At 45.5% G+C, this 68471-nt stretch overlaps 6 protein-coding genes across 10 annotated transcripts; 2 read left to right on the forward strand and 4 right to left on the reverse strand.

The window, feature by feature from the left end:
• Nucleotides 1-8349: 8349 nt before the first annotated feature.
• AP1M1 (adaptor related protein complex 1 subunit mu 1) lies at nucleotides 8350-16833 on the reverse strand. Its single transcript, XM_064734375.1, has 12 exons — nucleotides 16680-16833; nucleotides 16084-16240; nucleotides 15639-15706; nucleotides 14982-15112; nucleotides 14699-14846; nucleotides 14216-14342; nucleotides 13407-13549; nucleotides 12603-12674; nucleotides 12182-12340; nucleotides 11451-11576; nucleotides 11169-11244; nucleotides 8350-10422 (listed from the first exon to the last, which is right to left on the reverse strand). The coding sequence occupies exons 1-12, from the start codon at nucleotides 16719-16721 to the stop codon at nucleotides 10400-10402; spliced, it is 1272 nt and encodes a 423-aa protein (XP_064590445.1). The 5' UTR covers nucleotides 16722-16833; the 3' UTR covers nucleotides 8350-10399.
• A 533-nt stretch (nucleotides 16834-17366) lies between these two features.
• On the reverse strand, nucleotides 17367-18749 carry FAM32A (family with sequence similarity 32 member A). Its single transcript, XM_064734177.1, has 4 exons — nucleotides 18633-18749; nucleotides 18372-18510; nucleotides 18234-18287; nucleotides 17367-18078 (listed from the first exon to the last, which is right to left on the reverse strand). The coding sequence occupies exons 1-4, from the start codon at nucleotides 18707-18709 to the stop codon at nucleotides 18010-18012; spliced, it is 339 nt and encodes a 112-aa protein (XP_064590247.1). The 5' UTR covers nucleotides 18710-18749; the 3' UTR covers nucleotides 17367-18009.
• Nucleotides 18750-19764: 1015 nt separating this feature from the next.
• CIB3 (calcium and integrin binding family member 3) lies at nucleotides 19765-24312 on the forward strand. Of its 2 annotated transcripts, XM_064734354.1 has the most exons (6): nucleotides 19765-19845; nucleotides 20162-20196; nucleotides 20934-21045; nucleotides 22690-22837; nucleotides 23561-23756; nucleotides 24244-24312. In XM_064734354.1, exons 1-6 carry the CDS (start codon nucleotides 19795-19797, stop codon nucleotides 24263-24265), a joined length of 564 nt encoding a protein of 187 aa, XP_064590424.1. In that variant the 5' UTR covers nucleotides 19765-19794; the 3' UTR covers nucleotides 24266-24312. The 2 variants fall into 2 exon arrangements, with proteins under 2 accessions (XP_064590424.1, XP_064590425.1); XM_064734355.1 differs by lacking the exons at nucleotides 20162-20196; nucleotides 20934-21045 and having other exon boundaries at nucleotides 19795-19845.
• A 551-nt stretch (nucleotides 24313-24863) lies between these two features.
• RAB8A (RAB8A, member RAS oncogene family) lies at nucleotides 24864-32821 on the reverse strand. Its single transcript, XM_064734293.1, has 8 exons — nucleotides 32662-32821; nucleotides 32206-32266; nucleotides 31952-32012; nucleotides 31109-31186; nucleotides 30605-30694; nucleotides 29966-30031; nucleotides 29572-29622; nucleotides 24864-28669 (listed from the first exon to the last, which is right to left on the reverse strand). The coding sequence occupies exons 1-8, from the start codon at nucleotides 32819-32821 to the stop codon at nucleotides 28577-28579; spliced, it is 660 nt and encodes a 219-aa protein (XP_064590363.1). The 3' UTR covers nucleotides 24864-28576.
• A 214-nt stretch (nucleotides 32822-33035) lies between these two features.
• TPM4 (tropomyosin 4) lies at nucleotides 33036-41770 on the reverse strand. Of its 4 annotated transcripts, none has more exons than XM_064734517.1 (9): nucleotides 41395-41569; nucleotides 39345-39470; nucleotides 36176-36309; nucleotides 35793-35910; nucleotides 35312-35382; nucleotides 35013-35088; nucleotides 34665-34727; nucleotides 34510-34579; nucleotides 33036-33391 (listed from the first exon to the last, which is right to left on the reverse strand). In XM_064734517.1, exons 1-9 carry the CDS (start codon nucleotides 41506-41508, stop codon nucleotides 33309-33311), a joined length of 855 nt encoding a protein of 284 aa, XP_064590587.1. In that variant the 5' UTR covers nucleotides 41509-41569; the 3' UTR covers nucleotides 33036-33308. The 4 variants fall into 4 exon arrangements, with proteins under 4 accessions (XP_064590587.1, XP_064590589.1, XP_064590588.1 ...); XM_064734518.1 differs by lacking the exon at nucleotides 33036-33391 and adding an exon at nucleotides 33839-34055 and having other exon boundaries at nucleotides 41395-41770; XM_064734519.1 differs by lacking the exons at nucleotides 39345-39470; nucleotides 41395-41569 and adding an exon at nucleotides 38230-38444.
• A 10150-nt stretch (nucleotides 41771-51920) lies between these two features.
• On the forward strand, nucleotides 51921-52184 carry TINCR (TINCR ubiquitin domain containing). The gene has a single exon (XM_064734071.1). It carries the CDS (start codon nucleotides 51921-51923, stop codon nucleotides 52182-52184), a length of 264 nt encoding a protein of 87 aa, XP_064590141.1.
• The last annotated feature ends 16287 nt before the right edge of the window (nucleotides 52185-68471 follow it).

Consider the following 68471-nt stretch of genomic DNA (forward strand, 5'->3'; position numbering starts at 1 on the left):
GATCAAAAGCTGTTGCTGATGGGACATGGGGCACCATTAAATGCTGGCCACAAACAGGAGGCTGAGGGCTGCGCTGTGGATGCAGGGAAAAGCAGCTGTAACATTTATTTCTCTCTCACTCTGTGGCTGTGGGGAGAGGAGATGGTCAGGAGCCAGGAGATGTGAGGCCAACATCCCCCACACCAGCACCAAGCCAGCAGCTCCCAACCCATATGGCAAAGGACAGGGGGAACCAATGGCCTGGAGGGGAAAGGGGAAAACACCTGGGGCTCAAAATGAGGCAGCATTCACAGGACAGAGGGCAGGGAGGAGAACATTTTTGGTGCCAGGATGTTCCAAATCATCCTGGTACCAAAAAGGATACCAGGATGATTTGGATGGTATCCAAATCCAAGCAGGATGGGACACAGCATGTGCCACTGCAGCAGGACAATTTTGGTGCCAGGCACAATGGGACACAGCGTGTGGCACTGCAGCAGGACAATTTTGGTATGAAGCAGAATGGGACACCGCATGTGCCACTGCAGAACATCTTTGGTGCCAGGCACAATGGGACAACATGTGCCACGGTAGCAGGACAATTTTGGTGCCAGGGACAATGGGACACAGCGTGTGCCACTGCAGCAGAACATTTTTGATGCCAAGCAGAATGGGACACCGCATGTGCCACTGCAGAACATTTTTGGTGCCAGGGACAATGGGACACAGCATGTGCCACTGCAGCAGGACAATTTTGGTGCCAGGAACAATGGGACACACGGTGTGCCAGTGCAGAAGAACAATTTTGGTATGAAGCAGAATGGGATACAGCATGTGCCACTGCAGCAGGACAATTTTGGTGCCAGGCACAATGGGACACAGCGTGTGGCACTGTACTTTCCCACACATTGGCTTTCCCCTGCCCTCACAGACAGCACTCTCACCCAGGATTCGTGCAGGAAACGTGGGTGAGAGGTTCCCCGAGAGCAGAAATGATCCTGCACCCAGCCCAGCCTCCCTCCCTGCTCTTGACTCAGCGTGTGGGGAGTCACAGCTGGGGATGTCCCACGGCACCTGCAGGAAACCTGCGCTGACTGTGGAGGTGGTGCTGCTGTCAGGGCAGCAGCTTTGATGAGCTCAGCAGGGGGAGAAGCCTCCAGGAAGGATTACGCTGATGTTTTGGAGGTGAGGAGCTCCCACAGCCCTTGAGAGCATCACCTGCAGGGTCCACGCCCAAGGGCAGGGCCTGTGGCAGCAGTTTTTGCAAGAGTTGTTCTATTTTTTGGTGAAGGTTCCTCCCACCTTCACACAGAACTCCGAGCTCTCCCCTGCATCAATTCTATCCACAAATCCGTACACACAAACAAATCCTCTCCTGGAAACTGTAGCTTGACTTTGCCTTAACTTCCAGCAACTTGCAGCTGTTGTTTCTTTTCTCTGCTGAATTCACGTTCTCACCCCAATAAAAAAAAATAATCTTGTATTTGCTACAAAAAAAAAATGTCACTTCATTAATCTGAACCCCTCTGGCTTTGCTGTCACAAAATCCTGCTTGGAAAAGAGAAAGCTGCTGCAGTGCTGCTGCCTCGGAGAGTTTGGGCACCCCAACACCTCAGCCAGGAAAACCAAAACGTTTCCTCCTTCCCACCACCTCCACCAGCATGCTTCAAGAGTGAGCAAGAGGGAGGAAAAAAGCTCTTAGCTCCCCATGTCTGGCTGTGTCACCCCCCCAAAATAACACCTGCCATCATCAGCCCCTGATATTTTGGGTATTTGACACAAGATGTGGGAGATAAGGTTGGGGACACAATTCTGCACTGCCACAGTGAGCTCCAAGTGCTGCAGCTCCTGGCTCTGGCTCTGCTGGGAGATGTCAGGAAGTTTTGAGGCAGGAATCAGTGAGGGCCAAACGAAGCTTCTGTGACCACTTAAGTGCTCACACTTCCAGTTTGAGTTGGTTTTTTTTTAGTGTGAACTACATAGAATAAAATGGAAAGAAAATCCTGACTTTTGTCGCTGTAGAAGCCAGTTTTAGTGGTAACAAAATGATCCTTTTGGCCACACTTACAAAAAAATTTTCTATATAAAATATATCTTTGATTTCTGATGTCGAGAGACATGTAAGAAAAATTGTAATAAGAGTGGAAGTTAGAAAATCTGACTTTGTGAGCTCTCAAAGGGCAACATGAAATAATGCATTAAAGGTGGTGTAGCACTGATTATTCTGAAGGGTCAAATTGACCCTCAAGTTATCAGAATTTCTCATTATGCACTTTTTAGGAAAAATTTGGGCAATCCTCAGGCTGTGTGTTCGGTGTTGTAGTTTTTCCTTCCTGGTGGTTACAGCTACTTTGGATGAAAACAGTGACAACAGCTGTGGAAAAAGCCACTCCAGCTTTATCAAATGGGCCAAGGGAGGCTTGCTATAATCAACAAGTGGTGTAATTCCATACAGAATATTAATTGCAATATTGGCCCCCTTCCAAAAGAGCTCTTTACAGCTCCATTGAAGCACTATTTGCTCTGATCTAACACTAGTTATAGATGTTACTGCACTTTTTTTGCCATTAACTGTGTGAGGCAGAAGGGCTGTTCTGTTCAACACATGGATCATGCAGAATGCTGCTCATTTCAGAGCCCAAATATAACATTTTATCATCCAGTGAATCTGAAATTTGCTTGGATAGAGCTCAATCTTGCACCATAGAAGTCTATGAGTATTTAATGAAAGCTAAACACGGCCTGCATTGATATGATTTATGGATTTGTTGTTTATATGCTAAAGGCTTCTTTACAAGGCTTATATCACCACATTAATTCCTTTAAACATGTCCATCTGCACTCAAATAATAAAAATACACATATGGACTGTAATGAAATACCATCCTGAACCACGCAGGGGCAAGAAAATTCATGCTGCAACTATAGCAACTACTAAAATAGCAAAGCACACTGATTTCTGCCACGAACCTGTTCCTAATGTCCAAGAGACACTGTGTGCTGCAAGCTTTATATACCACTTCCCAAAATATCCGAGTCCTGATAGGATGAGAAAATACTGTCATGTTCTTGCACCAGGCCAATTACAAAGCTGCAGTTCCTGTGCTGGTAAAGATGTTTCCTGTTGATAACACAACAGGACAACACAGCACTTAGCTGCTAATGTTATCTGGCACCCTTGTGACCTCTTGGAAACTCGAACAATTGTAGAGAGTCCACCACACGCAGAAGCCTCTCCTCTTGTGCTTTTGTTTGAATAAATAAGCAAGCAAGAAAATAAACGCTTGTTCTGCAGCTCGTTATTGGGCAGGGAGTAATTAGAGGTGGCTGAAACACAGAGGAGAGCTCAGCTCAAGGAGCAACAGGTTCCTACCTCTGATGCAGGGCAGTGCTTGACTGATAAGTCCTTTTCTAAACAAATACAGTGGCAAAGGTGGAATTCTGCGCTAATAATATTTTTTTTTGTCCATTTAAAACGTGCTCCTTTTCAACTTTATAGGCTGCTTTTTTTGTGTTTGAAGATGAAAAAGCAGGTTTTGTTTGTTTATAATGTCAGCATTTCTGAACAATCCTCCTTCATTATCCTTCCCCTCAAGCTTTTCCCTTTAACTTCTATACTGAAATTTCTTCAAACCCTCCCTGTCTGTGCAGTTTTGTCCCATTTCCTTGGCCAGACAGCAGCAGTGACAGGCACAGCTTGGAGCACCATTCCAGGAGTTTTAAGAAAATATAAAACCACACCTGAATTGGGGTGCTGTATTACCTCTCCATAACTTGGCTGATTCTAACCCACATTTGAGATCTCCTACACCCACCATCCAACAGATATTTGCCACAGTTTATGTAAAACCCCCCTAAATCTTGATGCTACAGGAAACCCCGTGCCCCTGCTTGCTTCTGAGCTTGGTGGGATAGTTGAATTCTTCATTCTCTGCTGAGGAGGAGCCAGCAGCTTCTGTGACCTCTTTAACTACTTAAAATGAAAAAACCCAGATCAAGATTTGCCCTTTTTCTGATTTGGAGCAGCACCCAGCTCTCATCAGTGCAATCCAGTGTGCCCATGAAGAATCACTCTGCAAAGCCTTCCCTAAAATCCAGCAGGTGCATCAGTGGCTTGAAAATCCATAAATAACAAATGGATGGATGGATTTCTCCTATGTGCCTGATTTCCCTAGATATTCTTCTATCTCTCAAAATCTGGGGTGCAACCACCATGCAGCCTCAGAGGGTCTAAGAAATTCTCAGATGAGGTGTAGGACATTCCTTGAGAAGGATGGAAAAGGGCTTTTCCTAACTTAATAGAAAAAAAAAATTTCCTTTTAATAGAAAAAAAAGTAAAGCCTTATCATAATATAATAAAATATAAAAATAAAATATATATATATAAATATAGAAGATATATAATTATGCATAATAAAATTATTATATGTATAACAATAAATTATATAAAAATTGTAATTATGTATAATAATAAATTATATATAAATAATAACCTATAAATATATTTTAAATATAAAAATAAAAGGAATAAAATAAATATTTAATATAAAGCCCATATATTGAATATTTGAGCTTCAGTCCAGTGTGAAGAGTGAGTCCTTTCAGTGGTGTTTTTAACACCCCACTGCTCTTCACCTACACCTGCCCAACTGGAATAGCAGAGGCAAAGCCAGTCAGCATTCTTCCCTGCCCCATTGTTATTCCTGCTGGAGAGAAGCAGAACTCCTTGCAGTGGTTTCCTTTGAGTGGTGCTTATTCACAGCAAGTCACAGTGGGAGTGGGTGGGAGGCAGAGTTCATTCATTTTTGTAGCATAACATAGAGCAGATTGTGTTTGGATTTCACTGGATATTTGTTGTTTTATGTTTCTTTGCTTTATATTGGAGAAGGGCCTGCAACAAAACTTTGATCCAAGGTACAAATCCACGGCCAAGATTTGAACTAAGCCTACAAAACTTTCTCCAGAACGGGCTGGAGCCCAGCATGCTGACTCTAGGAGCGTCTTGTTCCTCACGTTGCTGATCATTTGATTCAGGCCTGTTTCTGTTTATTTATTTGACCATCAGCCCACAAACAAACTTGGAGGCTCCGTGATCTAGCCCACAGTTTGTTGGGAGCAGCTCAGAGTGATTCCACCTACAGCAAAATGAAGTTTCATTGATGCAATGCTGCAGCTGTCAGGGCAGGACTTAAGAGCTGATGGACATGAAGAGATGCAGTGTGGAGGGGAATGAGAAAGAAGAGAAGAGAAGAGAAGAGAAGAGAAGAGAAGAGAAGAGAAGAGAAGAGAAGAGAAGAGAAGAGAAGAGAAGAGAAGAGAAGAGAAGAGAAGAGAAGAGAAGAGAAGAGAAGAGAAGAGAAGAGAAGAGAAGAGAAGAAGAGGAGAGGAGTTATAAGCAGGGCACAAATTCTGATGTTAAACTCAGAATTATCCAAATCCTCTGGTTTAATGAGTTTGTCAACAACTGCAGAGCAGCAGAACAACTGGAGTGGGAAAAGTGGATTTAATCTTGCTTGGATGTTGCAGGGCTGTGGAAGGTCCCAGTTTCAGATGGTTGCACCAATTCTTGGGAACTTAGTCCAGAACACACCCTGATAAAACAGCACTGCTTCATTTTCAGGAGAACAAACACAGACCCGAGTTTAGCTGTAACTCCTATCTCTAAAACAATCCCTACCTCTTTCTCTTTGGGAGCTGGTGTGAAGGAACAGAGCCAGGTGTGGGGCTGCCCAGAGCAGTGATGGCACTGCTGATCCTCACCTCGATCCCCACACAGCTCCCACACTGCCAAAGCCTGGCAGGTCACAGTCACAATGCAGGAAATTTAAAAGGACCTCAAAACCCATGGGCTGGGACACCTTCCACTGGACCAGGTTCCTCCAAGCCCCATCAAACCTGGTCTTCCCACAGATTCTCTGGACAACCTGTGCCAGGGCCTCACCACCCTCAAAACCACATTTTTTTTTTTCCTAATACCCAATCTACACCCTCTCTCTGTCAGTGTGATGCCATTCCCCCTTCTCCTGTCACTCCTTGTGAAGAGTTTCTTTCCACCTTCCTTGTGGGCTCCTGTCAGATACTGGGAGGTCACAGTTAGGTCACCCCAAAGATTTGGAATTGGGATTCTCCCAGCTTTTCCTCATCCCTCTGATCATCTTTGGAGGCCTCTGGACTTTTTCCAACAGGTCTGTGTCCTCCCTGTGCTGGAGCTCCCAAAGTTTTCACTAATTCCCTAATGAGGAGTAGCTACACAAGGGAATCTCCTGCATCTGCCTGCAGTGAGCTGGAACTGTGCTTTAACAAGTGCTGAGTCAAGACAACGTGCTGTAACTACAGGAGAAACAAGTTTTATCTGTGTGCAGGGAGGGCATGACTTAGAAATCACATTGAATGCCACGGAAAAAAAAGTTTTACAATTGTTTGTTTACGTTTTGACTTCTCCTGTAGGGTAAATAACATAGTTGTATAGTTAATTACCGTGGCAATTAAGATTATTCATATTGTCCCTTAATTTTGCTCTCTCACGCTGTTTTCTGCAGGGCCATCAACCCTCGCCATGCCAGGGCTGCTGAAATTACAAACAGCAGTGGGTGTCAACCACAGAGGGGAAAAAAAAAGCACTGAACATATTGCAACACTGCCTTTGGCACAAGATAAAGACAGAGGTGCCAAGGTTTAGCCTTTTTATTTTCACAGAATAAAGTCAGAAATAAACAGGTGCAATCTCCTAACCAGAGGCAAATCCACTCCAGATAAAGTCTCATGATCTCTCTTTTTGTGTAAGGATGTTTTATAGGCAAAACCAGCTCAGACTAGAATTGGGAAGCAAATATAAGCAGTCCAAAGAGTATTCCAGCAGAAAAAGCTGCCAAGGGGGATGGAAAAGCAGGAAAACCTTAAAAAACACATAACAGAAGACTTTTCAGCTGGAAGACCAAGGCGGAATGAAACTTTTCTGAGGGATTTTACTTGATTGGGACATAGGTTCTGGCTTAATTTATTGAGACAAAACCAGTTTTCTCTAGAGCTAATCGAGTGTGGGGGTGAAAAAGTCCTCTTATTTTTTTAATATTATATCACATGGGAGCTTTCAGACCACGAGCTGAGGTTTAATTTGTGCCCTGGCAATGCCAGCACCAGTGTACAACCCCGAGTAGCTGCTCCTGTGGTGCTGCACCGGGTCCTCCCTTCCCTGGCACCTGCACTTTGCAGGAGTACCACAATCAGCCACATGAGAGAAAAAAAGCAAGAAATAAGAATTTAAAACTATCCAGCTAAATGGCGAAGTTGCTCAACTCCAAAAAAAAAAAAAAAGATCACACTGCATAAGGCTAAAAAAAATAATTTAATTACATGTTTTGGGTGGTTGTTAATGCACTCGGAGTCACTAAAATAGCCGTGGCTGCCGAAATCAAGGCTCGTTGGGTACAGAGCGTTCTCGCTCACGGCTCTTACTGGTTTGTACTGGGAGCAGCGGGCTCGGAATGCCACCTGCCGGCAGGGACAGTGGCACAGAGTGATGGCATTCAGCTCATTCAGCTGCACACACACCAGCACAGGAAATAAAACTGCAGGACAGGGAGCGCCGCTGACGCACCTGGAGACACAATTATCTAATCAAGGGTAATTAAATGGTGCAAAGTGACAAAGTGACCCGTCTGTGTCTGGGGAGGGACAGGGAAGGTTTCCACTGCGAGGATCTCCAACACAGCTCTGAAACCACAGCGAGCAGAAAATACAGATTAGGCACCTCAAACATGCAAATTGTCTTTTAAAAGTCTTTTGTATTAGGCACTTACCTATAACATGGTGGCAAACCGAGATATTTCCATTTCACCACATTAAGCAGAGAATGAAGTTCAGTGAGATAAAGATTTAGCAGTCTAAGAACAAAACTTGTGGGGAAATAATTCCTCATAGGATCACAGGGTAGTTTGTGTTGGAAGATATTACAGCACATCTCATTCTAAATGGGACATTCCACTGTCCCAGGCTGCTCCAGAAACTTCCAGGGAAGTTTTTTCTCAGTGTCCCACCCAAACCTGCCCTCCTTGTAGGAGATCAAGGGCTGGAATAACACCCCTTGGTTTTGTCTTTGTGCCTGTGCACCCACATTGTAACAACGAGTGGATGAAAAGGAGGAGGGGAGTTTTGATTTCTGAGTACCAATTTTATGGTGCATGGGTGGATTTTGCTGAGAATAGAAAAGTGAATTTATTTTTTTTTTTTTTGAATCAGGAATATCAGCACTTCCTGCTTCTATAAAGTTCTGTTCCACTTTTCCAGGCCTCACATTGTAAGAGCTGAGCATACTCTGAGATCAAACTGGTGTAGATCAAACTGAAAAAGAATCAGGCAAAATACAACTGATTCAAAGAGGACTTTCTGCCTTTATTACCTTCTGGACAAGCATGGCTGATGCCCCATCATCAAAACAGTCAAACTGCAACAAAACAGGAGAAAACATGGTTCTGGTCCACAAGATCCAAACTCCAAGAGGAAAACAAAGATGGAGAGTCACATTTTACAGGCATAATTAGAGCAAACACTTGGAAAAATAAAGTCAGCAGAAAGTGATTTGTCAACCAGTTACAGTTTTAATATAAAAAGGTTTAGTCCAGTCATAAGCTTAATTATTCAAATGAAAATGAGTAGTGGAACTGAAATCTTGAACAAGATGATTCTGTTTCAACATCAAGCTTTTTTTTGGGTGACAAACAGAGTCAGAATACACCTGTGCACACCCAGGGTTGCCAAAAACCACCAGACATGAGATTTCCTGAGGCAAATCTTCTGTGATGGCACAGCCTGGGGGGAGTTGAGCTGATTTTTGGCTAATTTACACCCAGGTGTAGCTATGTACAGTCTCCAAGGATTCAGTGAGGACAGTGACTGAAATACCTTCTCACTCTCTGTGGACACTCCTGGACTCTCCCACCAGTGGAGAATTTTGCACATAGTGTATTATCACATCACATCTGCAGACATAGATATTTAGATTTGGATGGTGTAAGTTTAGCACCTCTCAGGAGTACTAAATTCAAGCTAAAACAGCCTAAAAGTTGTGTAAAGAAAATACTGATAACCGTCACAATTATCCTGAAAAACAAAAAAACCTCACCAAAACCCAAAATAACTATGTACACCCATGCCAATTGTAGCTTCTGAGAAAAAAAAAAAATGAAATGGCATGTAAAAAAAAATAATACCTTGAAGAATAACATTGCAAACTGTTATTCATTCTGCCAGGAAGATACAGTAATAGCTGCTTAAAAACGGAAAAGACTGAGAAAGAAAACATCTCTCCTTAGGGCAAATGAAGTTAAACAATTCTAGCAAACTATAGCAAAAAAGGGGAAGTGTTTGCCCTAAATTAACACAAAAGGCAAGCTGGAAGAAAGATGGCAACTGGATTTTTGTCGGCCTCTTCTTATACAGTAACTTCCAGGAAGAGCTTGGAGTATATTACTATTAATTGGAAAAATAATCATAAACACCCAATCTTCCTACCAAATCACATTACCTCTAGAAGGGTTTTGGTCTTTTAATACCTAATCTAAGGCTTTGTGCCTACATCTGACAATTGGGAACTTGTTTGATGAACAGGAATTGGAAAAAGCAAATACTGGTCAGTTGGCAGAGGGTTTGCAGGCCCTGGGGTGTCACAAGGTTGGAATTCTTTCAGCTGCATTTTGCTGACTGCAGGCAGCAATTCTGCTTCCAGACTCTCCCACAGGCATTTACTCCTGTTCTCAGTTACCTTAGTCTTTAACAAACCCCTATTTTTGTTTCCAAACCTTTCACTTGAAGCTGTTCTCTCAGATTAATTCCTTTGAAACCATGGAAAAAAAGGGGTTTTTTTTGACTTCAGATAATTTCAACTCATGTTCTGCCATTTTTTTTTAAGTTAACAGAGCTATGAATGAGTTAAGGCACCCAAATGCCCAGAAAAAAAATAATAAATACCTTGGGCTAAATACAATGAAGTGTTCAGCAGTCATTTAATTGCACAATCATCTCCCTAATTTGTAGCATAATGCTGCCAATGTCTTTAGGGATTCTAAAATACAAATATTAGAAACTCTGCAACTGTGACTGACAAGGCATCAACAAGACATTCCCAAGGTTCATTCTGGATTCCTGGCTCCTCAATGTAACTGCTACTCCTAATGTAATTAGCATTTAGCAGCAAGATCAGCATGTTCTAAGAATGAAATAAATATTCACACAATCAATACTAATGGTTCAAAAGCTCAAACACATTATTGAAATCAATAAATTTCCAATCTTTCTTCTGTCAATCCAAGATTGCAGAAACGAGACCCTTGGCAAGGACATTCACAGCTCTCAGGACCACAGGAGTTTCTGCACATGAATTCTAGGCCTGGAGGTTTCTTGTCTGTGGTGCCTGTGAGGTGTTTTACTGTGTTCGAAGCTGGTAGTCTGTAAAGGGGAAAAAAACCAACAAAAATCCAATTTTAGTGATTTGTCTCATTCAAAGGACTAAAGCAGAGCAGCAAGGTGGGATAAATGATAAAATATCTTCTTGTTTAATGTATATTAATAAAAGAAGATGTAAATATCAATAAAACACTGAGGGGGGAATAGCCTTCAAGGGAAAGAGGGAAGGGTTAGATGGGATATGAGGAATAAATTCTTTCTCATATCTGCAATTCTGCCTCATAGCTGGGGCTGCCCCTGGAATGTCCAAGGCCAGGCTGGGCAGGGCTGGGAGCACCTGGGACAGTGGGAGGTGACCCTGCCATGGCAGGGCTGGAACAAGATGAGCTTTAAGGTCCCTTCCCACCCAAACCAGTCTGGGATTCAACAATTCTATAAAATAAAAACCCCAACAAAACCAAACCCCACCATTTTTGCTTGCTAAAAATCAAGTATTTTTTACTAGACAGTGTCTTATACATTTTAAAGCTGGCAGAATGATATGTGTGAGCACACTGCTAATGACATGTTTTTTTTAAATTTCCCAAATTCCAGCTCAATTAGAAAATCCTTGAACAGCATTACCAATCCACCCCAGTGGGTCTTTTATTAACACACGAAAAGGGATTAGAAAAGAAACAGTGTGGTTTAATTTACTGTATATCTAAACCAGATAGTTTCATATTCAAAAACAGGAGTTTCACTTTGTAGGTGAATTCTGGAGAAACAAAATATTCCCCTCCTCTCACCTCCATTCTGGGTGATGTACCTCACCCAGGGCAGAGCCTGGTAGCCACTCTTCTCAATTATCTTTAAATAACGAACCTGCAAAAAAAGATCTGTGAGATAGAAAGCCTCCCATGCTGACAAAGCAGCATTTAGCAAAAAAGAAAAGCAAAAATCCCCAACCCTTTTATGGGTAAAAATTTTCTGGTGGATAAAACTGAAGAGGAATCATCAAGATGAGAAACACCTCGTGTGTTAGAGCCCAGCATGTGAATTTATCAGCATTTCTGTTTTCAAACACTGACCTGGATTCCTGAAGTGGTGAAATAGGGAATCTCAAACTTTACACTGATGGGAGGTTTGCCTTCCTTGTCTTCAGCTTCAACACTTGGAAGTCCAAAGTGAGCTCTCATCAGGTATTCTTTTCCACCCTATCCAAAAGAGACAATTGTTTTTTTCTTAAAACAAAAAATAAAAAACTTGCAACGATACAAGTAATTTTCTTAATGTCAAACTGCTGAACTCCACTATTCATTCCAGCTCTTCTCCAGGGCTTCAAAGTGACATGTATTTTTATTTTTAATTTTTTTTTTTTTTTAATGCAGATCCAGCCTGAGGCATAACTCATTTTCTTCCAGCCTCATACTCAGAAATTCAGATTAAATAGTGACACACAGCTGCAGTATCACACCATTAGCAGTGGACAGAGCTCATGTTCATGGAACCACCCAAGAAGCAGAGCCTGACAAAACTCAAACAGCTGCTGCTAAAGCCAGGCCAAGGATTACACCACCCAGAGACATCACTCAAAAATCTGCTCTCTGCCCAGGCTCTGAAAAAATATCCAACTGAAACAAATATAAACAACATCTATTAGCAAATTTCAATCTTTCATCCATGAAAAAAGAGGAAGAGTCCACTGCTACTTGTCTGATACCAACAGGATTTGCTTTAGGCAGAGTTTAAATGTGAAAAGAATATTAGTGTTAAGTAATTATTACACTCTTTGGTGGTAAGAGTAAAAAATAACACTTACTGGGAAAGATTTAATGGACCAGACAATTTCACTGTTCTCTGGAACCCATTTGACACTTCCAACAGTGGTTTTAAACTTTGGCGAGTCTGCATCATTTGGAACTGGGATGTGAATCTCCACATTGTTGGCAGTTGATCTACGCTTAAATTGACTTTTTGCCTAAAACAATCAAGCAGAAAAGCAGAGTTTAAGTATTTCCATGATGCTGGTGAGCTCAGAGAGCTGTGAGACACCCAGCTCCCCTCCACCCCAACCTGTATGCTGAGAACCAGAACTGGAACTGAGATCATAACTGACAAATGAAGTCTTCAAAGGTGTCTAAGTCCCACAGAAATGCTGAATACTTGTACAAAAATGTACAAGCTTTGAAAACAAACAAAAGAAGACTAAAATGAGCCCTAATTATTTAAGGATGTCTGACCTTGATCATGTACTCGATGCGGCTGTGGGAATGTTTCTCAATCACAGATTCAATCCAGATCAGGGGCTTTACCTGGTGGTGGAAAAAAACAGCACAGCTCTGAGATTTACTCTGACAGAGGCACCAAAATGTTGCTTTCCCTTAAAGCTACACTCAGTATGTGAACCACACAGAAAATGCAGCCTGGGGTATTCAAAATGACAGAATTGTGGTTTTTAAGAAATAATTATACAAATGAGCAAGCGCTGATGTATCAATGAGCAAATGTACAAGAATTATAGGCTTAAAAATGTATGTCTCAGATTAATCCCTAATAACAAACAATTGCATCAGAAAATATTTTATAGTTTTATAAAATATTTTTATAAATATTTTATAAATATTTATAAATATATTTATATTTATATAAATATTTAAATGGGGACTGAACTACTTCTTTGCTATAGACCTTCTCTAGATTGAATTTTTTGACTTTTCTTTATCACCATGGCTGGCATACTCCAATAAAACTAAGTGCCATAAATACTGTTGTTAACAAGCACAATTAATTGTTATACTGATATTATGTAGTTAGATTAAAAACATAGTATCTCAAAAACAGTTTCAACAGCAGTTGAAAATACAGAGATTTATTGCTAAGTGAAGTCTAAACTTCCTTCTTCCTCCAGAAGGAGTGAGCACCAAGTTTTGCTATTAACAGTTGACTCAAAAACCCATGGTTTAGGAGAAAAAAAAAGAAGGGAAAGCTGTTGTGGCTACAATCTAAACCATTCTGATTTTAAACAGGCAGAGATCCAGACTCACGTGGGTGTTGAGGCGATAGGACATGAGCTCAAACTCCCCATCGGGGGGGATGAACGAGATTGTCCGGTCGTTCTCGAAGCGAGAGAGACGAACGCACTGGTGGAACTTCACATCTTCCAGTTCTACTGATTTACTCTTCCCACCTAGCAGAAAACACACAGGTCACACAAACCATGGCTCAAATCTCAGCAGAGCACAGCTGCTGCCTGCTGACATTCTTTCCTTTTAGCCAATTTCTAGGATCAGGGCAGTGCTGGGCACTGCTGAGGTTCCTCAAACCCTGAGATCAGTTTTGGACTCCTCAAAACAAGGACAGCATTGAGGGGCTGGAGTGTGTCCAGAAAAGGAAACGGAGCTGGGGAAGGGGCTGGAGCACAAAGAGCAGCTGAGGGAGCTGGGGGGACTCAGCCTGGAGCAAAGCAGGTTCATGGAGACTTCTCACTTTCCACAACTCCCTGACAGGAGGATGGAGCCAGGTGGGGTCAGGCTCTGCTCCCAGGCAACACAGAACAGCACAAGAGGAAATGGCCTCAAGCTGTGCCACTGGAGGTTTAGGTTGTATTTTAGGAAATTTTTTTCACTGAAAGGATGGCCATGCCTTGGCACAGGCTGCCCAGGGCACTGGTGGGGTCACCAGCCCTGGAAGTGTCCAAATCCCTGGGGACATGGCTTAGTGCTGAACACTAACAGTGGTGCTGCTCAGCAGTTGGACCTTGTGATTTCAGAGGGCTTTTCCAACCTCCAAGATTCTGTGATCCCAAACCTCAAGACTCCAGCCAGAACCTGATGATTGTGATGATAACACTCACGGCCTGTGTTATCAAAGAGAACTTTGTCATTCAGCCCAAGGCGCAGCTCTGGCATTCCTGACAGGAAAACTCTCATTTTAATGGATCCAACGATCTCACTCCGCAGCACGTTCCCGTTGGCACTGACCTGAACAAAGATGAAGAGGAAGGTGAGACATCTCTGATGGGGGACCTTGTGACCTCTCCCACCCCATCCCCATGCCCTGGGATTTCCTGGATGCGTTTCTTATGAGGAATTAATCCAGTAGAGTGAATTAAATCAGTGATGTGAAGCAGCACAGACAGAGGATCAAAGGACACATCAAAAATCAGCAATACACACAATTAAAGCATTATTTGTACTGGATTTCCTTGGGGGAACTTATGAGTGCCACAGCACACCATCCATAATCAGACTTTCTATTGCAGGTTTTTGTACAAAAAGCCCTTTCTAACACTTCCTACTACAATTCTCACACAAAAGTTAAACTACAAGGTACCCACCAAAAGGTTAACTGACTCTATGACATCCAGGAACACCTCATTTTTCCTGTATTTTATCCCTTCTGATCTCCATGAAACAGCATTTGTAACAGTGGCAGGCGGGCGTGGGGCTCCAGTTTCAAGTTTGTGGCCTTCCTGAGTGATGTACCTTCACAATCCCAAAAAATTGGCATGGAAAAAAAAAGAAAATTAATATTTTTGATCATTAGAACACATTGAAACATTTGTTTGCCTATGAAAAAAGAGTCAAAACACTCCTTTGTTACTGTTGAGTGATACTTACTCTTGTAAAATTTTACTATCAGTGGTTTGTGGATAACCAAAATCCATAAGCTCATCTAACAACTCATAAATAATAACAAAATTATCCCTAATGCTCTCTTCTTCCAACTCCTTGAAATATTCAGAAAAAACCTGAAATGCAACAAGAGGAGGGAGAAGAAGGACATTAACTGAGGCAGCACAGCACATGCAGATGACCTTTCTTAAGAAGAAAATAATAATCTAAAACATCTAAAATAATAATCTTGTAAAGTTCCAACCCCATACTGCCCAAACAGCATTTTGCTCAGATCAGCCCCAAGAAAACACCACAATTAAAACACATACAGAGAATTCTAGAAGAAACTATTATGAAAAATATTTATTCTGGAGAAAATATTTTTCTCAGCAGGTACAGATGAACCAAATACAGATTCTGTGTTTGGTTCATGCACCAATTCACAATCTCCTCCAGGTGCTCAGCTCTTGTGCAACTATTACAGCACCTGCCCCATCCTCTGCCTACACAGCTACAAAATATCAGTGTCCTTATCAGATAGTTCTACAAAACAATCAGATATAAAATAAAAATGCTATTACTGAAGTTCTTAAAACATGTGAAAGCTCTATGCACTTCTATTTAGACAGAACACAAAGGTTGCTTTTGAAATATACTCACCTGAACTACTTTATATAAAAATGAAAACACCAGTGATACACAAGCATTTTTCTTGGAAGTTGCAACAACTGATGACGGATGTTCAGGAATGTGCATTTTAAAAAAAGTTGACTAAGTGCATTTTAAAAAGCCTAATTTAAGGCAAATAGAGTTGCCTAGAGGAATTATGCTTTAACTACTTAATAGTAGATACGATCTAAGGAGATATGAAGATAAACATTCAGGAAGTCATTAATTAGAGTAAAATTAAAACACTTTTCTGGACCTTTTGCTGCTGGTGCATATCACAATATGTAAAGCCCAAAAAGCCCTTATTAATATAACCAACTTTACTGAATATAGGCTTTTTATACCACTTCACCCATTCTCCAACTTGCATTTTGACATTAAAAAACCAAATTAGCAGTCTCTGGCATGGTCAGCACATGTGCAGCACAAAGGATACGATACAGGTTGTTGTGTTTAATCCACATAAAACGAACTCCCCCATGTGCTAGGATAGGAGAAAGCGTCCCCTCTTCTTCCTTTTCCATAAGGATTGGCATAAAATGTTCCACCTCTGACATGTCCACATCTCCACGGTAATTCCGACAGATCAGAACCTATACAGAAAGCAACCAAATCCCTTTTTTTCTTCCATAAAGACGATCTCATGCAAGACACAAAAATGCGTGAAAGGCCGCTGTAAAATCATCCAGCTTCCTTCGAGCCTCACTCACTGCATTTACACAATGCTGAAATACTTTGCCGATCAGAACGAATACCAGCATTTAAGTGCAAAGTCATGTTTTCCAGACTTATCCTTCCCCTATTCCTGTTCGCACTCTCACAACGATTTTAGGATAGGAAAACAAACTGCTCTGAGGCAAAGCAGCTACAACAGCGGCAGAGATGAATTACCGGGGATGCCGCCTCACCTCGCCCTACCGGCGAGGGGCTCCAGGCCACACTGCCCTGTGCCCGCCCAGGGGGAAGCGGAACCCCCGCAGCCCCCGCAGCCTTCCCGGGGCAGCGGAACCCCCGCTCGGCTCCGGGCCTCACCTTCCCCTTCAGGTCCAGCACATAGACGGCGCTGGCCGACATCGCCCCGGCCGGGCCGCGTCCCGCCCGCCTTCCGCTTCCCCTTCCGCGGGAAGTGACGGCACGGCCGCGCCCGGCTGCGCGCAGCGATCCGCGCCGTGCGGCGGAAGGGCACCATGAGGGAACAGCTTCGTTAAGTAGTCCCGGCGTGTTTTCCCCCGGGACTGTCCCGGTGGCGCTGACACGGCCCCGGGGCTGTCCCGGCCCGCCCACGCTGAGGTGGGGCCCGGACACACGCTGAGCACCAGGGCTCGGAACCTCATCCGGATTTAAGCGGCGCCTTACGAGTTTGATCATTATATATATCATCCCTCAGAGGGGTAAAAATCAAACTCCACACTCCCCTTACGAGTTCGATCATTATATATATCAATCCCTCAGAGGGGTAAAAATCAAACTCCACACTCCCCGTTTCATGCGTATATCAGCACCAAAAAAAGGGATGAAAGCAGCTTTTTAATAAATTAAATAGAATTTACAAGTTGCAGCAGACCCCTCAGAGAGAGCTCAAGATGGAAATGATACCATACCATTGATACCCAAGATAGAAATGATACTGTTGATATTCAAGATAGAAATGACACTGTTTTCCACAAAAATCAGATTCAGCACCCGGTACACAGCAAGCCAGTAATTACACACTCGACAGACATGCTGATTATTTATTTCAGAGTTGCACAAGCCTGGATGCTCGGTGGGATCCCAGAAATCCAGCACATCAGCTATGAAAACTTGGACATCACTCAGAGCTTGTTGGCTGCTCTCTATTCCATGGATTAAACCTCCCTTCTTGCTGGTTAGGCTTGAAAGTATACAAAGATCAAATATCAAGGAATATCCTTTCATAAAACAATTTTACATAGTTCACATTTTGCAGCGTGGCCTCTGACAGAACTTGATAGATAGTACTTATACAATTCACATAACAGAGAAACTTCAATAATGTGAGCCTGTCAGACACTTCACCTCAAAGAGGGAGAACTGTTAGAACCAAAGACATAAAGGAATGTTTTCCATCTGGCTCACAGCAATTAGTTTTGGCCTTAATCTCACTATAAATATTAAGAAAAACCAGCCCTCTGCATCAACATAAACCAGAGCTCCTCAGCCCAGAGGAGACACTGCTGCGTGTTTGGTTTTAAAAAACAAGTCTATAAAATAAGACAGTATAAAGTCATAAAAGCTCAGAAGATGTATTCGACAATATGGAGAAAAGACAGGTTTACATGGCAACCCTGCTTGATACAAACAAAACACAACTCCAGCTCCAGAGCCATGAAAAGCAGCCTGGTCATTTAGTCCAGCTGACTTTGGGAATGTCGTAATGCTCAGTCAGAGTATCCAAGTGCCTGTTGAAGTCCTGCGGGAGGAAAAGAGACAGAAAACGGGTGCTGACATTACCAAGCTGAACCACAACCTCCCCTGCGTCCCGGCTTGTGTTTGACAAGGCAGAACAGCTCCTTCAGCCCAACAATAAACACGCTGGCCTGAGGAGCTCGGGATGGTTTTGCTCACCTCCACTCGCTGCTTGTGGGTTTTCGATGCTTTCTTCAGGATCCGCTCCATTTGCTGTAGGAAACACAGAAGGGCCGGTTACTCGCAGCCCCCTCAGCGGCCTCACCCCGGGGCTCACGGGGGTTTTTAAAGCCTTACCCGCTTCTCCTGCATCTTCTCGTAGGCCACCTGCGCCGGGGTCCGCTTGTCCAGCCCGCGCTTCTTCTCCTCCTCCTGCTTCTTGCTGCTCACGATCTGCTCCAGGATCTGGGCCTTGTCCTTCGCCTTCTTCTTCTTCCTGCGGAGAGCGCCCGGTCAGCGCTCAGCCCCGGGGCTGTGTGCCCCCTCCTCACCCCCCGTTCTCCCGGCCCCTCCTCACCGCCCCCCGTTCTTCCTCGGTTCCCCCCCGTCGCCCCTCACCGTTTGCCGGCCCCCAGGGCCCCGCCGCTGCCCTTCAGCCGCAGCGGGCCGCGCTGCACCGCCTCGTAATCCGCCATGGCGGAACGGCCGCACCCGCGCCCCCTGCCGGCACCGCCGCAACGGCGCGGCCGGGGCCGGGAGCCTCGCTCGAGCCCCGCCCGGCCGCTCCGTGAGGGGAACCGGGGCTGCCGTGAGCCGCCTTGCCACCTCCGTGAGGGAAACCGGCCCCTCCGTGAGGGGAACAGGGGCTGCCATGAACTGCCTTGCACCTCCGTGAGGGAAACCGGCCGCTCCGTGAGGGGAACCGGGGCTGCCGTGAGCCGCCTTGCCACCTCCGTGAGGGAAACCGGCCCCTCCGTGAGGGGAACAGGGGCTGCCATGAACTGCCTTGCACCTCCGTGAGGGGAACCGGCCCCTCCATAAGGGGAACCGGGAACGAGCCCCGCCCGGCCCCTCCGTGAGGGGATCCGCTGGTGAGCCAAGTCCCGAGTTATCTCCGTGAGGGGAACCGAAGCAGGACTTGCAAAATGTGGATGTTTTTAACAGTGTGCATTAAAGGAAAATACTGGCACAGGCTGCCTAGGACAGTGGTGAAGTCACCATCTCTGGAAGTGTTCAAAAAACATGTGGATGTGGCACTTGGGGACATGGTATAGTGGTGACTTTGGCAGTGCTGCATTAATGATCTAAAAGGGCTTTTCCAACCATTATAATTCTGACCCTATAAAACGCGAGAAGGAAAGGAGAGGCTACCAAATTTCCATCATTTGATGTTAAATTTTATAGAAGGAAAACACTACTAACACTTTTCAGTTAATTCCCCATATCTGAAGGCATGAAAAAGCAGGGTCCTCTGGGTGTACCTGCAGCTAAAGGGCACTAATGAGCAGCTATTACTTATTTGGCTAAATCCTGTAACCCGAGTCTTCGTGGTGCACACAGGAGACGGGTGAATGCTGCTGGATAAGAGCCTCAAGCAGCCAGACTAAAGATTTGATGAAATGCTCCTATTATGATACTTTGCAGCCTGTACAAGTTGGTTACCTGATCCTCTGCTGTACCTGAGCCTCATTGTTGCAGCTTTTAATAACTGAATATCCAGACGACCTTTAAAGGTGCCTTTGAGGAAAGAACTGACAAGAGTCAGTATTCCCAGCTCAAAATGGGCAACAAGCAAACCATTTTCACTCAAGAGCAACTGGATGCATATCAGGTATAAAGAAAACTAAATGGCTGTTTGGGCAGGGCATTGAAAAATGGCAAAGGTATTGCTGGGTTTTTTAAAACAACATATTTTAAAAATTAGTAAGCAGACGTACTGAATTGCAGCAAAGATTTTAGGAACATAGTTTGGTTTTTACAGCAAAAGGAAGGGTTATAAGGTATGCCTAATTGAATGCCAAAAAGAAATCTTTAAGGCTTACACATAAACTATAGTATAACTTCATTTAAGTCACTGCATGGGAAAAGTTTGGGCCAATGCATGCTAAAAACTGTCATTTTGTGTTGTACTTTTTCTTATTTCATAGGACTGCACATTTTTCACAAGGAAAGAAATTCTGAGGTCAGTCTTCTGTATGCATGTTGTGGATAAAGGGCAGAGATTGCTATAAAGGCGGGTTACAGATGGGGTAATGTATTTTTAAGATAATTTTAAAATGGATTTACTCAAATTTAAAGTGATACTTTGGGGCCATCTGACCATTTTTTGTGGCTTTTTTCATTTTCATAAACTGAGTCAGAATTCTAAATTTTATTTTAATGTACTAGTCTCTCTTTATTTATTTGAAATAAATGTAATGAGTTATGTCTTAGTGGCAGTGACATCCACAGTTCTCTCACAGGGTTTTCAGACAGATGCTTCAAAGTGTACTGTTATCCTCTGGAATACTTTGCTGATTGTGCCAAGTTTTCTTCATGTTTTCTTGTAAATGATTAAAATGCTCCAAGATGCATTTTTCTCGTTGAACTCCCTATTTAATTTCTGGCCAAAGGATCTGATAAAGGCAGGATCAGGTGGGACTGAGAGTCCTCACTGAAAACATGAACTTGTTCTCCTCTCCTAAACGTTTGGCTGCATGTCCTGTGTAAGCATTTTAGTTCTGTAATGAAGCTTTGTATTTTTCACCAGTTCCACTATGTCGCTTGTTTTAATAACGTTTGTTCCAACAAAAACATACAGTTACTTAGCGTCTGATCTCCATCTGGTAATGGACACAAAGTGTGAAAAATGAGGTGGAAAAGCAAACCAGCTTGTTGTCTGAAGTCTCAAGAGCCAACAAGGCTTTCTGTCTGTCTCAGGCTGTTTCACAGGTACCGAGACCTGGCCCCGCAGCTCGTTCCCCTTGACTACTCGGCCAAACCAGCCGTGACACTCCCCTACGAGCTCATCAGCAGCATGCCAGAGCTCAAGGTACCCACACACGACTCCAGTGACTCACTGCAGCTTCATCTACCCTTTCTGAATAATTCATCCAGGACTAATTGCTGGGAGGCTGCCAGAGAAATAAATTTGGGCTATCAAAGTAAAAAACTCTTTCTGGAAGCTTCTAGTAATTCCCAGAAAACACAGCACAAAGGTGAAACTGGGTGTGGCTGTGTCTGCTTCTGACGCAGCATTAGACAAGAACTTAGAGGCAGAATGTGGGATCTCAGCACCTCAGGACTGAGGTGCCACCGAGAGCACCCTTGGGGGGCTCGGGAGTCCTGGAATGTTCCAGAAGTGTCTGGTGGCTGGACTTTGATCCTACACAGGAGACGACACCTGTATGAGGATAGGAGGATTTCACCGGGGTGAATGGTGAAGGGATTGGTTAATTAGAGGGTGAGACACAGGGTTTAGGATTTCTGTACAGGGGGGTTTAGAGAAGTAAGATGGAGGAATTGGGGCGTGTCCTCTCCTTCTTCTTCTTCTTCTTCTCCTCCATCTTCTGTGGTGATGGTGGCACTTTGGGATTGGTCATTACTAAAAGTGCACCGGGCAATAAGGGTGAAAGGTATTGGGGAAAAATGATAAATATTGTACACGTAACTATGGGTATAAAGATAGGTGACTGTCTGGAGGGGGGACAGTGTGCTCATGGCTGGCTGCTGAGCAGAGCTCTGTCGGGCCGAAAGAAAATCTTTTAGATAAACAATTAATAAACACAGAGACCGAAAGAAGAACTGAAGCCTCTTCTGTTCCTTTGATACGCGGGCTGCCCCAAGGCCACTCCGGGTCTTTCCAGGCCCTCCAAACAGCCAAAAACCGGACAGCAGAAAGGGGAGGAATTGCCAAAAAGGTGTTTCAACAAAAATAATCTCGCTCCACTTGCCTTGCCTGCAGTGAAATCAATGCTGGTAGGTGCAGAGGGGGGCATATGTGGCCCGAAGTTTAGAGTCCGCCTAGCTGAGGGCGAAAGGCCGACGCCCCTCTGCAATTCCTGGCCAGCGCCCTTCGGCGTCTGAGGGCCTCGGGCTGTGCTGGCTGCGGACTGGCTCACACCGCTGGTATAGGGGAGGAACGGAGCTGACCATTTCCCAGGGGTTAAACATCGGTTTATTGAAGGTGTTGCGGGATCCAAACGTGGGGAAACCAACCGGGAAAAAGTTTTTTCATAGGGGTGAAACAGGATTATAAAGGAGGGGGGTGGGTACAGGCGGAACCAATCGGGAAAGGTGAGGGGATGAACTTCACAGAACTGACACTCCATGGAGACCAATAATCAAAAGGTAAAGGAGGTGTCCTGGGACCCCAGCCAACCACCATCTCCAGAGAGGAGAAGGTTCTCGAAACCTGGGAGGAGAAAGGGGGTGATTGACTGGACCCAGGGAGGAAACAACTTTCACTTATAAGGGAAACCAGGGGAGGAGCAATTACACATCGGCAACTATGAATAGCGGTTACTATGGCAACTTAGCTGACAGGCTAGCAGTGGCGGGAAAAACTGGGGGAACGAAACCATTTTACACATAATAGGGGAGAACAATACATAAATTGGGGGAATAGCACAAGAAACTTAACAACACACTACAAAAGGTATGGATGACCTTGCCCTGCTCCTGTGCTGTTTCCCAGGACAACCCATTCCGGCAGCGCATAGCTGAGGTGTTCTCCGAGCACGGTGACGGCAACATGACTTTGGATGATTTCCTGGACATGTTTTCTGTGCTAAGTGAAATGGCTCCCCGAGACTTGAAGGCTTATTATGCTTTTAAAATTTATGGTGAGTGAGACATGCATAAAAAGTAAGTGGGGAAATCCTGCAGCTTCGTGTAGGGCTGCAAAATCCTTGCTTTGTCAGCATGATGGCTTCTAGGTTCCATTTAACTGCACTTGAATGTTTGTTCTCCCTCCTCTAAAAACTTCTGGTTTTCTTTATCCTTTTGTCTCTAATTTATTTGGTATTAAGATTTACTACCAAATTTACAACTTGAAATTATCTGCAGTTTTCAAGAGCTGATAAACATGAAGAAATATTTCTGTCTGAGAGGCTGCTTGGAAAAGGGGATTTGGGTCCCCATGAATCTGTAGGGTGGATTTGGGAGGAGGAGGTAGGGAAGAACACTGCAGGCTTTTTTTCTTCAAAGACAAATGTAAAGATTTTTTAAATGTGTATTTACAGTTACTTTATGATCAGCTAAAGACAAACAATCTATCAGACCAACACAATCTTGCTGAATTGATTTAATGATGGCTAGGCTATGTTCAGCCATTAAACCTCTTACAGTTGTTACCCTGATGTATGAAAAGGAAAAATTAAGAGGTTTTTATTTTGTAACTCATTTCTTTTACAAATACATGGAGGTAACTTAATTTCTGATTTGAGAGTTCTGCTGATGAAAATCCATCACAGCCTGAGAACCAAGCCCTTCTATTGGGTCTTGGCAAACCACCATGTAAAATGCTGACTTTTGTCACTTTAAATTAACTTTCTCTCCTTTGTCAGACTTCAACAACGATGATTACATATGCAAATCAGACCTAGCGAAAACTGTTAACAAATTAACCCGGAATGAACTGACCCCAGAAGAAGTCAGCCTGGTGTGTGAGAAGGTGATTTATGAGGCTGATGTGGACAATGATGGCAAGCTGTCCTTGGCAGACTTTCAGCATATGATTGTACGAGCTCCAGATTTCCTCAGGTAATATTTGCTTTGAATTTCTAGCACAAAATTCTCTTTGTTTCCTTGTCAGAAGCCTCTGAAGTGTGTGTTTATATCTCCTCAGTGTTTGCAGATCACCACTCATCTGTGGCAGGTTCTAGTAGAGCTGCCCACTGCAAACACTGCAAAAATAAATGGTTGAAAAAGCCTGGAGGCTTCTTGACTTGCTTTTGAACTTCCAAAGTACTTTTTACATGATAGAATGTCCTTGGAACTTAAAAAGTTACTATTAGCACTTAGGCTGCATTGATAAATGCATGAGATTTGCTCACTCAGTGTTTAACATAGTGTTAATGTGGTTTCTTACACAAACCAGCACTCAAATCTTGCATTTATTTAATGTACCCCATCTTTGCAAATGCTTTCAAAAATGAAGTTTCCAGTTTATCACAGAGCCCTACAATTAACTGTAGTAAATCCTTTAAACAGTGATGCATAAGTGATCATGATTTCCTTTTTTTAACAGCACCTTTCATATTCGAATCTGAATTTAATCAACCTCGGGGATGGGAGAGCTTCTGGGACTTTCAACAACCATTACTTCACTTGAAATTATCAGCCATGAGAGGGGCAGAGGACAACTTCTGGTAACTGAACCACTCAGAGGTTCACTGAACCACTATCTTTAATTTTTCTCTTTAAAAGGAACAATTCATTAAGCTCTTCATCAGGATTTCACTGTAATTTAGCAAAATGTCTACTCCCCACCCTCAGCTAGAGCAAACCTGGCCTGGACAGTCAGAAGGGAAGTATTTTTCTTAAAGTTTAGATACCACCAGGAAGTAAAGAAACTTGTATCAAACTATAACCTCTAAAAATTCACCCAAAAATGCCTTAACCAGTGAAAAAATCCCTTTAGTTTCAAAAGCATCAGTAACTCCTCTGATAATTTATGGTCTTAATAAATGGTCCAATGAATCAGTTCCTGAAGTATTCTCCCATAGTTCAAGATTTACAATGACAAAGTCAGCAGTTTAGACAAAAGTCTACCCCAGGTCCTGTCCCTCTTGTCCATTTTCAGAAATCCCCTATTTTCCACACCCACCAAGGTCCCTACACACAAATGATGAATAAGACTGAAAACTTGAGTTTGTAAAATTCTCTTTTCATAAGAAGTTTATTTATGCAGTGCTTAGGGTCCTGTACAAGAGAGTAAAAACAGACATACTGTAATAAACAACAGTTTTGTTTTAATACAAACATGAAAATCAATGAGAAGTGTTTAAGAAAGCAGTTGTAATGTGGGAAGGGTGGCAGCCAAAAGTGATCATTGGAAAAATACAATTTACATTAATTTTTACAAATTTTGGGATGTGTTAAATTCCCTTCAAACAAAGTCCTAAGTCCCAACTCACACTCAACGTAGAGCAGATGATTCCTGCAGAAAGGCTGGAGAGACCAGTTAACCAGCCAGTTAATTACCTTTATTAACCACAGAAACTCTGGGGATCAGTAAGGATGGGAATAAGGCAGCCTGGAACACTCAGACTGCAGTTCCATTCACATTCCTTTGAACAGATCTTTAGTTAAGCTAGAAATGAAGACACATGTTAGTTATCATTTTTCCCCATCCTCACACAGCTGTTTGTGCAATCCCCTGGCAAGTCCAAGAGAAGAAGAAATCATGGCAGTTTTGAGCATGATCATCAGCCAAACACACCACCACAAAAACCCCTCAGCAATCATCAGGGAGATGATCAGCATCTCACAGCAAAGGAGAAACCAAAGAATTTGCAGCAGCAGTAAAGAGACTTACAATAATCCATAGGATTTATAAATCTGAGGCTGGAAGTCTGAAGCTGGCAGAAGGTTCTGATGGCAGGAAACATGAGCTGTGCCTGTCAGCACAGGACAAAGATGACACAGGTGTTAAATAAGTGTTAAAAGCAGCTCCACCATTTATTGACAGGCTGACTGACAGGTCTCTGACCACTATGCAATGTTCTGCAACCAGCCTCAAAAATAAGGTCAACCACAGAATTCCATGATACTCATTGAAATAAGGGAATTTGAGGACATGCTCAAAAATGGGTTTGTTTCTCTACAAAACAAATGTTAATCAATTACTTGACATTTTAGTGGTATTCAGACACTGAGAATGTGTAGTAAGCACAGTTAGTTTTGCAGACCTACTTCAATTCCTCAGTTTTACAGGTTTTGTACCCAATTTGTGATTTTTTTTCCTCCTTAGTTAAAGAAAGCTTAGACACAAGTAGATTAAGTATGTATTTACAGAGTACCTCTCTGACAATTGCATTTTCCATTACATTCACACTTAATAAACACAGTAATTGAATGATGTGATGGAAACACACTGTACTTCTAGATTTGATGCCTGTGTTTGGTGCCACACAGCTAAGCCCATGTGCAGTGCAGTGTCTTTAACCTTTTCCTCTCTTACACTTGCATTTTAGGTTTCCTGTTGCTTACACAGATTTAATGTCTGTGTAGAGAAGTACAGTGATGGCTGCAGTCACAGTAACTGCATGAGACTTCCTGAGATCAAGCAATAATGTTGTTGTTCACAAACCCAACCATTTCAAAAGAAATAATGTCATAATTAGGTACATAAACACATGCAACAACCAGCATAAGTTTAAACAGAAGGTATTCACATACAAAGAATTCTGAATGCAAGAGTAACTTCAGGTTTAGAAAATGAGTGAAAAATCACAATACCATCCTTCAGGTTTTACCCACGTGTAAATGAATATGGTTTGTTTTCCCAGCTTGGGATGAGTTATTGATATAGTCCACAGGCAAGAACCAGCATCATGGCAGAGCCATGGAATCAAGTCAGATAAACACCAATTTTTCCAGTCACTCTGAAAAATAAATCAGGCTCAGCATCTGGCTGTATAAAGCACAATGCAGATGCAAGACAATCCACAGTTATGACTAAGCCAGAAGCAAATTGTTACAGAGTTATGTAGGAAATTCAGCCTGTCTTATCACCACCCCAGTTGTGCCTCAATCATTACTTGAAACACACAAAAAAATCTTTAAAAAACATCCTTAGCTCAAGACAGAGGTGCTGCTTGTCCAGTCTACAGGTCTGTGTTACCTACACTCTGTCTAGAAGCCTCCTCAGTAACTTAGCATGGATTTATCCTACAATTACATCTATGTATAAATCCCCTACAGGGCATGTTCATCAAGTCCTCATGCTAAAAAAGCCACAAGTAAACAAAGAACCAAACCATCATAAGGTTTTGGTTAGAGGAAAGCTTTAATCAGGACAGAGATCATCTAAATGCATCTAAAATGCATTTCTATAAACCAGCAACTTACAGAGTGAAATCTTTTTCCATTTTGGAACAGGCAGTATTCCTGTTGGGCCCAATTGCATGCTGCAGATTTATACAGTTTAATTGTGAATGCAACAGATATTTAACCACAGCAACACTTATTAGCACTACTCTGAGGCCCAGAGTTCAATACCACAAACTCAAAAGAAAACCAAACTGGTGAGTAAATTCCACAACTTCAAAATCAACTTGGATTTTACCCTTAAGTGCAGTTGTCAATGTAAACAAAGGCAGTTGCAGTTCCAGGGAGCTGCAGGACACAGCTGGTGTGTTCCCTGGTCAGGCACACATCCCTGCAGGCCCTGGGACAGTGATGCCCCTGCTGCCTCCTCCTGTCAGTGCAATCCAGAGCCAGCCCTGCAGCCCCTGCAGCAGCTGTGTTGGCTCTGGCCTTGCACACACAGCAATGTCCTGGCCTGGCTCTGTGGGATGGTGACACAGCCTGTTCTGGGAGGGCTGGCTGTGCTCTGGCACAAGCTGTGAGCACAATGATGCTGCAGTGACCAACACCCAGCACAACAGAGCCTCACTCACAAAGTGTTCTGGTGTGCAATATTGATTTGCAAATGTGAGCAGGTGTGCATGGGAACACAGGACTGGCAGCAGTGCAAGACGTTTCTTTGTCATGATTTAAAACTGCCATGATAGGTCTGGAGTCATTCCCAGCTGCAGAGTGGTAAAGCCACCCATTGTAAGGTGCCAGGTTTTGTGTAAGTGTCCCTGCCTGACTCTGGTTCTCCAAGAACAGATGACAGATCATCTGGACAGGACTCAGTGTAGCCATCAGCTCCTGATAAACATGTCTGAATGTCTGGAGTACTTAATTAAGCACAGTCAAGTCTAACATGGATGAATTACCAATGGTAAGGACCCTTTCTATGTACAGCACACATTCTTTTCTTAAAAAAATAGAGATTCCTTTGAGGAGAATTTTTTTAAAACATCAATTGTACTTGTGGATTGTCTAGAGTAACCCAGCTGAGTAAGAGACAGGCAGATAAAGGAGTTTCTCTGTAGCAGAAAAGAGGTGGAGCTGCAGAAAGCTCCGTGGGGAGGCATCAGCCTGCACTGCTCACCTGGGTGCATTTCTGGGATGTTCTCATGCCACTGCTCAGTGTGCAGCTCATGTACCATCAATGCACATCTGTACTTCATCAACAGTGGCATTTAAGTTTCTTATTTTGATCACAACCTCATCTTTCTAAACTGGATACATGACAGATACAAATGAAGGCTGAAGCAATGGTGCTGCATCCCAGGTCACATGTGATCTGTTCTTCCTCTGCTAGACAATACACATGCCCAGTGGCAATCTGACAAAAATAAACTTGTTTCATCTCCAAAACTGAAGAGTCAGACAATTACCAAAATAAGCCATTTCTTATTCAGATGGTCACAGAGTGACAAGGTATGTTGGGAGCACTAAGTCCACAGAAAGAGGAAACCTCACTTAGCACAGGCACAGTCCAGCTCGGATTAAGGCCGTGTCCCTCACAGAAGAACACATCGGAAAAAGCTGCTTTTCTTTTGCTGCTCTTGTGTGATTTTGACTCCCTGGTTGCTGCCTTGAGGGCTATTGCCTTCCTAAAGATGGAAAGAATATCCAGTTACTTATTTATACTTAACAGATTCTTCCATCCATACTCATCTGGTCACTCTTAACCAAGCCTGACATCCACAAGAACCTTTCCCACAATCAGTAAGAGGCTTCACTCATTTATCTCAGTCTTACACCAGCCATGCCAAAAAACTGGAAAACTGCATCTGCAGCTTTTGGCTTCACCCAGCTCACACTGTGCCTAGGCCTCAGCTTCCATCAACTCAAAGACAGCTGAGAGTAAAAACCAACAAATTACAGGGCATGGCTGGCTCTTGTTGGAAGGCTTAGGAATCATCAGCAAGACCCAAAATGTCCCATGGCATCAGTTCATGTCTGGTCACATGAAGGTGGAAATATCAGTAAGAGCAGAAAGAGCCTTCATTAGCTTTATTTCACATTCCTTAAGGAACAATCCAACATCACTGTGCTTTTATTTGTTGTAAAAACACAACCCAGGATATTCATGCAAAGATTATCCAAAACCATTAATTCTTTACCTATCCTTAAACAGTTTGAAGTTCCTACCCTGAAGTATGATGTCTGCCTCCTCTATCTCTAATTTTTATGATTTTCAGACTGCAAGAGTATCATTAGAGAAGTATCATTAAACTGCTCTACCCCTAACTGACTTTTGACAAAACAAATAACAGATAATTTTATTTAGAAAACCTCAACCATTACAGCTAATTCCTGAAATGCAGAGACGGCCAACATCAAAGCCCAGCTTGACAAACTAAAAATAAATTTCTAGAACTTTCAGGGATCCTTCATAAAAGAGACTATGACACATTTTTTATACAGTGTGAAACTGTTCTTGCAATGTGGCTTTTGGTTTGCTTTTTTTTTCCTATTTAAATCCAGCATGGATGAAATCAAAGTTACTCACCAACTTCTTATCCATTTTTGCTTTGATATCTCTTGCAAGAGTGAAAAATGCCTGTGACAAGTCAAACAGTTCAGTGTTACAGGGTATAAAATATTTTCTAACAGTTTTGTATAGCAATAAGCTGCCTTCCCAAGTTTTAACATGCTATATAAGAACATTAGTTTTTCAGTATTTTTCCCTCTGCTCCAGGTTTTAATGCTCCTTCTGTAGCTCCACAACCTTCTTTGTGAGCCCCAAAGCCCCAGTGGCACCCCCAGGCAGGGTCTGTGCTGCAGGAAATGCAGAACAACCCATCTGTGGCTTCTGCACCCAGCAGCATGGAGAGCTGCCCACACTGCTGCTCTGCACAGGGAGAATAAATAAATAAATCCAGGAGAAAGGCATCAGTACTCACATTCTCTATGTTGATATTTGCTTTTGCACTGGTCTCCATGAATTTAATCCCGAAACTTGCAGCAAGCTGAACAAAAGCAGATTGCACATTAGCTGAACAATTGCAGGAACAGCTCCAAACACAGCCCTGGGCACAGCATCTGTCCCTGCTGCCAGCAGAGCTGGGCATTTACTGCAAAAATGAGGAACTAAATCCCACTGGCATCTGTTCTCACTGGCCTTGCTCTGCTCTTTTACACTCTGCACACATTTTAACTTGCTCTTTTTTATTTCTTTCTTGCATAGATACCTTGTCAGTCTCACAACAACCACAGTGCAGAGAAAAACTCTGCCTAGACTCAGTAACATCTGAGATGAGAAAAGACAACCCCATCCACCTTGTCTCAGTGGCTTTCAGCCAAAACATGTTTTCTCCCTGTCCAACTCTAGATCCTTTTAGAGTAGTCCCACTGCATCTGTGGGATAATTGACAGGAATCCTTAACACAGGTTGTGCTGTTGGTCCCAGTGGGGGAAGCTTTGCCATGGCAGCCTGGGGACAGTTCAGTCACTCAGGGACACCCCTGGGGCACACAGCCAGCAGGGCAGGTTTGACACTCTGAAAAGCCCAAATCAAAACACACGGAAACCACAGCACTCACCTTCTCCCCTTGCTCTCTAGACACCTGTCTTTTGTCATTTGCATCACATTTGTTCCCCAGGATCATTTTTTCAACATCTGGAGAGGCGTGCTGAGACAAACACAGAGCAGAAACTTGGGCTTGGCTTTTGCAGACACACATTGTCAGGCAGGAGAGGCACCCGCTGAGCACCCAACACGGAGATGCCAGTCCTGAGAATCTTCCACAGATTTCCAGCCCCCTCCAACCCTTCTTCCCAGCATGTCACCTGCACCATGGCACTTCTTGGATCAATTGTTGTGGAAATTGCCACATTTGGTGCCCCCAGAAGTACAGGAGCTACAGCCAAACAACAAATCCCCATCAGCCAAAGCATTCCAGAACTATTACTGACTCCCAGCCCACTTGCAAGTACTCTGCAGCACATGACAAAGTGTAACTCTCCTGAAGCAGTTCAGCTTTAATTACTTTCAGAGGAAAAAATGACACCTTTAACAGGCAGTAATGAATAAAAAGAGAAATTACCTCTTCAATATTCCTCACCCAGTTCCGAATATTTTCAAAAGACTTTTCATTGGTGATGTCATACACTAGCATGATGCCCTAAAGGTAAAGAAAAATTGTTTATTAGTTAAAAGTTTATAGCAGAGAGGAGCAGTTTAACAGTGGCTATTTTTACCAACTGGTTCCCAGCTAATGGCAGTGAGATAAGGTGTGCAGGACATGTATTTATAGAGTGAAACATGGGGAAGCTGCCTCTGCAAAATCCCAGATTTTCCCAATGTGGGAAATGGATTTATAGAGACTTTTCAGGGCCTGACAGGAATCACACACAGTGTGCCTCCCTGTGTAAACTCTGAGACAAGAAATGCTGACTTAGAAATACTATAGAATAGAACAGATATTGTGGAGAGAGAAATGGAACTAGAAAAGAAGTTTCAAAAGATGGTCTTGTAAATAAAACTAGATACTTCGAAGGAATAGAATTATTTAAGATATATTGTAGTGAGACCTATGAGGGGTAGTTTTAGTAAGGTATCTACAACATGGTGTGGTAAAAAGTTGATAAGCAAGAAACACTTATAGTGTATTTTAATTAGGAAATGGTTGGATTCTGATTGTGATGGTGTGAATTGTAACATCTGTATTGTCTCACCCTTCTCATGAGACTGAAAACTGAAGTTTTAAAGCACCTCTCAGTTACCCCAACTCTAAGCCAAGCAAAGGGGGTTTGTTATCCAGCATCCCAGCACAGCTCCAGCAGCACCCGGAGCAGCAGCAGAGCTGAGAGCCTGGCAGAGCCCCACGCTGGGAGGGCTCCAGAGGCAGCTGCGTTTATCCAGCACAGGATCCCGGCTGTGCCCCTACCATGGCTCCCCTGTAGTAGGCGGTGGTGATGGTCCGGAACCGCTCCTGCCCGGCCGTGTCCCTGCAACACAAACACTGCCTCAGCTCCCGCTAGCGCCACCACCAGCCTTACAGAAATCACAGAAATAAACCAGCCTTCAGAGCACTAAAAAATGCCTTTTGGGTTCTAAAATAGCATAAACCACCGAGCAGCACACGCGGATGGGAACCGACCACATCCCCACGCACAACACGGAGCGGCACAGGAGCCTTACCAGATCTGCAGCTTGATTCTCTTGCCATCGAGTTCTATCGTTCTGATTTTAAAGTCGATTCCTGAAAGGAGAACCAATTCCTTTACTCCCGGCTCCCGCCGAAAGGGGGGATTTGTTCCAAACAATTTGGATTGTTTGCCAAACCCAGCGGCTTTGCCCTCAATTCCGCTGCTCCGTGTCTCGTCCTCAGCGCTCCCAGCACCGACCGGAGCGGCCCCGCATGGAGATCCCGCCAGGGAACGGCAGCGAACCGGGCCGGCATAGCAGCGAACCGAGCCCCGCATGACAGCGAACCCGCCTCGCATAGCAGCGAACCCGCGCCGGTGCCGGTGCCGCGGGCGATCCCCGCGCGGTGCACAGCACGGCACGGCACAGCACGGCACGGCACGGCACGGCACGGCACAGCACGGCACGGCACGGCACGGCACGGCACAGCGCGGCGCGGGCGGCGCTCACCGATGGTGGAGATGAAGGTGGCGTTGAAGGCGTCCTCGGAGAAGCGGAACAGCGCGCAGGTCTTGCCCACGCCCGAGTCGCCGATCAGCAGCAGCTTGAACAGGTAGTCGTAGGTCTTCGCCATGTTGGTGGGCACCGGCCCCGCCCACCACACGCTCATTGGTCCAGCCCGGCGGAGAGCGCACGGAGCCGGCACGCCATTGGCGGGCGGCTCTGACGCGGATGCAAACAGCACCGCGATTGGCTGCCGGCTTCACCGCCGGTGCTGCGTCATTTCCGGGCACGGGCTGTGATATAGTGACGTCACTCCCGTACCTGCCCGCACCGTGACGTCACGCCCCCCGATCGGCACAAAAACTCCCAAGAGGCCTCGGTACTGTGAGAAATCCTTTAATAAGAAACGGCAGCGGAGGCGGCGCCGCCGCTCGGGTGCAGCTTCTACCGGGGGTACAGGGGAGGAGCAGGGAACCGTGAGAACAGCCAGGGCACGGCCACACCCGGCCTGGCCCGGCCCGGCCCGGCGGGGCGCCCCGGGGTGGCTGTGCCGGTCATAACTTAATTGGCTTTTCCAGGATACAGAGAGAGAAAGGAGAGGAGCGGGGCAGGGCCAGGGCTGGCTCCCGTGGCTGCTGGCAGCTCTGCACCCCTCATATACAGTTCAGTTCATTTAGTGTCTGGTCCAGTGTCTGGTGCAAGCCCAGGTTCTCCTCTTTGGCTTGAGCGAGTTTTTCTGGTGAGAAAGAAGAAAACCACAAGATTGAAATCACATTATTTTATAGCCTTTTCTCTTTAAATAAAACCTGGGGTAGCTTACCTGCATATTTAAGACACCTTTATCATCAAAACTGGGCCAATTTTTTGTAATTGCTGTGCTTAAGAGAGGTTTTTGGACACTTCTCATGGAGTGTGAAAGGGCTGTGTTTTAATGTGTCATTTATGGGCCACATCCTGCTGGGTTCTCCTTGGACTGGGAGGTTTTTAACCAGCAGACATTGAATGCACTCAAAGCTTTTCACTGACTAAAGGAACACCAAAATTCAATTGTTCAATTGTCAGGTGCTGCCCCATCCTCACCATGTCTTGCCCAACCCCACCTGAGGAGCTGAATGTGATTTTGGTGCCATCACCAGTGACTTTGAGCTGATCTATCCAGAATTAAACCCTGCAAGGTGACAGGTAGAGGTATCATGTTTTATTGAGCTCAGTTCCCACAGAGGTGGAGGTGGCACAGGAGTGACAGGGATTACAGGCAAGAAAAGCTGGAGAAAACACAGTGAGAGGGAGTTCCCCGTGTCCCCACACGGGGGCACGTCACAAAGAGGTCATGTCGTTGAGGGCATGGTCGAGCTCCTCGCTGATGGCTTTGTACTTCAGCTTCTGAGCGTAGAGCTCATCTGTCAGGCACCAGGGCAGCAGCACCAGGGCAGCAAGAAATGCAGGGAGGAGGAGAGGCCACAGGAGGAGAGCGGAGAGGCAAAAGGCAACAGCAGCCAAAGCAGTTGGGAGGAAAACAAAAGAAGAAAACAGAGTAGTTGAGTATCAGAGGGAAAGCAAAACACCCACAAAGCTGCCTGGTCAGAAGTTCCTCCTATGTGAACTTTTTGTAATCCCATAACTGTTTTCAAGCAAGCAGATTAAGTATGGTGAGCCCTTGAGTCCCTCCATGGCCAAAATCAGGGAATTGTTACCAACTTTATGGAAGAAAACCTTTTCCAGGAGAACTTCCACCAGTGGACACATCACACCCATAGGCTACTGTTCTTTCCCACTAAATCCACCACCCACTCCTAGAATTTGTCATCTGATTTGAAACTGATCACTTCTAAAGAAATTTGACTCATTCCATACCTTCCAGGTCATCAATAGACTTTTCCAGTTTGGCAACAGTTCTCTCTGCAAATTCTGCACGAGTTTCAGCCTAAAAAAGGTGAAATAGCATCACTGGGTGCTCCTAGAAAGATTATGCCCAAAGATGCATCCAGCTTGGGGATGGCCAAACTTACTTCTTTCAGCTTGTCAGAGAGAATCTTGATTTCTTCTTCATATTTATCTTCTTTTTCCGAGTACTGTGAAAACAATAAACGCTCGTTAAGGGAAGTTGTAGCAACAATAATAAATGTTTATAAAACTCTGACCTATTTATAAGCACTCTTCCTTTTAAAACAGCTGCAAAAACCATTTCCATGCTCTCCTGCAGACCTTCAGCATTGTTTGGGCAGAACTGATGGAGTGGTATCCACAGGCAGGCAGGTAAAACCTCTCATTTGCTTTGTATTCCTGATTTATTTCTATGAATTCTATTTACAAGTTTTGGCTTTGCCCATATCCTTTAGTTTACTGAAAGAACCAACCTTTTCAGATTGAGCTTCCAAAGATTTCAGGTTGTTTGTGACGTTCTTTAGCTCCTCTTCAAGGTCACTACACTTACTAGAAAGGGAAAATAGAAGTATGAATTATTAGTGTTCCTGTTATGATTTGGAAGAGTCTAAAAAACACAAGGGAGGAAGTATTTAAGTCTGAAAGAAGAAAACCAGGTATATAGTGTGCAAACAAACTTTTCTATGAGTACTAACTACACGCGTGCCTAGCAGGAGATTATTTTTAATGCAATGTAGTGTTGATATTTCCTATATTCTGAACAGTTACTCACACTTCAGACACCTCTGCACGCTCCTCAGCTCTTTCCAGTTCACCCTCCAGAATAACCAGTTTACGGGCAACCTGTAGAAAGATAACAGCCAGTTATCAGTCAGTGTGCAGCTCACAGAATCACAGCATGGCTTGGGCTGGGAGGGACCTCAAAATCATCCATTTCCATCCCCTGGGACACTTTCTTTACAGATTTCAACAGGCACTCAGAAGTACTCTGCTCCTGCTTCCTCTGGAGTGAGGAAATTAGGCTGAAGCATACAGCCACAGATGTAACAGCCCTCCCCAATTGGATTTTGCAGTATTTTTAGCATTGGGTACTGAGGATGCTGCAAATCACTATTAAAATTCCTCCTTGCTGGCAAGGTTCCAAGGCTGAAGGATCAGCCAGTGCCAGTTGAACAGAGGGACTGAACTGAAGAGCAGTGTTGTTATTGCTCATGGCTCTCCTGCACATTTCACCATTTCCTTCTCCCTTTTACCTCCTCATACTTGCGGTCGGCTTCTTCAGCAATGTGCTTGGCCTCCTTCAACTGCATTTCCTGAATTTCCATTTTCTCTTCATCTTTCATCGCTCTGTTCTCAATAACCTTCATTCCTCTGCAGAAGTCAGAGCATGTTTAATGTTAGAAGCATTTTGGCACTTGTATCTCAACTTCACAAAGTGGAATTTGATATTTGTAACCCAAAAATGGCCCATTATGACCACAGTGGTTATCAAGGGTAATGGAATTACCCAATCAGGCTTGTAAGAAAGTTTCAAGTCTCTGAGCTGCAGTTGCACATGCAGATACTAAATTACACAGGAGTATTTTATTCACATATATTCACTCATTTAACACCAGAAAATAAAAAAGGAGCGTACCTCTCGCTCTCATCTGCTGCTTTCTCAGCCTCCTCCAGTTTCTGCAGGGCTGTGGCCAGTCGTTCCTGGGCACGGTCCAACTCCTCTTCCACGAGCTGGATGCGTCTGTTCAGAGCTGCCACCTCACCCTCAGCCTGTGTGAACAATGCCCAGAGGGGGTTACACAGCACTCAGTGTCCCTGCAGCCACGGCAGCATCACCCTGGGGCTGCAGGGCAGCTCAGGGGCCCTTCTGCCTCTGCTTTTTGTTTGCTTAAACTCTGGCATCTCAGGAATGTCAAGGTATGGAGCGTGTGCTTGTTCTTTCTTTTTTTTAATGGCACTTATCATTCCTGCCACTCAAAAAGGAACTCTGCAGGACTGCTGGATCGGGGTATTTTTGGAGCACTTCACAGGGCTGCATCTATCCAAACTTTTAAAAATGAACCGTTTCCATGATGGCTTAGTTCCAAAACCTTCACCGTGGGTTTCTCTGCCCTTGGTTTCAGTGACACCCTGGAGCCAGGTCCTGATCCATCCTGGATGCTGGGGAATCTACAGGGGCAGCTGGGCACAGACAGTGGCCTCAGCATGGCAGAGTCAGGCTTTTTTTGGGACAAAATTAGATAGATTCTTAAAATAAGTTAATTTTGCTTCCTGCAGTACTTAAGGAATTAGGCAGGATGCATTTCTCAATAATAAGATCTGTTTGTGTATTATTGAACAAACTGCACATTAACTGGAACACCATTAGTGTATAAAAAATAGACTAGTTAATAAATGGAAGAGATTGCTGGGAGAAATGCTCGATACAGAAAACATGGACAAACTGGTGTCCATAAATATGTGTTCATTAAGACTGAGCTCCTTTAATTGCTTGTTTTTGAAGGAAAATGGAACCCTGCTTAGTAACTGCCAGGCTTGTTCACTGTATTGTCCCCCATTCTGAGGAGGATTGCCATATACAAGATTAACTTTTTTTCTCCTCAGCTTTACAGAATATAGACCCTGGAGGGGCGACTGTTTTATGCTTTATGTTAAAACACTTTGGAAAAAAAAAATAAAGAAAAGCGTTTTTCTGCAGCTTAGCAAATTTGGTCACTGACCACTCCTAAGCTGGAGGAAGTGGTTTCCATTCACTTCTGAGCCATCTTGGAAAGGAGTTCAGTGGCTGATCCAAATGGAAGCTGACCCAGGATTCCTCTAGTCATAAATTATCCAGCGTTTCATCTGTTTTTACCCAGTGCAGTGTTTAACTTCCCGATTTATACACAAGGCATCGATCACGTACAAAACTGGCATCTGTTCTGTGGCAGCAACTCCTTCCACTAGACAGGGCGCTTTTAAGTCACTTTTTAATTCAGCAAGATTCCAAAGTTATGGAGCCGGGGCCACTGGGAATCTGGGGTGAGCCTGGCTCCACCTCTCCCAGCAGCAGCCCGCAGTCCTTATACGGTAAAACTAACTCGCTGACATGTGATAAAATAGCAGGAAGATGCCGGGAAGGCTGATCGCACACAAATCTAAGTGAAACCAGCTGTCCAACCCCGGGAGAGCCGCACGCTAGCGGAGATTTTCGCATTTCTCTGTGAAAACCAGGACGGAAAGTTATTTTTCAGCAGTTCGGACATTTCCCAGCTGTGCTGAAGCCAGCGGTGCGGCGCCGAGAGGCGGGAACTCCCCGCTCCGTGTCATGCAGCGCTTTTGCCTAATTAAACAGCCATTTCCTACTAAACGCTCAACCGCTCCCCAGTGCCGATCGGTGCTCGAGCGCCTTTTCCGCAGGAATGGGCCCCAAAGCGCGATAAGCGGCGGGCGAGGAGCCGCGGCCGCCGCGCCCGGTTCCGCGCGGCTCGGGCCGGGCCGGGGCGGGCGCGGCGCTGCGGCAGCGCGGGCGGTGAGTGCGGAGCGGAGCGGGGACAGCCCAGGGATGGAGGCAGCCGGCGGCCAAGCCGTCCTCCCGCAGCGGGGAAGAGCCGGGCGCGCCCCAGCGAGAGAGAGCCAGAGACAGGAAGGAAGGAGCAGCCCGGGAGAGAGCGACCGAGAGAGGCGAGCAGGCAGCCCGGGCGGTCTCACTTTCTCCCGCAGGTCCCGTTCCAGGTCCAGCTCCCGCTGGAGGACCTGCGCGCGGTCCTCCGCCTCATCCGCCTGTTGCTGCAGGCACTGGATCTTCCTCTTGACGGCTTCCAGGGAGCTCGGCGCGGCCATGGGCGCGGGCGGCGGGCTGGGCGCGGAGGTGCTGCACGTGGCGGGCCCGCGCCTTTCAATGGCCCGCTGACGTCACGCGCCTGGAGGTGGAGGTGGTGACGTAGCCTGAGGAGCGGCGCGGGCTCGGCCGGGACGGGACGGGACGGGCGCGTCCGGGGCCGCCCCGCTCGGATCGACCCGGTTCGGCCTGGGGGATGCTGCCCCGCCCCATTCGGCCTGGGGGATGCTGCCCCGCTCGGCCCGGTTCGGCCTGGCCCGGGGGATGCTGCCCCGCTCGGCCCGGTTCGGCCCGGAGGATGCTGCCCCGCCCCACTCGGCCTAGGGGATGCCGCCCCGCTCGGCCTGGTTCGGCCCGGGGGATGCTGTTCCGCTCGGCCTGGTTCGGCCTGGCCCGGGGGATGCTGCCCCGCTCGGCCCGGTTCGGCCTGGGGGATGCTGCCCGCTCGGCCCGGTTCGGCCTGGCCCGGGGGATGCTGCCCCGCTCGGCCCGGTTCGGCCTGGCCCGGGGGATGCTGCCCCGCTCGGCCCGGTTCGGCCCGGAGGATGCTGCCCCGCGGCCCCGGCCTCCCAAAGGCGAGGTTTTCACGCCGCTGCCACGACGGAGCGGGTGTGGCGCGGAGCCTGGAATGGCCTTTAGCCCTGACACGGGGATGAAGGCAAAGGGCATCTTTATGCCACGGCATAATCCTGCTGCTGTCCCATTTACCCTCAAAAGGCACCATTTTGTTTAGTTCTGTCAAAGGAGATTTCTCCTTTCCCAAAGAATTCCCAGCAGGACCCCGGAGTCCGCTCCGGGTACCCCTGGAGGCTCAAGTGGGCTCGGTGCAGAACAGCCCCGCTCCCTTTAGCAGAGGGGAGAGGAGATTGAAACCCTGCACCCCCTAAAACTGTAATCCCGCCTTTCTATCCCCCGGCAGAAATGCAAACAACCAGTGAAGTGCGTACAAAATACAGCGAGCAGAGTTACTGGCATGGGTACGTACATCAGTGGCCTTCTTCTCAGCCTGCTCCAGTTTTTCCTGGGCATCTTTAAGAGCCTCTGAGTATTTATCCAGTTCATCTTCAGTTCCTTTCAGCTTCTTCTGCAGAGCTACCAGCTCATCCTCTACCTTTCAAGAGAAAAAAATCCCCAAAGTGAGCATATTGATGTAGTATCAGTTACAGTTTAACATTATAAAACTACTCTTTATTATTAGTTTTAGCCCATTATAGCATACAAAATGCCACAAAAGACCAGATCAAAGTTTTGCTGGTGACAGTAGTCTGAGAATGACTGGTAGCAATTGCCAGGGCAGGATCATTAAAAATATGTAATTCTTGAACAACACTGCCTGCCACCACACACACAGGATCTGGTTTAATACAGAACTTGGTATAAACCCTTTCTCACCTCACTTTTTTTTTTTTTTTTTTTTGGATACCCTGCAACAATTTTGCAGCATAATTATAGATGTTTTTATATTGTGTCATTTTAGTGTTTGTTGTAACACTATTACCTGGTGATTTTTCAGGAAACTATTCCATTTCTGTACAACTGAAAAAAATGAATGATCTTTGTGTGTGCTTCAGGACACTCAGCCCCGGTGAGGCACTCTGGGTGTGGGAGGGACCAGGGCTGGCCTTGCTCTGGGTGGGACTCGCTGACCTCGGGAGGTCCCTTCCAGCCTGGATTATTCCCCAACTGTGGCCCGACACGATATGAGGCTCAGACTCCTCCATACCATATAAATCCATATTGTTCACTAGAATTGTGCTATTTATAACCTGCTGGGAGGCTGGTTAGTGATAAACTGTCTCATGCTCCCCGAAGAATTCACGTTATCAGAGGCCTGCTGCTGATAAGGGTGGGCCTGCAAACCCATCTGCTCCATCCTTTCATTTGCAACACAAATCAGCTCAGTCTGTTCAGACAGTGATTTATCCATTCAGCTCCACCTTCACAGAAATTTACTCTACGAAAACAGTTTGTGTTTTGGTGTACTTCCTTCATTTTAGTTCCACTGAGAGTTTTAAAGACATTTTTGGTGGTGTGCTATTCTGGAATGTTGGTGTGTTGCAGAGAATAAGCAGAGAGTGTGAGAGAACTGCAAACCTTGCTCGGGTGTTCTGACAGAGGGACACTGAGCAGCATGAAGCAGATGCTGGCTTTGTGTATGAATAATAAAGTAATTATTTGAGTGTTGTGCCCACATTAAAAAAGAAGCTGAAAATTTTGAGACAATTCAGAAAAGAGGAATAAGATCAAAGATTTATTTTTCTAAAGAAGAAGAAATATTAGGCCAGATGAATGCTTATAACACATTAGAGCAGTGTGGAAGATGCAGCAGATTGAGGGAATATAAAAGGGACAAGAAGTGCTGTAAAAACTTGAATGCACTCAGCTAACATTTCAAGATCATTCTGGAAATACTAAAGCTCAAATAGGAGACAGACAGCAGAATAAAGACATTGAAAAGCAAAAGAATATGAAAATGTTATCGTTAGAATTCAGTTAAAAGAACAGCATTCAAATTAAGTTATTTTCCATTATTCTTGACACAAAAAATAAGAGAACCTATCTCCTGTTGAGTCTCAGCTGGTACCTCTAAGGGGCACTCTCTGCACCAAAAACTTGAAGTGAACTTTATTAATTCATTTCAAGGAGAGGCTTAATTAATGTTTAGACACAGCCGACTCTATTAGCACTAGTCCTACAGGTGTCAGGGTTTACAGCTTTGATTTTAAATATGTAAGGGCCTTTTGCATGGAATCAAAGCATGAGAAATTCAGGAGAATTATGTAAGATTCAAGAAAACTTAGACAAAGTACTGTTAATAATCTGTGGATGGTGTTAATTTTGGAAAGACTGAGATGGCTGAGAAGTTACAGCCTAGTCCTGGCTCTAGAAGCGTAACAAAAAGGTAAAAAACTTCAAAAGAAGATTAACAGAAAACTGACTTCAAATTATTTTGCTTTCTGAATCAGAACATTGCCACACAGTATTTTGTTACACTTATTTCCACACACGAAGCCAGTGATTTTATTTCCTCTTACCTGCTTGCATTTGTCCTCAGCTGCCTTCTTATCCGTCTCAGCCTGCTCTGCTCTGTCAATGGCATTCTCCTTGTCCAACTTCAACATCTGCATCTTTTTCTTGATAGCTTCCATTTTTGCTCAAGGACAGGCTGGATCTGTCACGCAACTGAAAGAATCTTATGATTAAAATTGTAGATTTTTAACAGCTTGGACAGAGAAAGAAGTTGTACCCAGGCAAGCCACAGGGGAAATGAGCTACAAGTGGTTTTAGAGAGCTTTAAACCCAGAGCCCCCTGGACAAAACCCAGATCTATTGGCCCCTTCTCCGGTGCTCCATCCACAGCCTTTCTAAGGAATGAGCTGGAACAGACTCACTAGAGGAATCTTCACCACTCCATCTCCTTATTTGGGTCCTGTTTTCTTAAAGAGAAAACTGTTTCCATTTTTAAGCTTCTGACAGAAGCAAAAGTGTTGACATATGAACACATGCTTGAAGAGAAGCTGATTAGCTCCCCTTTGTGTGTGCAGAGCAATTAACCAACCCAGCAGATCTTGGGGATGGCCTGCCTTCCTGGAAAAAAGGCATGAGGCTGATCAAGGGAAGGATCTCTTTACGTTACTCCAAAATAAATCCAGACATAAAATAAATAATTTTTAAAAAATCTATGCCTAAGAGGTGGCTAAATTTAAGTTATAAAAAGATGCAGGATATGAGACAGCAGAGTTTTTTGCTGTAAAAATAAGCGCTGGTGTTAAGGAACTAGCTATAATGTGTGATAGTACAACGCATAACAGAACTCAAATTTAGATGTCAAGTTCAGGCTGAAGGCAAACTCAGTGAGTTTGAGTGCCTGTCCTTGAAATTTCCCTCACTAAATCCTTGGGGAACTGAACAACACCTGAAGTTTCAGTCTGATGAGCACTGTAAATTATTCCTTCTGCTGTATGAAGGGAAGAGCAGGCTCTGGGGTGAGCAGGAGTATCTCCACTGACAGAGAGAGCATCCAACAGCCCCAGAATGAGCTCTGCTTCCTTTTGCAGCTTGATTAAACATGTCCCCAAAACCATTCCATCCCTTCAGCAGCTCTTGCTGAGCCTCACAGCCCCACACAGCCTTGTCCTGACTGCTCTGATGTTCTGATATTCTGATATACGGCACCTTCCAGGGCAGCCTGGCAGCACTTTCTGACTTGGCTGCCCTGGCACCTTCGCAGAGCCATGGAATATACTGAGATGGGTCATAGACTCCAACTCCTGGCTCTGCACAGATAGCCCAACAATCCCACCCTGTGCCTGAGAGCGTTGCCCAAACACTTCTGGTGGTCTGGCAGCCTTGCACCCGTTCCCTGGGCAATATGTCCAGTGCCCAACCACCCTCTGGGGAAAGAATAACCTTTTCCTGATGTCCACCCTGGTTCTGTCCCCATCCTGTTCCCCACGGTGTCCCTTCCCTGCCCAGTTCTGCCGTGCTCTGCTCTCCGCAGCCCCTCACTCACAGCCCCTCTGCCCAAGCATCCCAGCCATGAAGGCACCAGGACACTCAACACAAGACCCAGAGCTTCCCCATCCTCTGGGGCTCAGCTGGCACAGCACTGAAAGGCCTTGGGGAGAGATTTTTAAGGGAAAATCTGCCCTTTATCGAGCTAAACATGATGCTACAGTGGACACAAAGCTGAAACCAGTGCAATGCTTGTGGCTGTGATAGAGTTAATTTCCTTCCCAGTGGCTGATACAGGGCTGTGTTTTGGATTTGTTGTGAACACAGGGTTGAGAATATAGTGATGCTTTTGTTATTGCTGAGCTTGCACAGAGCCAAGGCCTTTCCTGCCTCTTACAGGACCAAGCTGGGGAGGGGCCTGGGGGTGCCTGAGAGATTGGAGGAGACACAGCCAGGATATTCCAGACCATCTGACATCACTCAGGACATAAACGGGGAGAAGGAGGAGGATGGCATTTGTCTTCCCATGTCACCATTCCATGAGATGGGGCCCTTTTCTCCTTTGTTTTCCCTATTAAACTTTCTTTCAACCCAGGAGTTCTCCAACTTTTACCCTTCTGATTCTCTCTGATTCCGCTCTTGGGCGAGCAAATGAGTGGCTACGTGGTGCTCGGCAGCCAGCTGGGGTTAAAACACGACAACGACTTGTTGTTGTTTAAATCAAAACGAATTAATTTTACGAAAACCCAGCCCGCCCCGCGCCCCAAGATGGCTGCCGGGAGCCCTCCGGGGCGGTGCTGAGGCGGTGCCAAGATGGCGGCGGCTCGGACTGCGGCTCCCGGCGGGCTGTGGGGATGGGCCTGCCCCGCCCGGCCCGGCACCGCCAGCGGGGGATCTGCTTCTTTTGTGTGCTTGTTTTGCCCTTTCTTTGTCTTCTTCTTTGTTTGTCTGTTTTTGTTTTAATATTAAAAATAAAAATCGGATTTTTTAACAGCTCTAGGTTCAGTGTTTGCTTGGAAACCAGCGCTGGCACTTGGTATGCGCCTGTATCCCTCTGAACACCTCACAAAATTAAATATGGTTTTTCCAGGTACCTCTGCAGCAAGGTGGCCCCCGGGCATTTTTTTTTTTTAAGTCCAATTCCACTGACTTTTAAGCTATTCTGTGATTTGAGCAGTGGAAGGTAAAATCACATAGGACCTCAGTATGGAGCGGTTTTAAGGTGTGGGGGTGAAGCGCTGTGTTATCAGTGTTTCCACACCTTGAGAAATGACATGGCAGCCCCATAAACCACATTAATCACAGGCATGTGCCCTTCTCCTCGCCCTCTTGTGTGGGAGTTTGCTGGTGGAGGCAGCAGAGGCTCCTCAGGGGTTTGGGGTGAAAACCCGGACAGCTGAGCGAGGCTGGGCACAGGGGAAGTGCAGGACCCCCACCAGATTTCCTGGGGACAAGATGCATCTTTGGGACTCCCACCAGATTTCTTGGGGACAAGATGCATCTTTGGGACCACCACCAGATTTCTTGGGGACAAGATGCATCTTTGGGACTCCCACCAGATTTCTTGGGGACAAGATGCATCTTTGGGACCCCCAGCAGATTTCTTGGGGACAAGATACACCTTTAATAACTTTCCTCAGCTGGCTGCAGCCCCGTGGTCCAGCTCACACTCTGCTGTTTGTGTTTTATGGCTCCTTCAGGGCTCCCTTCCCTCAGTCATGCCATCCTGCCTTCAGAGCTGTTTCACCTCATGGTCCTGCATGCCACGACGTTGGATGTGCCACAGCATCTCTGACTCACAGGAACAAGTTTTGGGGTGTAGTTTGAAGACACAAGGGAGGGCAATGGAGTGGGAAGGACTGTGTTAGCCCTGTTTGACCCAGCACATGTAGGAACTTGTGGAATGGAGGCTGATCTAAGGCTGTGCGTGCTGCTCCTTGGGACAACAGCTGCTTGTACCCTTAGGTGTGCATTTTGAACTGTTCCTGTGGCTGCTCTCTCAGCCTCTTCATAATTTCTATGAGAAAAGCACAAGTGGTTTTCCAGTCAGCTCACCAGCCCCCTTCCTGCCACAGGCTCAGGCAGGCTGGGATTCAGAGCTAGGGAAGCAAACACCAAACCAGATTCTTTTTCCTTTCTACTTCAGCTGCAGGGAGATAATTTTTCTAATCAACACTGTTGCATGACTCAGAACCACATTTAGAAAGGAACATCAAGAAACATGTCACCCTCTGCAGCCCTTCAACCAGGTACATGCCCTTCTTCCCTTCCCTGCTTCACGAACTGGGGAGAAACACCTGGAGAATCCAGTGATGATAATCCTGTCAGTCCCACAGCCTCTGGTTTTCATTAGCTCGGGAAACAGTGAGCAACCAAGAGAGAAAGAAGAGCACTCTGAACCATTTCTTTTTTTTTTTTGGTTTGTTTCAGGCAGGCAGGAAGGTGCTTTGCAGGCTGTAAGAGTTCCTTTGTTTTTCCTTTTCTTTCTGAGGGATTGTTTGGGCTGAGCAAAGCTTGGCAAGGTCGGTGTGTAAATATGAGAGGATACCAGAAGGAAATGAAGTTGGATTGTTGGAGAGTGTGCTCATTCCTTTGGCAGCAGGCTGCATGGGAAGCTTGTCACAGCAGGCATCTGAGCAGACTGGGGGTGGTCAGACCCGTGGCCTGAAGTCTGGCAGGTCTCAACATTTTCTCTGCTGTCAATCCCTACTCCTTTTTTGTAGCCCAGCAGTTTGCTGAGACCCACAACATGGCCCATTTCACTAGCTGGGAAAAGCAGACACTGTATATCCCTCAGTTTCTCCTGCAGCTCCTTCTCTGCTCCAAACTTTGGTCATAGAAGATCTTCCTCTCTTTCACACTGATTGAGCTCCATCTCCTCATATACGGAGCTGCATGTATCAAGGCTAGAAGCAATTCAAAGCAGAAGAAAGAAGCTGTTGTCAACCCTTTACCAAATTTTACTACCATGAGTATCTCCTAACAATCTACTCTCTTGTAAATTTTCTGTTGTAGGAACTATGTAATATGGTGTATCAGTAGAAAAGGTGGCACTAGACCGAACATCAAACTTGTCTCTTCCTGACATTTCCTTTTAAATGACACGATGTATAAACCCTCACATCTCAGTGAATTTTTTGCTCTGTGGGTTCTCCCTCCACCCCTCTCAGTGTGTGTGCCAGTACCAGCCTGAAATACATTCTCATTAAGTATGACCATGGATGAACACTGGGCTGAGTGTGATGAAAATAGTAAATCTGCTTTTCCTGTGCCTCAATCCAAGCGAAATCTACCTCTTTTCTTTAATAATCCCAGTTACCTGCATTTCCCAGCAGGATCTTGGAACACCTGAGATGATGAATTTTGCACTGTTTTGAACAGGATGGCAGAATTCACTCGATACCAGAAATACACACCTGCTTGGGAAGCCTCACTGCCAGCATTAAGAGAACAGGGTACAGCAGAAGAAAGCAAATGCCACCCTGAATCCGTGCTAATATTTCTGGCTAATACAGAGTGGAGAGGATCCTAGAAAAGAAGGAATCAGCAGCCTCTACCAGAAAATTTTGGCTGCCCTGCTTTTCTCTGGACTGGTGTTCATCGGTGAGACCTTTCAGCTGCAGAGGCAGGATTTGCATTTAGAGCACGGGACTATCCCTGAGGGCCATCTCCTCCTTGTTTTTACTGTTCCAGCCCATTGCTGGGCCCCAGCCAATGCTTCAGGCTCTGCCTTGCCGTTAGATGGCAATGCAGATCCACAGATCCTCCCTCTTCTTCCCTGAGCCCCTGGAAAATGATGGTGCTGCAGCTGGAATGGCTCATAGAGCCTCAAATCTTCTATTTCCGTCCATCTCACTTTGGGAGACTGAGGCACCTGAATTTGTTTTGCCTAAAAGAAAAGGAGCTGGCTGCCTCTGAGTCCTCAGTGGCACAAACCTTCTCTCTCTCTCCATCCAGGCCCTCCTTTGTGTGCAGAGGTTTGGGGTTTTTTTTTGCTCTTCCATCAGTTAACTCATTTGTCTTTTGTTTTGCTGTTTCCACCACCATTTTGTTGTCTTGCTTGTTTCTCAGCTTATATCCAACCCTCTGGGGTGAGTGAGTCATGGGCTGCCTCAGGGCAAAGCCCAAGGATACAGACTTCTTCTGAGGGTCATGAATCTCCCATCTGGGAAGTTATAAAGAAGTGAGAAATAGCTACCACCACAAAATGCTTTCCCCCATATCAATTTTTCAGCTTTTCCATTGTCTGCACTTGACTGGTTCATTTAACATGTGCATTACCAGGGTTTTTTTTTTTCCTTCACATTGCCTTTTCCACCAGAAAATGTCACCAACTCACGTCCAACTTTTGCTCAGAAAACTTGCAGGTTCATTTGTGTTCCAAACCCAGGCAGGTTTTCTCCTTCAAAACTAAATATAAATACCTTTTTTTTTTTTTTTTAGCCTGTTTGAAGTTCAATCTCATGCCAAACAGTCCACCAACTCCCAGTAGTGCAATTTTTTTTGCTGGGCAGCTGGCCAGAGCAGTTGTGGGGCCTTTTGGTATCTGATTTGGATACTTGCAGCAGGGTCTGCTTTACTTGGTGACTTCAGCTGTGTTACTGGCAGAAATCCTCATTTGTAGCAGAAAGAATGACAGTCCCATCTTTAAAAAAATAATCTATTATACTGGTGGAGCAGATGGAGGGCTCCTGACCATGGCTTAGAACAGGGCAGGAAGATGCTGACACTTTCCCCCATGCCAGGCAAGGATGGGAGGTTGGGGCTCTGCTTGACAGTCATACCCCACACATTAAAGTAAGCACCTTCCAGCTTTTCTGGATTTAAAATGTCTAAACAAAGAGGATTTTGTCTTAATCCCCAGGAGAAGTGCTCCTCTATCACAGAAAGGCTCTTTTTTTCCTGGTGCACAAGAAGTTACTAGTGTTCCTAAGCCCTCTTGCAGATAAGTTGTATCAGGAGAAAGCCTTATCGCTTGGGCTTACATATTTTGTCCTTATCCGTTGGACTCTTAAAAAAGCTGTTGCATTTAATTACTCATTTCTCAAAGCTTTTATTAATCATTTATTATCTCGCTGTTTATTTGCTGGAGATGTAACTTGACATGTAGAGTGAGCCCAGTCATTTCATAACCAAGCACATCTCAGGAGTGGAGAAGCACTGAGTGATAGGAAGGGCCTTACTCATCTTGGCACGTGGTGGTACAGCTCTAGCTGGGGCCTCTGGTACTACAAAAATATAAATATCACTGCCTTAAGTGCCCCATCACCTGAGATATCTGAGGCACTGAATAATTAGGTGACAGCTGCACATTAGACTGAAGATTACTGAAGATTATAACCTTGTTTTAGCGCTGTTAAGCCTCCACAGCCATTCACTCTATGGATGAACCTTTCCCAACCTCCTGCTCCCCAGAGTTTGGGTGTCAGAGCTCACAGTGCTCACTCTGCACCTGTGGTTGATGGAGCAGGAGAGCAGTGTTTGGGTTGAGAATGTGAGTCTTTGGGGAATCTGACAAAAAGCCCCTCTTTAGTACCTTTTTAGTGTTGTGGAAGTGCAGGTAGAGTCTGGTCAGCCTGAGCAGGGGGGGTCACCTCTCGTGCTTCATCCCTTGCTCTCTCTCTGCTTCCAAACACAAAATATCCCCAAAGAGACATCAGAGGAGAGTCCTGAGTGTTCAGCACTGCTGACCACAGGTCCTGGGATCAGAGGGGTTCAGGGAACAGCAAAGGGTCTGCCTTGGCACAGCGACAAAACTTTGATTTCCTCAGACTTACAGGTTCTTCCAGGGCAATCAGATTTCTCCCAGATGTTCCAGTTTCCCTGTGACTGCTACCAGAAAATAAAGAAACCTTTATTTCTGTATTGAAACCTTTATTTCCTTATCAAAACCTTTATTTTCTTACTGAGCAGCATCCCACTTCTCTGTTGCCCTTTTCAAGGAGAGCAGCGCAGCAAGCAGCAAAACAGCCACTGTCAAACAACCAACCCCACCAAAATCCCACCTGCCTAGGAATGAATGTCTCTATTCTGTCATTATGAGAAGAAGTTATAAGGCCCAAGATCATCTCAACCATCTTGAGACATCTTAACAAAGCACCTAATTCAGGCAGGTGTTTCTCTTTTGCTCTAGTCAATGGAGTAAGGAAGCTCTGAGAACCGAAGAAGAGACATTTTATAAATGCTGTTGCTTTATTTCTTCTGTCCATAAAAAAAATCACAGCCCACCTGGGTTTTAAATTGCTTTTCAGGCTTTCCTAATGAATGTCTCGGAATATTTGCATGTCTTTTGTTTGCCCTCAATATGGGGAAAAGCTTAAGTCAACAAGTTTTTATTTGATTTGTAAATAATGCCAGAGTGACACTTTATTACAGATTCCCAGAACTCCATGTCTTATCCTGCAGATATGACATACCAGAGACATCACCAGAGACAGGCTGCCAGGTGCAGGGTAGGGGACAGAAATTAAAATAATTTTAAGGAAAGACCATCTAGAACTTTACCCTGTGCCTCTGTTTAGCCCACAAACCATCAGGAGCTGGTGAAATAATTGCTTTGGACAGATAATAAAACATCCTCAAGCAAAACTAAGGTATTTAATATACTGCTCAAGTCAATTTCCCTTATTTCTGCTGTCCTTTTGCTTTTAATAGTGGTTTAATGAAAAATCCAGAATTAATTGAAACTGGCATTAGGCATTCACGTGTTCCGTGAGGATTTCATTGCTTCAATATTTCATAAGCTGACTTCACTGCTGTGCTTCTCCTTATGCTGCTTTCACAGGCCAGCATATCATCCCTTTTCATAAAATGAAGGGTCCCAATGTGGGCAGACGGGGGGGACATGGGGAAAGTTTGCAACCACATCATAGGCAAAGAAATAAAAATAATAGCTGCTTTCTTCCTGCCACCATCCCCCCTTTTTCTGTAACGATTTGCATCTGAGCCTTGATGGGAAAGAGCTGTCCTAAAAATAAACAGGATCTGTCTGAAAGGTGTCTGAGGGAGGTATTTGGCAACTGTCAGGCTGTCACGTATGCTGAAGGATGGAGCTGATGGACTCGCTGACACCAGACAGGCTCAGCTGAAGTGAGAATGCCTTATGCTCCCCTTGGCACTCGCTGGGCACATTCTGTTGGCCAGAGCCATCAGAGCACGGTGAGGCTGGGGCCTGTGCCAGCTCTGGCTGCTGTCAATGAGAGGCTGCCCTTGGATGGCTCTGGGAGCTGGATCAGACCCTTGCTTTACCCCTGGGACTCTGGCTTTACACCAGGGAGGAGTTTGGCTCCCTGAGTGAATGTCACCCCAATGGGGAAGGAATCACCCGGCCCTGGGCTTGAGGGGTTCTGCAGGTGTCTGAAAATGAGATCCCTCACTGAGGTACCTGGATATGGGGACCAGAGCCTCACCTTTTGCCTTTTTTTGGCTTTAACAGCTTTATCCCTCATCTCCATCTCCAACAGGGGTAGTGATGTTCTGTCTTCAAGGTTATTGGCATATTTGTAAATCCAGGCATCCTTAAATGCTCCCAAACCATGACAGCGCTGAACTCAGTTCCTGTTTCTCACAAGGTGCTTAATGAACATGTGTTCCAGCATCCTGCAGTCATGAGGTGAGCAAACACAAACACCAAGGCATGGCATGACTCATCTCACGCCTTTGCAGTGACTCAGCGGCAGAGCAAGGACCCAAGAATCCCAGACCCCACCAAAGCAATCATACCTTTGGAGTGACCCGAGCTGAAAAGGAATGCTGCAATGGAAGCTTCAGTTCTTCTCAGCTGCACAGGGAAATCTCGGTGCTAGTGAAGATATTTGCTGCTATTCCTGTGCTGGGGAGGGAAAAGGGAGGTGAGGAGGAAAGGTGGAAACCTCCTTGTTCCCCCATGGGAGAGTGGGCACTTCTCTCATTCTCAATGGGAGCTGACTGCTGCTTTATCTGAAAATCAGACTGTTTTGTTATCTGCTGGGCAAGAGCAGCTCCTTTTCAGTGAAGAGCAGACCCTGAACTCAACAGTCTTGCAGTACTTTGGTCTGAAAATACTGGTCTATGTTGAGAAGAATGGACGAGAGAATGAAAGCCTGTAATATGGGCTGCAGAAAAGTTACCTACAAGATAAGAGGGTGACTTGATCTTTTTGAGAAAAAGAGCAAAAAAGGCTTCCTTATCTTCATAGTGTTTGCTCTGAAGTATCATCTTGTGACTGCCAGAGTCTGCCTTGCAGTATCAGTCAATTACAGCCTGTGGCTGACATCAACTCCTTCCTCTCAGAGGTGCCATTGGATTTCCCAAAGTGTGGCTGGCTCCCCTTGGCACTTCGAGGCCTCTGTGCCACCTGGTTGTGCCTGCAGCCCCATGTGCTGCCCCACTGCTGCACAGGACACCCAGCCCTGCAATTTGACAGCGGTCTGAAAGGAAATCAAGACAATGAACCATCAGAGGAGCTCATGTGAGCCAATATCAGATGTATGATGAGGAGTGAATGAATCCTGGCCCTTCTGGAGGGTCCCAGATTGTTTGTGAGCAGAAGCAGTGCAGATCTCCTGGGGGATTCTGCCCTGCAACATGAGAGTTGTGCACACAGCCAGGCTCTGGCTCATCAGGGTGCTGTGGCTCTCCTCTGTGAGGAATTTGTCACTATGCAGCTGTACTTCTCTTCATTAAAGTGGCCATGTTAAATAGCTGTGAGGTTGCTAAATGCCTGCTTTGCCAACTGATCTTCTCCCCAGCTGGCAGCTTTTTAGAGCAGGAGACACGAGGTTGCTAAACCCATTCATTTCTCGCATGCACCCACGTTTCTAATGTCTGTGGGGTTCTGCCTTTAAAAGTCCTCTGCCAGCCACTGGAATGAAGAGCACTTGGTGAAGACACTGTAATTATCCTGGGATTTAGGGGTGTGTGGAAATGATTCATGGAGACGTTTCCCAGCCAGCAGGCTCATGGAGCCAGGTGAGCTCTTCCCTGGAATGTGAAGCATGCAGCGTGGCAACTGGGAGGAACAGGTTTGGCAGGACGTTTTTAAGCTGTTTGCAGCAGCCATTCCTCCTCAGAGCCACGTCCTCCTGATGCTCTGCCCTGCCACAGAGGCCCTGCTGAGCTGGGGAGGATGGACACGCTGCGCAGGAGCCTGTCCCGGTGGAAGAGGTACCACATCAAGGTGCACCTGGCTGATGAGGACCTGATGATGCCCCTGACGGTGCGGCCCAGGGACACCGTGATGGACCTGCGGGCTCTGCTGGTCCGGGAGGGCATCACCTCCTGGAAGAAGACGTTTTATTACAACTCCAGGCAGCTCGAGGAGCATGAGACCCTCAAAGAAGCCAATATCCAGAATGGTTCTGTCCTGCTCCTTGTCAGCAATAACAGGTAGGCAAGGAGCTCGTCTGCCCTGGGGGTGGTGCAGAGGAAGGGGGAATGCTCGGTGTGTCTCAGCCCCTTGGGACAGTTTATTGTCAGCGTTTGTGGAAGGCAGACCAGAAACTCAGATCCTGCCATTTCCAGCAGGATTGAGGCCCCAGGCTCTTCAAATCCAGACATGTGCTGTGAAACAAGCAGCTCAGGGGAGGTTGCTGCTGCCTGTCCTGTCTCTGGTCAGGTCTCGTTTTCCTGGATATGCGGCCAAGCACAGAGAGAGAAACATGACAAGAAAAAGGCAGGGGAGGTTGTGAGACGTGGGAGAGTGTTCTGGGAGCCTCTCTCTTGTCCTGTTGTGCCTGTGTCTCCCTGCTTCTCTGTAGGAAATGCTTTCTGCAGGTTTTTGGGGGTGGCACAGTCCTTGTGACAGGAGAGGTGCTGCCAGCTTACAGCAGAGCACAGGCAGCGTGGACAGGGATGGCAAGGGCTGCATCTGCCCAAAATGTGCCTGAATCACAGCAGAAAGTTCAGTGAGCCCGGAGACTCCCAGGAGAGCCAGGGCATGGCAGATCAATCACAGCAAGCACTGTGTTCTAGTGGGGATGAAAGCTGAGATAATGGACCTTGGACTCACTGGCCCACAGGACAGTTTTGATTCAGTGTGGTGAATTTATGCCCACCTGCACTGTCTTTCCTAATGCTGGGTTGTTGCTGCCAGCGTGATTAATTCTGTGGAGCATTTTGGGGATACTGGGCTGAAGAGGTATGTTGTGGGTATGTGGTGTCTAATTTATCTTTCTAAATCCTGAGCCCTCTGAGTTATGTGTCTATGCTGATCAGAGTTTCCTCTGCTGAAAACTCTGCACTAAAGACTTCAGTTCCTGATTATATCCCACACACTGGAATGGTCCTATTTTCCAGTCCAGAGGCAGCTTGAAATCTCACACAAAGAAGATTTAATAAAGCATTTCCTTTCAGAGCTCAGCCAGACACAGGAGATTTCACATCACTCAGCTAACTGCAAGCCCCAAGTCACCCACGGCCCTTTTCTCCAACATCTCATTTCAGTTCTCTGATTAACTTGGCTCAGCTCCTCCTTTTCACCTGGTTTTTAATGGCAGAAGCACTTCTATTTGTTGTTGTTTCCAGTATTTATTTTCCTACTTTTTACAGTCTTAATTTTTGAGAGTAAAAAAGGATTTGGAGGGTCTGAATTGATGGAGTGCACATAGTCATGCTTGTTTGGTAGATTCCTGGTTTCCATAAAAAGGAAACCTTTCCATAAGGTGCTGTGCACCTTCCCACATGCTGCAGCAATGCAAAACTCACCAAGAGATCCTGCCCTGGTGTGCTGAGTCCAGAGGGCCCAGCTGCAGTCACTGGCCATTTTTGAAAACCTAGAGCCTGTTGCTCCAAGTCCCAGCTCAATTTTTGTGAGTACATTAAAAACAAAGTGGTATTTCTAATATTTTTCTCCATGGATTTCCTGCTAACTTACCTGGTTCCTAAACTGGCACCCTTGGCCAATCTCCTATTGCTTTTTCCAGGCCTGGGTGCAATGTGGGGAGTGCCCAGTGTCTACCTGAAGTCATATCTCCTTGATCTTTTTTTTTTGACATAAAGGATTATTGTATTGTGCCAACCTCACCCACTCCCAAAGGCATTTTTGTAAATGCCCAGGCACTGGGGACACGTTTCTCTAAAGGTTCATGGGGTGGCTGAGCTTTGGTAGGATAGTTCCCTGAGATTTTTCATGGGGTGACTGAGCTTTGGTAGCATAGTTCCCTGAGATTTTTCTGAGGTGTGTGGCTGAGGACAGGCTGTGACTCAGCACCCTGCCAGGTGTTCAGCACAGAGAGGTTTAGAGGATTTTAGATGCCTGTCTCTCGCTGCCACTGGGACTTAGGAAATATAGAGTGGGAGAAGGCTGCATTGTAACTGAGATTACAGTGCCAGTTTGAGTCTCAAGATCACTCAGGCAGATCTTTGGGTATTATAAATCCATGTTGCACCAATAGTGGCTTTGGAAATACATTGGTGTGTATCAGCTGGGCAATAACCAGTGAATAACCATGGGGACTATTACAAAAGTAGCTCTGTACTGTTGGGACTGTCTAGGAGCAGAGAGGATAGTGAAAACGTGGTGCTGCATTTAGCCAGCAGTCCTGAGGATTGAAGAGTTGTTTTTAGTGTTTCACCAACTCAGTGAAGTATGGATCCCTGCCCAGCTACTTCTTCAGCTCTCCCTGAAAATCTTGATGTCTCCTCCTTACTCTTGTGTACCGAGGTACCAGCCCAACAGAGCACTATTCATTCCAGAAGTGGAGTTGCTGTGATTGCCAAGGTCTGCAGCTCAGTGTCGTGCCTATAAATATTAATGGTCACTCTGCATGCTGTGTGTTCCTGCAATGGGCTCACGGGACAGTTTGCTTTGAACCAGAGAAAACATGAAAATGACCCTGTTTTTCATCCTCCCCTCCCTGCCTAATGCCTTTGGAGATAATTGGCATTTAGCAAAGGCCAAGTCAGCAATTCCACTTCTTGCTCGTACTTTCTGGGGTTTGTAACTTAGTCATAAAAATTCACTTAAGGCGGCAGCTTGGCAGGAAAGGGATCAGCATACCAGCTAATGCTGAAAATTTATTTAGACCTTAATGTTTAAAAGTTGGAGCAAGCCACTTTGGAGATCAGTCAACATGACCTCTCGCCCTGGGAAAACACATGGGCTGGCCAGAGCTGCAAATATCACATCCACCTAGGATGCAATTCCCCTTTGTGCAGAGCCTGTTAATCACATTACTGCTGTGCTGACTGCAATTGCAATCCTGTTGCAGTAGAGGCTGAGAAAAGAACTCACTCAAAACCAGTTTCTGCCCTGCAGAGTGACACATTACAATAACATGGTTTGCCAGTGGGTGAAACAAGCAAAGCAACAGCTGAAATGGGACTGAACAAGCAGAGAAATGCCCCAGCTCAGTGCCCATGGGCCAGCATGTGGTGTTGAAGCCATCAGTGCCTAACAGGGGACCAGCAGTGAGTCTTGGCATGAGCAGAACCACCCAGCATGGTACAAAAGCATCCCTGGGCATGCAATGGGCTGTCCCAAACGCCCAAGGCGTGCTCAGTGCTGGCACTGTGGGCCACACCATGGCAGAACCTGTTTGGCCGGCTCTGGAGGCAGGGCCAGGGAGCTGCTCAGCTGGTCTGGTGGTGACGTGGGAGTTCTGAGGCTGGCATGACTCTTCCTCAATTTTGTCAGCTGCAGCGAGCTCCTTGGAGCTCCTTGGAACTCCTTGGAACTCCTTGGAGCTCCTTGGAACTCCTTGGAACTCCTTTCTGGCTCCTTTCTGGCTCCTTGCTGGTGTTGGAGCACCACTGAACAGGGCACCCCTGGAGGTGGACGCAATAGTCTGGTCAGAGAGAGACAAAGCCAGATAAGTTTTCCCATGAATCAACCTGGGAGACTTTAGGGAGCTGGAGAGAAAGAATTCTAGACAATCCAGTGCTTTGTAATAAGCTGTTTTGCCCAAATGGTGTCTTGTTTATTGTCATGTGTCTTGTCGCCAGTCATGTGAAATGTGTTGATTAAATGACCAGTCAGGTCCACCTGTATGGGATCAGGGTATAAAAGAAGCAGTTTCAGTAAAGTTGGGGCTTTTGGCCTCTCAGCCTTCTGGCCCAGAGTGTGATTAGTGGCACAGTCTGGGCTGGGCTGGGTAGTGGGCACATGGCATCAGCTGCTCCTTGCTGATCGTTTGTTGGCTGTGTTTGGGTGTTCAGTGGGAGGTGGAGGAATACTCCCTTGAACTGGTGAATCCTCTGTGTAACCCATGAGCTGTTTCAAGCAGAGGATGTCAGTGGCTGATCCAGAGCAATCCCCAGACATGCCCACTGTGCCTGTCACTGCCTGTTCCTGGGGGTGTGCAGTTCCAGCTGGATCTGACTGTGATGTGAGCACAAGCACACTGACAGAGCCTTTGCTCTTGGTTTGAGGCTCCTCTAGCAGTCACCCAGACAAGGTCTGTGCTGATAAATTAAGCAGTGCCTGGACTTCTCTCTGTTACAATGATGAAGTATTGCACTGCAATTTTTGGCTCAGTCCGGGTGCATTTCAGGATCCAGCATGGGCCAGGGACTGCTCCTTATAGGATGCCTGGATGTGTCCACACAGCTTTGGAGAGTGAGAATTTAGTAGGAAATCCTTGGCCATTCTGTGCCAGCTGTGCTCTAAATGCAGGAAAACGTCCCAGGCACTTTTGATTTAGTGGCACAGACTCAGCCATGCAGGACATGGGCCCCTTCAGCCTTTTGGAAGCTGGGGTTCATTGAGGCCAGGCAGCTTTTCTCATCATCCATGGCCTGCCTGGAGAATGGAGTTCAGGAAGTCGTTGGTGAACAGGTTAAATAAAGTAGACGCCAGCACTGAGTTCAGCAGAAGTCTATTATCTGGAATCTATTGGTGTTGATTTTCTGGCCTGGAGCCACCTGAAAGCATCTATCTCAGGGCATTAGCTCAGTTACCATAACAACTCATCCAGGAAAAACTCCTGACAGCTCCAAGAGCACACCAAGGTCCCACGTTGTGTATCAGAGCCACTCTCAGGTCAAAATAAGCATGTCCATGTTCCTCCCTCTCCTGCAATCCTGCCTCAGTGTCGCCTGTGAGTGCCAGTCCTTACAGAAGCTTTGACATGCTTGGGAAGCTGTTTTATTCTTCAGAGGCTGCTCAGTCTGGTTTTCCAAAGGTCCATCCACTCCAGGATGGATATTTTACCTCCTGCCAGAGTAACGAACCCATCCATCCTCAGGGAGCCCATTGCATTCCCTTCTTGGCATTGTCTAGACTATCTGATTTTTTGGAGCTGTAAATGAAAACTGTGACTGAGCCACTTGCACAGGGTCCGGTTTAGCTGGTGCTGAACCCCTGCCTGTGTTTGGCTCTGTGGTGACATAAGGACATAATGCCAGCACTCAGCAGTGGCTCACTGCACACCTACATCACTGTCCTGTCACTGGAATTGCCTGGGACACAGTCACCAAGCACAGCAGGTGATGTTGGACCTCTAGAAACAAAAAACACCCCAAACTAATGGGATCTACACAATTTGACCCTGAAGTAAGTTTTTTACTCCGAGTTTCAGAGCGCTTTTGTGATGCCTGCTCTTTGCACTGACCCTCCCGCTCCTGTGGCTGCTCAGCAATTACTCCTCAGCATGGAAGGGGAGACTTTTCACCCCCATCCAGCTCTTCCAGCCTTGCCCTGTTAAGCTGAGGCCTGGCAGCAGGCTCTGAGGCACCTCACAGTGGGATAACGATCCTCTAAATAGCACTGGGAGTCTCTCTACTCAGGGAGAACTAATTAAGTTCTTCAGTACATGCTTAGACATATGCTGACCTGGTGTGGCCTTAACCGGCCTGCTTCCACCTACCAGATAAATAATACTGGCTTAAAAATATCCTCCCAGAGATGTGTTACTGAGGCAACAGCCAGGTGGGGGGCTGGCTGCATCTCTAGTATTTATGTGTATTATTCACGGGCCAAGCTCTCTCCTGGTGTCCTCAGTTAAGTGATTTTTAAGTTCTGACAGCATTAGTGCAGTTACCTCTGCTGACACCTCACAGCACCCAGGTCAGACAGTCACACCTGTGTTTAGCTCATTTACTCGTTGTTCAGCCCAAGAAGCTCATTTGACAAAAACACAGGGCTGCAGTGATAGAGAACGTGGTGCGCAGGGTTTGGATTCCTCCCTGTGCAGTTGCATGGGGTTGCAGCAGATGCAGCTGAGCTAACACATCCCCAGGGGGTTCTAGGCAAAGAATTAATGAATGGGAAGCACATCCTGACGTGGGTTTCTTTCTGGTATGATAAGGCCCAGCTCACAGGACTGCTCTGTGGTTGTGCTGATTTATTTCAGGTCAGGGTTTTGCCCAGTTGGGATAAATCCCCCTCTTCTGTCATGGTGTTTTATGGGACAGATGTGGGCTACAGGGTGGGCTCACAGCAAATCTTTGGCTGTCGAAACCCCCTGAAATTTCAAGTGAAGAAGAAAGTGCTGAAATATGAATCCTGCTCTGTGTTTTACAGAAAGCCCAACCAGAGATTGATCTCAGCCTCACTAGACTGATCCTTTGCTAGAACACAGCAAAAACCTCCCACCCCACAGACTTTGAAATTCTCTGAGATCTGATGAAATATTTGCAGCACAGGCTCAGTTTCTTGTCATAAAATGAAAACATAATTGCAAACAGCAATTCACAGGAGTCAGAAGACTCAGCCCTGCTCTTAGTTGCAGTCCAAGGTGGGATAATGAGCTCTCCAAGCAAATCCCAGCCCCAACAAACTTGGAAGAGCTTTAGGTTCTGTTCTGGAGACCCCAGGGGATAGCACTGGGTGATTTCTAAGGTTTTTCAGAAAAATAACAGAAAAGAATTCTACTTTGCTAAGTTTAGGCCTTCTGTGGAGGGTCTGGACCCCTGTCAGAAGATGTTGATAGACCCACAGCCCCTGAAAGCTGCCTTCAGTGCTAATGCCTGAGGGTGAATGTGTTGAGAGCAGTTCAAGCTCTGTTTTGCTGCAAACATCCTCAAAGTGCTCCTAAAGCTACAGACCACCCTTGTTCTAAGATGAAAAATGGATTTCCAGGGGCAGGCACTAAAGAGGGAGAGCCTTGCTTATGAGAAAAAGGCTTCCAGACAGTTGTGGATTATCTGAAGGAGGGTGAAAGCATCTTCTGTGGAAGGATAAACAGGTTTGAAGCCCTTTGAGTGGCTTATTCTGAGTTATTTAGTGTGATTGAAGAACAAAACCAGCCAGAGGATAAGCTTTACATCCTCCACATGTCAGGGTCAGTGCCTGCTTGGTGAAATGCCATTTTTGATTGCATCTCCAAGTATTTGCCTCTTTCTTTACGCAGATAATGCCAAAGAGCAGAGCCCAAGCCATGAGGGACGGGGAGTGTGACAAGGGCTGAAGGAAGCAGATGGAAGAGAGCTGGCCCGTGGAAAGGCAGTGTTGGTAAGTCCCTCCTGCAAGCCAGCTCAAGGACCGTTCAGAAAGCAGCTCCAAGTGTTTCCAGCATGGTGCCCATGAATAATTAACCCAAACAAAGCAACAAACAGTGTTTCCTCATCAGCGTGCCATGTGGACCCAGCTGCCAACGGAGGAGGAGTGTGGTGAGACTGACTCAGCTCCTGAGAGCAATGGATCAGTGAAATGCCCAGGAAAAGGGAATTTCTGCCCGGGCAATGGAGCTGAGGTGGGCTTTGCTTAGGGCCCCAGATGGGACGTGGGACATCCCAGCCTCCTCCTCAGGATTCTGCAGTAAGTTGCTGCTCTTGGCTTTTGTTTTCCTATATGTGGAATAATTGTTTTTCCCTTTCAGCCTGTCCACCCAGGTGTAAATAACTCAGGTTACGGAATGTCTGGGCTCCAGAACACTCTCTGTACAGTGGAGCCCCATTTCCAGGTTAGAGGCTTTGCACAGCAAAAGGTGGTGAGTGCACTAGAGACAGTCCTGGAGCTTGGCAGCCCCTCCAAAGGCTGATTTCTGGTACAGCCACCACTCACCTGAGCTCAGGGACCCACAGGTACCCCAAAACTGCCTCATTTTAGAGCCAGGTTTATACAGCAATGAGCCTCCTTGTGTTCTTCTATGTGCAGCTGGTCCCCCCGCTTCCCCCTGCTCCAATAACTCCTGAACCAGCTGACCTGATTCAACCCAACCTGATGGAAAAAGAGAGGTCTCACAGACCCAGGATTCCTGCAATTTTCATGAGCAAACAGCAGCTGGATAGAAGAGAGACATTTAAGTTAATATTCTATTGAAGGAGAGGTAATTACACCTCTGGCTCCCTGCCTGTTTTGGGATGCAGCAGCCAGGACCAGCTGGCATTTAGATATGATGGTCAATCAGATCCTGCCCAGCTTCAAACCAGCCCCTGCAAAGCAAAAATCTGCTGGAACAGCCAAGATTTTGCTGGGAAGGTCTGGAGGGCATCAGGTGCCCTGAGGATGATGCAGTAAGCTGGGAGCACCAAGAAAGGAAGAAATAAAAAGCAGTTGTAATACAAATCAGAGGAAGAACGGGTTTCACCAGTTTCTTACTCACAGAACAAGTTGATTTTTAGGTTCAAACTTATTTTCAGGGAAAGAAAATGGATGTTTCACTAATCTCTACAGTACTTTCCCCAGAAAATTCCAGTGACTGGCAACTCTTAGCAGACGTGCCAAATCTGAATTTTCTGGGGTTTTTTGGCCATGAGAAAACACTTGATGCTTTTTTTTTTTTTCAACACAACCATTTGAGAAAATGCTATGGAAAACAGAATTTTTAATTTTCTTTTTTTTTTTTCCCAAAGAACAAAAACATTCCCCCCAGGAACTTGCACAGAAAGAGATTCTGAGACAAAAACATGAACACAGTCCCAGCTGAACGCTTTTTTTTAAGCAAATGGGATGGACAAAGGGTGGGATGGGACTAAATGTGGGAAGAAGGAATGTGAGTTTTCCAAGGTCAACCCGCAAGGCAGGTACTGACTGTTGGGTCAGCAGTTCTGCCACTGGACCATGCAGTGCCTCTGCATGTCTGTCTATCCTGAAATAATGAATTTCTTGGAGCAGAGCCAGTACTTTCCTGAGTGCTTGGGAAGTGCCTCACACAGCCCTGTGTGCGGCCATAAATAATAATTAAAATTAGAATAATAATATTAAAGTGGATGTGTGCCACTGGAGATGGGACAACCTGAACAACAGAGTTCTAAATCTATGCCCCACATCCAGTAAAAGGTTCAGTTTGCTTCACAAAGCCTGGGAGACAGGATTTGCTTGATAATCACAGTCTTTTACTCTGCAAAAGGCAAACTGACCTGAGCTGAATTAGGTCCAATATCTCCTCTAACACCTCCTGCCTGTAGCTGGCAGCTCTGGTCAGCTCTGGAACCTTTCTGCAGCTCAGGGGGATATCTGGAAAGACTAAATTAACTGTGCTGCTGTGGGGAGCTGCCTGGACTAATGTTTTTTTCAGAGATAGGCTTTGACTGACACCTCAAATCTGCCTGACAATCTTTTATTCCAAGCGCAGTTGCTGCCTTTCTTCAGAGCAGGAGGAGCTGGTTTGGTTGCTGTCCTTCAAATGATGCATCTCATCACATGGGAAAGAGTAGGAAAAAACCACCTAGAAAGAGCCACAGGACCAGCATAAAAAGAGGTAAAACCAACTGAGGTATTTCTGCTTTTTTCCTCTGGGCCACAACCCAGTGCAGGACACTTGGGAACAGGGGCTGTGCTCTGAGTAGGTGGAAGCCACTTTTTAAAGTGGAATTTAGATGTTGGGGGTTTAATTGAGTCTGGCCAAAGAAGGTTTGACCACCAAATGGGCAGAGGGATGCTTCCAGTCCTCTTCTGGACACACCTAGATGAAAAATAAGTTTTATTTGAGGTGTCCTGTCTCTCCTTGCTTTCCTAGGTCCTTCCAAACCAGCCAGGCTCTCTGGAGTTTTGCCTTTCTGCAAAAAAGGCAAGCTGGCCTGAGCTGGATTAGGTCCAGGCTCTGCTCTAACACCTCCTGCCTGTGGCTGGCAGCTCTGGTCAGCTCTGGAAGGCTCTCTGCAGCTCAGGGGGATGTCTGTAATGACTAAATTAACTCTGCTGCTGTGGGGAGCTGCCTGGGTGCCAGGGGAGATGCTGCCAGTGAGAACTGCTGTGAAATGGATGTTTCCCTTGTCTGTGAACGCAGGTGTGGACGAGCCCAAGGAGCAGCACTGAAGCTGTGTCAGGAAGGTGTGTGCTGCAGGATGGAGAAGTTTGCACCCTCACAGTGCTGCTCTGTGCCTGGCACTGCTGAACTCTGGGATCCTGCTGCTGATGGACCATCACAGACATGGGAATATCCAAATATTGGACTGCTGTCCTCCTCCTCCTCCTTGGAGCTGCAGCCAGGCCTTCCCAGCAGTTCCTTCTCCTTCTCCTTCCTTCTCCTTCTCCTTCTCCTTCTCCTTCTCCTTCTCCTTCTCCTTCTTTCTCCTTCTCCTTCTCCTTCTCCTTCTCCTTCTCCTTCTCCTCCGTCTCCTTCTTTCTCCTTCTCCTTCTCCTTCCTTCTCCTTCTCCTTCTCCTTCTCCTTCTCCTTCTCCTTCTCCTTCTCCTTCTCCTTCTCCTTCTCCTTCTTTCTCCTTCTCCTCCTTCCTTCTCCTTCTCCTTCTCCTTCTCCTTCTCCTTCTCCTTCTCCTTCTCCTTCTCCTTCTTTCTCCTTCTCCTCCTTCCCTTCTCCTTCTCCTTCTCCTTCTCCTTCTCCTTCTCCTTCTCCTTCTCCTTCTCCTTCTCCTTCTCCTTCTCCTTCTTTCTCCTTCTCCTTCTCCTTCTCCTTCCTTCTCCTTCTCCTCCTTCTTCTCCTTCTCCTTCTCCTTCTCCTTCTCCTTCTCCTTCTCCTTCTCCTTCTCCTTCTCCTTCTCCTTCTCCTCTTCCTGCTGAGCAGAAGACAAGCCCAGGCAGGTCATCCCCAGCAGCAGCTGAGCTCCAGGCAGGCAGCTCAGGCTGGGACACGTCTCAGTGGCTCCTCTGTGCTCCTCCTGCACCTGAGACAGGCAATGCATCAAATGGTTCAGCTTACAGGGCCATCAGCCTGGCAGCTTTCCTGGCTAAATTTGCTTCTTAAGGTTCCATCAGCGTTGTATGCAGAGGGAATGGGGGAACAGATGCAGCTTGTGCAGTCTGGCTTCAATTCTCCCGCCTCGTTGAATTTCCTGCCCTGCCTGCTGATCAATGAGTCTGCACTGGCAGCTCTGGGAATACCATGGGTTTTTCTACATCCAGGAGAATTGAGCACAGTGGCTGAGCTGCCGGGGTCTCAGGCAGGCTGTCCCTGTCCTTTGAGCCCCTTAATTTTGTATTTCCCTCCTCAGAGCCCTTGCAGACCCTCTCCAGCCCGGGCAGCTGCTGCTCATTCCCTTGCAGGGCACAGGGGCAGCTCTGGGCCATTGTCCCCCATTGTCCCCCCAATGTGTGGCGTTTTCCCCTGGAATGTGAGTGCAGCACAACACTGGAAATGTTCTCTGTGAAGGTGCTCACAGGGGTCCCAGGATGAGGGAAGAGATGAGGATCTGACTCCATGTTTAGAAGGCTTGATTTATTATTTTATGATATATATTACATTAAAACTATATTAAAAAATAGAAGAATGGATTTCATCAGAAGGCTAGCTAAGGATAGTAAAAGAAAGAATGATAACAAATGGCCAACTGAACTGTGATTGGCCATTAATTAGAAACAACCACATGAGACCAATCACAGATCCACCTGTTGCATTCCCCAGCAGCAGATAATCAATGTTTGCATTTTGTTCCTGAGGCCTCTCAGCTTCTCAGGAGAAAAAAAAATTATCAACTATTACAAACTCTAAAATAACAATTCAATGTTATAATACTTAATAATTATATAATTTAATATATATTAATTATGTACATAATCTAATTAATTCCTAAGTATTATAAATTTATTTTTGATAATTATTATTATTATCAATTTCTTTCTTGTCACTACATACATTATTTTTACTCTAATGTTTCCTCATAACAAAAATATTAATAGTAACAACTCATGTCATAAACATGGACCCCAAGAGATCTCTGAGCTACACCAGGAGTAGCAACAACTTTGCTTCTGCAAGCCCAGCTCAGCTCAGAGGGGTGCAGGTCAATGTGACAGAGGAGGTGCCTAAAATATGAGGGCGAATTTTGCATTTCTGGTTTGAGGGGAGCTGTTTCTTCTATATTTTGCATATAGAAAAATCTACATTTTGCATGCAAGCAGCTGTGAGAGCTGGGCAGGCAAGCCCCAGGTTCTTCAAGGGGCTTAAGGAAATATTCTGTGGAGGATATTTCACCTTCCTGGCTGGTGGAAGTCTTCTAACAATGGTGCACAAAACCACAACTTTCCCAAGCATCATTCCGGGAAAAGTCTCAGAAAATCAGAGAAAAGAATGAGAAAAAATTCTTATCTTCACTTGCTGCACCTAGTACAGTGAACATGTAAAATGTGTTATAAAGATTTGTTTACCAAAAAGTAGTTTCTTTATTAACCAATAGTAATAGTAGTTTAAGTAAAAAAAAAACAATTAAGTCAACCTGTAGTGAACTAGCCTATGAATTTCTTAATGAAAATATATTAATAAACTTTCTGTGATATATAAAGTGTATACCAATATATATATTGTATATATATGTATATAAAGTGTATACCTGGCTGGACAATTAGGATCCAGTTGTAATGCAAATCACACAGAGGAATAAAAGCTGTGGGGGGAACAACATCCCCCATAAATAAACAGTTTTGTCAGCCTTTGTTATGGTGTGATGGCTTCAACTCTGCTCCTGCTCTGTGAGGGATCAGGGGGAGAGAGTCTGTTGTGTTTTATAGGCACAAACTCGATGTCAAGCTGCCTTTAGGCACTGGCAGCCCTGATAGTGTGTGTGCAAACCCAACAGACAGATTCCACCCACTCTGGAAATTCGATGATTGCCTTGTTTTTTTGTTTTCCTGTTTCATACACCACAGGCCAAACCCACGGGGTAATTTCCAATCTCTGCACAGGGGCTGAGATGCTGAAATTTCAATCTGCCACAAAATGTGCTCCTAATCCTGATGGCCTTGTGATTGTGGTGCTGCCACTGGTGTCATGGCAGTTGTTCTTGTTCTTGTCACTGTTTTTCCCATGTTTGGTGCTAAATATTGTAAATGAGGAGAAATATTTAGATTTGTAATGGAATCTAAATTTACTGTGGGATTAAACACGCATGAGCCTGAAAAGCCAAGTGGGAGAGGGATGTGTTCATGTCAAATGGCAAGTAAAGTGATATTTTGTTGATACAGCTGCTTTTACTGCAGATCTGCTTTGCATTTCCCCAGGCCATGGGGAACAGAGAATGAAGCTGAAGGGTTTCTCACCCTTGAGGTGGAAAATCTGTGTTGTTAGAGCTGGAGGTCAGTGATGTGAGGGCTACCTGAGCTACCTGAGAGATGCAGAGTGAGAACAATGCAGGCATTGATTGATTGATGACGAATCATGGAATACCCTGAGCTGAGAATGAGAATTTCCACATCTCATGGAAACTCAGCAAGGAACGAGCGTGAGGCGTGGTGAAGGCAGATGGATGGGCTGAGTTCAAACTCCTCCTGGAAGCTATGGCAACAAAACTTGTGTATCTACTCAGAAAAGCCTTTGCAACCACCATAAATGACTTTAAATGGCCTTATTTTCCTGCTAGCAGTGGAATAAGCAGCTTCAATGGGGAGGAGTAAATCCACTTGATTACACATGTTGCTGGGAATAGCACTCTTATTGGTTATTGCGAATAACCCAATCTGTTACTGGTAGTGTGGCTGCTGACACAGGCACTCTGGTCTGCCAGGGAATAACTGCAACTGCTCCTAAAATTCCAATTACACTGGAACAAGGGGACTCAGAAGGGCCTCAAGGGAGGAAACTCAGTAGGAAGCAAAAAGTCAACGTGGGTTATAAATAATGTGTGTGACAAGTGAAATCTGTCTTTGGAGGAGGATTTCTACCAGGATTTCTTTCCATCCTGATGCTCTCCTCAGGCCATCCATGGTGTTTGTGTGTCAGGCCATGAGCTGATGGAGGTGTTGGCTTTTTGGTTGATCTTTTGGTGAAAAGAGGGATTTCTAGACCTTGGGTGTGCAAAGCAGCTCAAGCTCAGGGCTTCATGCAGGATTTAGATGGAATTTCTCCATTGGAATCAATGGCAAAGCACCTGATCACCACAGGAGTGTTCTCACACAGCAACGCCCTGGGAAATTCTCTCTTGGGATAGATCAGATTCTGCTCTTATTTATGCAATTATAAATTCAGTGTAGCTCCATTTGAAACAACTGTTTTCATCTGATGCAAATAAAATCAAGATCTGGCCCAGGCTGCTTTTGTACACAATGGAAACTGACTGAATTATGGAAAACAGGAAACAAATCTAATGTAAATCTGAATGGAAATATCATGGTCTCTGTTACATCAGAATAAATTGGAAGGAAGTCTGTTGATTCTTGTGGAATTCATCTGGATTTACACCAGGCTGTGGCTCAGCATTTGTCAGTTGGCTGCACACTGACATCAAAACTCAAACCATGGCACCTCATCTGAATAGCTTTGAATATTTTCTCCCTTTTCCCTTTATATTTAAGCAGTTGGCTGATTAGCCTTTTCAAACAAATAAACCCCTGCAAACAGGCATCAACAAATAAGCCTTGCTCTCACCAGCATTTGCAGAATCTAAATGATGAATATGAAGTGCTGAGCTTGGGTTTAGAGTCACTTAAACCTCTCCTGCTCCTCTGTGTTCACAGGATTGAGCTCAGGGCGGTCAGATCCTGACAAAACCATTTTGGTTTCCTTCTTTTCCCCAAAAGAGGGAAATCCCAAAGGCAGATTCAAAGGGCTGGGGCTCCTGTCCCTGTCCCTGTGTCTCCCCTCAGTCTCTGCTCCACAGGGCTTGCACTGCACTGCAAATATCCACAAAGCTGGAGAACCAGCTAAAGTCAATTTTCCAGCCTCCTTGGAGACTCTCAGCTGCATCACTGCTCTTTACTCACTGCCTGCAAATGATCCAAGTGCACACGAGAATGAAGCTGATATTGAGGTGGATGTAATGGGGCCACCAAGCAGAGTCAAGGGAGAATCACAACTGCAGAGACATTTTCTGCTCCAGCAATACCAGAAGATGGGGGGCAGTTTTTTTTTGTGTTTATAGGAGTAAAACTCTTTGGGCAAGGAGCTTAAAAGTGGGAATAATTGTAATTTACTGCTCGCACCATGCAGTGGGGAATCAGGCCCAAGCTTGTAGCTACAAGATTCAGCTGTAAAAGCTGTGGACTGACTGTGCTGTACAGAGATTTACTGAGTCACACTGATTTCAGAGCTGCTTCCCCCAGGGAATGGCACTGTTTTATTCCAGTACGGTTGTGAGACCCCACACTTGATTCTGATCTGATGTTCTGAAAAAAATAAAGCGATTTTTGCTGGGTATATGCCTGACTTACTTGCATATGCATGTAACGTGCCTTGAAGAGCTGATACAACCTTGATAAGATTCTTATTTAACTCATTATCCTAATTAAACCCTATTAGTAGGGAAGAATTCTGTCCATTTCCTCACAGACTCTGAGCACTGAGCTGGGGCTTACAGCAGGAATCAGGTTTGCCCATGGTGGCAATAGAACAGGTTAGCCTGTAAACCCAGAGTAAATTTGCAAGCTGCATTTGTCAAAAAGAAATGCATTAATGGATACTGTGACTGATCTCCTGAAATGTCATTTGAATAGTTTTGACTGCGCTTTTTGTTTTATTCCTGGGAAATTTCACAGTACAAAAAGACTTTTTATTTTCCCTTCTTCATTTGCCAAGAATCTCTTTGAATGTTATTTGTAATGTAGACTGAGGTTTGGGCCAGATCTTTAGCTCGCATAAACAGATGCATCTCTAATGTCTGAAATACCTGAGCTGAGGATCAGGGGCAAGAAAATGAAAGAAAGAAACTGCTAGGAATGAAGCTTTTTGACCAGGGGAGTAGTTAGTGCAGAAAATATATTATTTCCTTAAAAAAAGCAAACAAAAATTTTAAAATTTGATTTTTCTAAAATAACAAGCTTATTCTTTGGGAGATATGGATGCCTAGAACAAGTCTTCCTGACCCAGCGCTGTTCTTCTGTCAATCCCTTTTAATGCTGTTAATTTGAGGCCTCTCCCACTGATTTCCTGCTCTGCCTCCCAGGGCGTGTGCAGGAAATGCTGGGTGGTTTGAATTAAAATGTTCCACTGTGGAAAAAGATTTTAAAAAAATTAAATGGGAAGTTTTGCTGATAGCAGATTGGGGAATGTGGTGCTATGGAAGAGTCTGGATTATTTTAAATTATTTTAGTGCTTCCAAAAGCAAATGGCAAATGCTGAGATGATGTTTTTGGATTGGTGTGTACAGATGTGCTCGGATCAAGAAGAGACAGGGACACAAGGCAGATGTGGGAGTAAAGAGAGCAACCCAAAGACTAATGAGACACTAACATGGGGAATAAAAGGAGAAAAAAGGGAAAAATGGGTTAACTGAAGCCTTGGTAATAATAATTATCAAAAAGAAATTGATAATACTTAGGAATTAATTAGATTATGTACATAATTAATATATATTAAATTATATAATTATCAAGTATTATAACATTGAATTGTTATTTTAGAGTTTGTAATAGTTGATTATTTTTTTTCCTCCTGAGGAGCTGAGAGGCCTCAGGAACAAAATGTAAACATT

Source organism: Zonotrichia leucophrys, chromosome 28 (genome assembly GCF_028769735.1).
Source record: "Zonotrichia leucophrys gambelii isolate GWCS_2022_RI chromosome 28, RI_Zleu_2.0, whole genome shotgun sequence".
Lineage (NCBI taxonomy): Eukaryota > Metazoa > Chordata > Aves > Passeriformes > Passerellidae > Zonotrichia > Zonotrichia leucophrys.

Coding starts and splice junctions, on each gene's coding strand:
- TPM4 (XM_064734517.1), bottom strand. CDS start 41,508: ATGGAAGCTATCAAGAAAAAGATGCAGATGTTGAAGTTGGACAAGGAG. Junction 35,383..35,792: donor CCGACCGCAAGTATGAGGAG/GTAAAAGGGAGA, acceptor ATCTTTCTACAG/GTTGCCCGTAAACTGGTTAT. Junction 35,089..35,311: donor CGTGCAGAGGTGTCTGAAGT/GTGAGTAACTGT, acceptor TTCCCTTTCTAG/TAAGTGTAGTGACCTTGAAG.
- TINCR (XM_064734071.1), top strand. CDS start 51,921: ATGGACACGCTGCGCAGGAGCCTGTCCCGGTGGAAGAGGTACCACATC.
- CIB3 (XM_064734354.1), top strand. CDS start 19,795: ATGGGCAACAAGCAAACCATTTTCACTCAAGAGCAACTGGATGCATAT. Junction 22,838..23,560: donor TTATGCTTTTAAAATTTATG/GTGAGTGAGACA, acceptor CTCCTTTGTCAG/ACTTCAACAACGATGATTAC. Junction 23,757..24,243: donor CGAGCTCCAGATTTCCTCAG/GTAATATTTGCT, acceptor TTTTTTTAACAG/CACCTTTCATATTCGAATCT.
- AP1M1 (XM_064734375.1), bottom strand. CDS start 16,721: ATGTCGGCCAGCGCCGTCTATGTGCTGGACCTGAAGGGGAAG. Junction 14,847..14,981: donor GATAGTAAAATTTTACAAGA/GTAAGTATCACT, acceptor GGGATTGTGAAG/GTACATCACTCAGGAAGGCC. Junction 10,423..11,168: donor GTACATCACCCAGAATGGAG/GTGAGAGGAGGG, acceptor TCCCCTTTACAG/ACTACCAGCTTCGAACACAG.
- FAM32A (XM_064734177.1), bottom strand. CDS start 18,709: ATGGCGGATTACGAGGCGGTGCAGCGCGGCCCGCTGCGGCTGAAGGGC. Junction 18,288..18,371: donor AGAAGATGCAGGAGAAGCGG/GTAAGGCTTTAA, acceptor TGTTTCCTACAG/CAAATGGAGCGGATCCTGAA. Junction 18,079..18,233: donor CCCACAAGCAGCGAGTGGAG/GTGAGCAAAACC, acceptor TTCCTCCCGCAG/GACTTCAACAGGCACTTGGA.
- RAB8A (XM_064734293.1), bottom strand. CDS start 32,821: ATGAGCGTGTGGTGGGCGGGGCCGGTGCCCACCAACATGGCGAAGACC. Junction 32,267..32,661: donor CACCTTCATCTCCACCATCG/GTGAGCGCCGCC, acceptor TTCTCCTTTCAG/GAATCGACTTTAAAATCAGA. Junction 29,623..29,965: donor CAAATATCAACATAGAGAAT/GTGAGTACTGAT, acceptor GACTTGTCACAG/GCATTTTTCACTCTTGCAAG.